The sequence below is a fragment of the Camelus dromedarius genome, chromosome 1 (genome assembly GCF_036321535.1).
Source record: "Camelus dromedarius isolate mCamDro1 chromosome 1, mCamDro1.pat, whole genome shotgun sequence".
Taxonomy (NCBI): Eukaryota; Metazoa; Chordata; class Mammalia; order Artiodactyla; family Camelidae; genus Camelus; species Camelus dromedarius.
In genome coordinates this window covers 29,572,555-29,644,643 of record NC_087436.1, presented here as the reverse complement: position 1 = coordinate 29,644,643, position 72,089 = coordinate 29,572,555, and the positions used below count along the sequence as shown (strand labels likewise).

At 32.8% G+C, this 72,089-nt stretch overlaps 1 pseudogene; it reads right to left on the bottom strand.

Annotated features, from left to right (window-relative positions):
* Nucleotides 1-55,169: 55,169 nt before the first annotated feature.
* Nucleotides 55,170-55,752, bottom strand: LOC105087097 (retinol-binding protein 2-like; annotated as a pseudogene).
* Between the last annotated feature and the right edge of the window lie 16,337 nt (nt 55,753-72,089).

Here is a 72,089-nt window from a genome sequence, read left to right as displayed (position 1 = left end):
GCACAACCCCTCAGTTATCCAGGAGGGGGAGCAGCTTGTGGAAACTGATGTGCTTGTGCTGTAGTGGATAAGGTTTGTGGTGAGAAGAATTCTAAAGAGGGCTTCCCAAGAGACCGTTCCCTTGTTCTCAACTACTCCTAAGATGGAATTTTGCAGATGAAATGCAAGTCCCAAGTCACTTGACTGTCAGGAAGACTGTTCCAGTGAGTCTGAACCAATCAGGTAAAATCAGAGCGTTTTCTCTAGCTGTTGGCAGAAGGAAAAGTCAGGTACATTCAATCATGGGAAACATTCAAAATGAGACATAGATTCCATCAGTGGCTGAGAAATGGAAGGGCTGCTTGAGAAGGACACAGGCAGCTTTTAGGAGCAGGGACCAAGCCCCACCTGGCAGCCAGCAAGGACTCGGAGACATCCAACCACAAAGAGCTAGTTTCTGGTCAACATGTAGAATGAGCTGAGAAGCTGATTCTCCCCAAGAGCATCCAGAAAAAAGCCTAGCTCAACCAACACTTTGACTTCAGTCTTGTGTGGCTGTAAGCAAAGAACTCATTTTGCATAGATTTCTGACCTACAAAATTGTGAGATAATAAATGAATATTGTTTCAATGAGCTATAATTTTTCTGTAATGTATTACTCCACAATAGAAAACTAATACAAATTCAAATAATCATACATGTAAAGAGGTTAATTTTATCAAAATCTATTAACCAACTTTAAGACTTAGAATAAAGCAAGCTGCAGTAATCGAGACTGCATGGTGTTGGCAAAATAATAGACAAAAAGATCAGTGTAACAGCATAGAGAGCCCAGAAATAGATCCAAATAAAAATAGTCAACTAGACTTTAACGAAGGAGAAAAGGCAATACAATGGAGCAAAGATAGTTTTTTTCAACAAATGTTGCTTATAAAATGAGATACTCACATGGAAAAAGAATGAATCTAGATAAAGATCTTATACTCTTCTAAAAATTACCTCAAAATGGATCACAGACTAATATAAAACATTAAACATAAAACTACTAGAAGATAACATAAGTAAAGAAAACCCTCAACAACCTAGGATATGGTGAGGCTTTTTAGCTACAACACCAAAGGTACAATCCATTAAAAAATAATTGATAAGCTGGACTTTATTAAAATTGAAAGCTCCTCTGCAAAAGGCAATATCAAGAGATTGAGAAGACAAGCCATAGACTAGGAGAAAATACCTGCAAAAGACACATCTGATAAAGGACTTATTCAAAATATACAAAGAACTCTTAAAACTCAACAATAAGTATACAAACAGCCAGATTGAAAAACTGGGAAAAACTTTAACAAATACCTCTTCCAAGAACATATACAGAGGGTAAATAAGCGTATGAAAAGATGCTCCACACATGTGTCATCAGGGAAATGAAAATTATAACAACAAGATACCACTGGACACCTATAGGAATGGCCAAAAATCTGGAACACTGACAACACGAAAAGCCTGTGAGAAGACAGAGCAACAAGAATTCTCTTACATTGCTGGTGGGAATGCAAAACAGTACCACCATTTTGGAAAAGTTTGGTCTTACAGAACTCAAAATACTCATACCACACTATCGAGCAAATGTGCTCCTTGGTACTTACCCAAAGGTGTTGAAAACATGTCCACGCAAAATCCTGCACACAATGTTTACAGTAGCCTCATTCATAATTGCCCAGATTTGAAAACAACTAAGAAGTCCTTCAGAAGATAAATGGAAAAATAAACTGTGGTAGGTCCAGACAATGGAACATTATTTAGTGCTAAAAAATGAACTATTAAATCATGAAAAGACATGGAGAACATTAACATATATCACTAAGTCAAATAAGCCAATCTGAGAAAGATTTACACTGCATGATTCAACAATATGACTTTCTGGAAAAGGCAAAACTATGGAGACAGTAAAAAAATAAGTGGTTGCCAGGAGGTGGGAGGAAGGATGGATAAATAGGCAGAGCATAGAGGATTTTTAAGGCAGTGAAACTTCCATATGATACAACAGTGGTTGATATATGTCATTATACGTTTATCCAAAGACTTACAATGAACAACCCTAGGAATAAGTTTAATGTAAATGATGGACTTTGGGTGATACTGATGTGTCAAAGCAGGTTCACAGATTATAACAGATATATCACTGCAACGGATGCATTGATAGTGGGGTTGTAATGCATGTGTAAGGGCAGAAAGATATGGGATCTCTGTAATTTCCACTAGTTTTGCTGTGAACCTAAAAGTTCTCTAAATATAAACCTTGCTATTTTGCAAAAAAACCCATGGCATCAAATTCGACGGAGAAAAATGCCAAAACTCATTTAACCTACTAACCAACTCATGCTCCTGCTGATTTTCTTCGTGACAATTACTGAAACAAAGAAACGAAAAATCCAAAATGTACCTCTAGGAATGCAAGACAATGTAAGAGTCAATATTGAAGAAGCAATCTATATTTTTGTGTAATAACTCCAAAAATAGAATGATGTCACTGAATAACATATATCATAAGAACTGGAAAAAAAAAACAAATTCCCCTTCAAATTACCTAGGCTTTCTGAATAAGTAATAAATATGAAAAAGAAGAAAATTGTTCAGTTGAAACTTAAATAATAACAACAGAGAACAACAGATAAAAGAAACAAGGAGGGAGAAAGAAAAGACACAGACCTGAAATGATGAGGGTTGGTAGTTATTCTTAAATAACTATTAAACTAGTATCCATTATTCATATGTTCTTTTGGAAGCTTGATATCTAGCTAGTAGCTTACACATACTATTGTTTCTTCTTAGATACACTGCTAAGTCCTTTATAGTTGTTTCACAAATTTTTCTCATAAAAAAGCAGTGTCAGCCTCAAGGACTAGGGTAGTTGTCATTAACCAGGAACGTACACAATTTCAGTCCTCACTCCAGACCTACTGAACCAGAATCAGCAGTTAAACAAAGTGCTAGATAGTGTGTGTGCATATTAAAGTTTGAGAAGACTGGCTTATAGCTCAGAGACTTTTCTCAGTAACACACAGAACAGAACATTAATTTCACTGTCACCTTCTTAATCAAATATTATTGTATGCATCACATAGATGTTAAATAAAACCACAGAGGAATCACAAACTGTGTGGGAAAAACCAAGATTGAATATTTGTGATACATGTTCCTGCAGAGGATGGACCATACCAGAAAAGTATAAATCTCTGCAGAGATTATTCTGCCATTGTAATTTAGAAGGAATCTTACGATTGAAGAAAAAATTGCCTCGTAAGATGAATGAAAATCCATCTAATCTTGATGACTTGTTTTGTTCGGTCTCTGCTGGTCAAAATTATCAATTCAAATTATCTAAAATGATTGAAGTAATATCTGGAGAACCCTCTCAGATATAGGGGAAATGTGTTCAAAGTGGTACAATGTAAACACACTATGATTATTTTATTTTTTCTTCAGTATTGACTAAAAGGATATAAAAATTAGGCTCCTGTACTCACAGAAACAAAATGCCTTCTTTGGTTTTTGGATGGATAACAGATCTATTGATTTTTTTTTTCATTCTCTTAGGAGCTATACTAATGAATACCTGCAAATAATTACTATTTTGAAGAAAAAAAAATTGAATAAGTGATAATTGAACTGTGTATCTGTGGTGTGTTGGCTGAAGCAATTAAAGATAGATAAATGTAATTTTAGAAATAATTATCTGAAGCCTAGGTGTTTTTACATGTCTCTAGTTAGATAGTATTTAGATCTTCTCTAGTCACAAGGGTTTTGTTAGGTGAATATTATCAAAGTTATATTGAGTCTATATGCAGATCATATGCTTTAAAAGAAACCATCTGCTCTTTTACATTGTGTTATCATAACATTTACACATGGCTCTGAAAATAACCATCTAAAACTGAAATCTTAAAATACTCATAAAAATAATTGATTTTTTACTGCCCTTCTGAGTTCATTACATTACTGGTATGGATATATATTATACTGTATCATCTTTTTTCCATCTCATTACTCGTTTTTTGGCACCATAAGAATAGAACATTTTAAGAATAAGAACATAGATTTAAAACCCTGTGATAGCCCACTTTATTTAAAAAATGACTGTTTTTTAAAAAGAAGGTTTTTTTCTGGATCTCCATTAATATGGTAACTATAAAGCATTGGAAGTTATCTAAATCATACAAACATGCATTCTTTGATATATTCATAAATCAGTACAGCTAGTTAGCTGCATAGTTTTCAAATTTAGTTGACATAATTGTAATTTTAAAGGTAAACATCTCTGCATTGCTAAATCTACCTTATTCAACTATACACTTTAGTATAACGTATTTTAATATTTATAATTTTGGTTTACTTAAAATACATGAAAAACTAAAGAATGACAATTGAAAATTTTAATGAAGCACAATGGAATTCATCTTATTTCAGATGATCCCTAGTTCAATACTTTGGTTCCTCTCATTTTTCTGATGCATCAATATAAATCTGCTGAGCTCACACTCAGGCTTGCATTTATAAGGGAATTAAATGTTCGTTTCATGGATGCTGGAAAGCTTAATGCTGTCCCAAGACTTCTTGCCGTTTCTGGAGTTTTATAGTCTCACAGTCACTTCTACCTATAGATTTAGGTGTCTGTTGTCCTCCTGATGTTTGGTTCACTGTCAAACCAGACGTCATCTACTCATTATATTTGTAATAGGTTTTACCTGAGCTGCCGTTTAACCAAGAGGCTGCTTGTTACATAAAACTTAAAATCAAGTACTGGACGTACCATTTCTGAAAACGTTAAGTGCCATCTTGACACACCTGCCTACTGTATTTTTTCTCCTGCCTTTTTTTTTTTCTTTCTCTACAACATATTTTCTCAACTTAGTGTGTTGAAATTTTGGGCCCAGTATGTTTTGTTGTTGCTGTCTCTTGAACATTGCAAGATGTTTGGCAGCATCCTTGGCCTCTATATTCTAGATGCCAGTGGCACCCTCCAGCAAGGTATGACAACCAAAAATGTCTGCTGACATTGTCAAATATCCCCCAAAGGAGCCCACCTTCTCCTGTTGAGAACAATTGCACTAGGGAAAAAAAAAAAAGTCTTTAATTTTCAAATACACATAGTAAGCCTCGTTACCTCCTCTTCTCAGCCATTTCTGAAAACTGAAATTAACAATTATTTTGTCAACATTGATCAACTGTAGTTTCTGTCAGGGACAGTTAAGTTCATACGTTCATAAAACATTGAGATAAGTGACTGATTTTTAATACATATGTGTATTATGTATATGAGTGTATTAGTGTGCATGTGTTTATCATATTCAGTCAAAAGTTTCTGAATTTATAAGATAGTAAGACAATATCCCCAATAAATATCAGTCTTTAATAAATACAATAAATATTGAATATCCGATGGTGTATAAAATGAAGCTAGCATATCTTTTACTTTGTCTTTGAAATTTTACTATTAAAATATTTCAATCATATAATTTAAAGGTACCCAACTGTAATACTATTTTATACCACATATTACATATTTTTGTATGACATATTTGAGTTCTTAATTAATACATAAATATATTTTTAGAGTAGAAAAATGTTATTTCAAGTATAAAAACATAATTGCTAATCTTTAATAATAATTTCATTTAATGTTTAACTACATAATGACTTTAAGTACATACATATATTTATTTATCTACAGGGAGATACCAAGCCTACACCACTGCAAATTTGTATTAAAAGCACATCATATAAAATTTATCATCTTTTACCCCAAAATGTTACTCTCCAGATGAAACTTATCATGTTGTATGCTAAACTAGTATTGCATAAAGAAATATATTGTATTTAACTGGAAAAAAAGATCATGATTTCTTGGTGGCTGGTCTGAGGGAGATTTTTAGAGAAAGTGTTAGGTCTACCTCCTAATACCTGACTTTACAATACTCTGCTGGTAGAGAAGGGATAAAACATTTTCATAGAAAAAAGTCAGATAATGAAGTTGAGTCAATATTACTGACTTGGTGTCTGCAGTGCAATTATATTTTGAGGGTTTTGACGGATAACAACTGAGAAAAATTTTCCTGAAGGACAGCACATTATTTGCAAGGAAATAAAATAAGAAAATCAAGTTACTATTACTATTAAATTAACATAACAGCATAGGACTTTAAAAATACATCTTATCAACTTAGATATACAGATTTTCATGGGTGATAAACTTTATAATATCAAATAATTTAGGAAATCAACTTTGACAGGAAACAGGAGGAATCTGAACAGGTAAATCCCATTCCTTCTCTTCTTACCTTTCTAATAGTCTGAGGAGCAAGTAACTTTATTAAGTAGTAGCCACTTAGTGAGGTACAGAATACAACTGAGTTATATCTTCCCTCCCTTATTTTTATTATTGTTATTACTGTTGTCATCATTTTAATTCCCACTGCCCTGAACTTACATTTTCCAAACAGTGTTAGATCCTAATTTTCACTTCAGGCTCTGCTTCAAGTGAAAACAATTAGGATTTAGAATTAAAACAGAGTTTTTAATATAATTTTTATTGGTATTTTAAGCAGAACTTATCATGCAATTCTGTTTGATATTCAGAGAATAGTTTTAGAGGGAAAATGTCTACAAGAAAATTATTTGGCAGGCATTTATATAAAAGCTTTTTAATCATAACTTACGTGCATTAGTCACTTATGCATGAAAAAATAAACTACTACATACACACATCAAAGACTCAATATTAAAATGTAAACAAGCATGAAGTTAACTAATAATACTCAATATAAATATATGCAAAACGTATCAACTCTAAATACTTTTTTGTGCTTATAATACATTTTTCTTCTTCTCTTAAACGTTCTATTCAATTTCAGATTCAAAAATACAAGAAAACCTGGCAATATCCTATTTAGGATAATGAGTTCAGTAGCTTTGTGGCTTAAAGCATGTATACAACAAATTGTCTGTCTGTCTATCTGTCTGTCTATCTATCTATCTAATTGTTGTTATCTCTGGCACTGGAAATCTTCAGTGAGCTCTTATTATTATCTCTCAAAATCTGTGTTTTACTCTCAATTGTTACAAAACAATGAAATTGATAGAGGCACTGACTGTGGGAGGTTAGGCTGGTTTTCATTTTTATTGTTTTTGAGTGTGTACGATTTCTTTTTTCCTAAACAAATTGTTCAACCTCTCCAAATCACAGCTTAGTGACCTGAACAACAGAGATGATAGTAATTTCCTCATTGTCCTGTTGGGTCAGTTCTATGAATATTGTTTCAAAAGTGTTTTGTTCCCGATGTTCCCATGAAATCAAGCTATTGTGGAATGTATTTCTACTGAAAATATTTTCTATTTTTCTAGATTAGCAAATATATTCATGGCACAAGGTGCACCCTTGGTTAGAATACATTTACTCCATGTAATTATCAAGGAGCATTTAGGTCAATGCAAAAATATTTAAATCACCAGGACGCTCTGAAAAGAATACTTATCTTTATTATGCAAATATTTAATTATGTTTTATTCTTGGACAGACTAAATCAATACACTCTTTAAAACTAAAGTGAGAACATTTTCTGACCTTGAGAACTTCTGCTTTAATCATTTAAACAAACAAAATAAAAACCCGTGTAACCCAGACTTAGGAAGTGTTAGCATTTGTGTAGTGATATTTTATTTTGTTTTGTTTGTGTCACAGCAGTGAATCTAATGGTGAAATGGCCATCAGAGCCTTTGAAGACAAGTACTTTTCTGTGCAAAGTTTTCATTTAGGAGTCCTTATTCATAACACTATTTACCTGGTAATATATATACTATACTGGACTATACTATGCTATACAATTCTACTCTATTCTGTTCTGTTCTATCCTCTTCTAGTCTATGTTTTTCCTTTTGGTTCAGATGAGTATGTTCTGCTAAATGATGACCAGACCAAGTGATTGATGGCCATATTATCTTCCTTTTGCTTTAATGGTTATTCTAATATTTGCTATATTGTTATTTATTTATTATAATTATGATTTTTTACATTGATATCATTGTGATAATTTTTTGATGTACTAGTCATCATATTAAGGAGGGTATGTTTTATCTACAGCTTGCTAAATACTTTTGCCAGAATTTTCCATGGTTTGTATACTTATTGAGCATTTTTTTAAGCAGCATTTTCATGAATAACAACTGATGAACATGATTCAATATTTACCTCAGGCAAAAAGAAATATTCTTTTTCTAACGGAAGGAGATTCAGTAAGAATCTTTAAATACAACCTGTACTCCCAATAGTAATTCTAAAACTTACATTAACTTGTTTATTTAAAAATTTTACTATTGCTTTGGTAGTTCTTTACAACATGTCTTTTTTAAATATAAAATCTCATGGTTTACTTTTAAAAAGCATTAAAATTATAATCAAAATGCACAACTTACAGTATTGGAGAAAATATTTACAAGTCATATCTGATAAGGATTTAATAACTGGAATGTATAAAGAACAGCTCAATGACGAAAAAGACAAGCAATTAAGTTAAAAATGGGCAAAGGGCTTGAATAGATATTTCTCCAAAAGATGTATACAAATTATCAATAAACACATAAAAATATACTCAACATAATTAGTCATTAGGGGAATTAAAATTGATGAGATACCACTTTGTATCCACTAGGATATTTCTAATATTAATAGTTGAAGAAGATGGAAAATAAGACATATTGATAAGGACATGAAGAAATTAGAACACTAGTGCATTGTTAGTGGGAATATAAGATGGTGTAGCTGCTGTGGAAGACAGTTTGAAACAGTTCAGTAGTTTCTCAAAAAGTGAAGCCTCGAATTACCATATAATCTAGCAATTTGACTACTAATTATATGCCCCTCAAAACTGAAAATAGGAATTTAAACAGATACTTATAAAAATTATTGCAGGATTAGTCACAATAGCAAAAAGGTAGAAACAACATGTGTCCATCAACTGAGGAATGGATAAATAAAATATAGTGTGTGTATATATATTCAGTCACAAAAGGAATGCAGTTTTGATGCATGCTACACTATGGATAAACCACAGAATGTTATAAGTTAAATAATTCAGACACAAAAATGTAAGTATGGTATTATTACCCTTACATGAAATATCTAGAATAGGCAAATTCATAGAGACAAAATGTAGAATAAAGTTTACCAGAAACAAGGGAGAGGAGAGTTGTAAGTTATTGCTTGATGGACAGAGTTTCTGTTTAGTGTGATGAAGGTTTTTGGAAATACATAATAGTGATGGTTGCATAACATTGTAAATGTAATTATACCACTGAATTGCTCATTTAAAATGGTTAACATATTAAACTTTATGCTATGCATATTTTACCATAATAGGAAAATCTACATGAAAAACACAAATGTCCACTTGTAGTGATTTATATTTACTAATTATAAATGCTTACACATTAGAGGTATAGGAGGAAGCTAGTTTGAATTTAGCAGAAGCTAAGTAACAAATCAAGATAATCTTGGAAAAACAATGGTAAAAAATAATCAGTTAATCTTGGAATTGATACAGAATTTTCATATTTGCTACATTTTATTACATTATTAACTAATCCTAAAAAAATCTGTTTTTGCAATTTTTAACATAGATCTTGAAATAATAATAAATAGTTGAATGATTGAAAGTCATAGTCTCTGGCACTAGTCTTAACATGGCATTAATTCTAAGACCTTCTTTAAGTTTCTAAACCACCTTCAGCCCCCTTTTTCTCACTTCTGTAAATGAGGGTATTCTAAAAGGATTCACAAACTCAAATATACTGCGGTTATACAGAATTTTTCTGTTTGCCTTAACAAATTGTTATAAAGATCATTAAAAACATGAACTATCATCAAGATAAAACAGCTACTATAGAAACTACTCCCATGACTGTATTGATTCCACCAGTTACATGCATTATTAGACTAAGTAAAAGCATTGAGACTCTAACAGATAATACAGAGGAAAACTAGCATTATTGGTGTATCAACTTGGAAGTGTACAGTTTTAGTCATATTGTGAATAAAGAACTTTTTGTCACGTGAAATAAATGTGGGAAGCTCTATCTCCTTTCAGTGAATAAATAAAACCAGATCTTTCTGATTTCTTGGATGACTGGATTGCTGATCACTTATAAATTGGTTCAGTGGCCTTCAGGGAAAGGTTGACTTCGCTTCTCAGTCTCAGATACTCAGAAAAATCCTATAATTATGACAGTAAGTTTTATTCTTTATGAGAATAATCAAATAAAATATATTAATGATTTAATACATTTATCAATACTGAGGAAATTCTATATGTTGAAGGGATTCATACTAATTCTAACAAATGGAAAATGTATAAACAGCACTTACGATATCAGAGAATAAGCAAGGAATTAAATATACCATGAAATTTTGGACTTCAGTGATCATAGGACTTATTTCCTATACAAGTTAAGAAATGACAAGGTTTATAGGACTATACATTAGCATGTAAAATTGTATAGACCATGCTCAAGTGTTTTCTTAATAATGCAGTTTCACTATGGATCAATTCCTATTAAAGAATCATGTTTACTTTCATGAATTTATGTTCATAATATCTAAAATTGCTTTTAATGACATTATTTTGTAGAAGAATAATTATTCTGCATATTCAGGAATCAACTAAATTTGAAAAGTGCATTTAACAGAGTGTGGCTTGACTTCAGTTATTATTTAAATATACTCAAGTATTTGATATTTAGGTTTCAGGCTTCCTGATCCAGATTTTGTCCTCCTTTTATCTACTGTATCTATTTATAATCCTTTTCCTCTCTCATGGATGTTGGTCACAGCCTGCTGTGAGAAGCTTTCTTTACTCATAGGTTTGCTATATAGAGTTAAGGGTTAATGGCAGCAGGCAAGACTCCCTGCAGTAATCTGGGTCACTTATATTTTATAGATCAGTGATTTCTTTACCCAGAAGAATCTTAAATTACAGCCATGAATGCACACACACACACACCCCCAACCTTTCACTTTGTTCAAGAGTTAATGTAAAGAGAATGCAGTGTCTAATGGAAGGTGAAAAATGAAAACAAAAAGAGTAAGAGGATGGAGAGAAGACATAGAACATTATGATTACTATTGCTATGCTGTATTTTCTAGGATTTTCTCCTACTTTCAGTAGTCTTGTTTATGGAAAGATATATTCTCCAAAGGAAAATGTAATTTCATGGCAATTTCTCAGCTTTGAAAAAGAGTTTTAAGCCACAGTCCACGGGCTCTGTTAACAGAACCATCATGGCCAAAGTAACTATTTCAAGCATGGAGATATGTCTAGTAATAGTATTGAGCTACATTCCAACTCAGCCAACATCCACAACTCCAATGGCACGTGAAACTGTTTATATAATGAAATTGCATTATTAAGAATTTTAATAATGCCTAAGAATTAAAATAAGCAGTTTGTTCTGTTTATGCTTTTCTGTGATTATGAGAAAATACTCAGTCTAAGTAAACCTTCCACATGACTGACTATCAAAGATGATTCAAATATAAATAGATATTTTGATGTCATAAAGAAAATGAAACAAAGCGATTATATTTAATGTTTATTCCTTATGTCTATCTATTATTCATAATTTGCACAAGCAAAATAATATATTTTCTCTCTTGAACTAAAGCAGATCTATACACATAGACATTATAAAGAAAAATCTACATTATTTTGTAAGCTAGGAGCTCACATATTAAATGTGTAGTGAGTATCTTTACAATTATTAAACAATCTTAAAATTCTATTATTTTTAAGTTATTGGACATTATTTTATGACTGACCATCATATAGATTTAATTCAATATTTTTAACCAGTCTTCTGTTTTTAGGAAATGTTCGTACTTTTATTTTAATAACCAATGTGATGACAAATAGGCATCAAGTTAAATATATATCTAACTAATTATAATTTGATGGAACAAATTTCTGTAAGCGAAAACACAACTTTACAGTTTCTGATAGGTGTTGTGAAATGGTCTTCTAGAATACTGTTCTGATATACATTCCCACAATACATGCAATTTCTGTTTTCCCGTGATTCCTTGTAGCATTTTACACTGCCATATTATTAGTATTATTAATAACTTAGAATTTGACACTACTTGAAAAATTTAGATTTCCTTTATTTCTATTCATATCTTTTTCATTATACACTTGTTTGCATTTGAAAAGTTTTTTTTTTTTTGTGGCTCTCCTTATTACTGATGTCACTTAAGAAAGATCTGATGTTTGAAAAAAGTAGTTTTCCAAGATTGGTGTTAATCATATTATACTATGTTTATACATCAAATATATGTTTTATTAATAAAATTATAGTAACAGTTTAAGGTCTTGCACTTATTAAGTCACTAAAGTAACTAGTCTTTTTGTACAGATTAGAATGTGATGGATTCAGTAATTAATAACCCCTCTCAAGAGGGAAATAAAAACAACTGTGAAATTTTGCCAGATAATTTCTTTGAATTATCATTATAAAATCTAATTAGAATACAGTCTTCACAAATTAAAAGATTTAGCAGCAGCGTAAGTTTTAGTATGAAAGAGGATATCACTAATTGAATGTGAATTGGACCATATATTCCAATTACTATCTTTCATACTATACAGAAAATATTGGTGTGTTATGAAGTATAACATTAAAATCTCATTAAATCAAACTTAAAATCTATTAAAAAAATAACTATACATGCCTTTGTCTCAGTCTTACCAACAATAACACAATTTTTATACCATTACTCCAGGTTGGATTTCTATAGCAGGGAATTTTAGTAAACTTAGATGTTTCTTAGATATTAGTCCTTAATTTTATTTTTATCTAAAATGGAAATATATTTACTCTTTTAATTACAAGTACAAAATTGAGAATATATGGTTATTTTGCAAAATAATTTTGTGCAATTTCAAAATGCATAAAAAGCACAAAATCACTCAAAATGCTAACACCTAAACACAATAAAACAATTCCATTGGTGTGCATCTTTACAATATTGATATAAATATGCGTGAAGAGTTATGTGTGGATGTCTATAATTATTTATAAATTAAGACCTCTGTGATCAATATTGCATGCTGACCACATCACTAGATCGAAGATTATGACACTTTGTAATACTAGTCCTGCAGATGAAAAGGTATGCTTCTGAAATACATAGGTCATCACAGATTCTAAATGAGTGCACTGAACCTCATCCTGAAATATTATGACTATTAGTATGCTTCATAGTCATAGAAAATGATGTTATAACTTTACTTTGGATTGTGTTTCTATGAATAGTAGTAAAATGAAATAATTTTTTTGCCAATTTTTGTTTATTTTTGACAATTTTTGTGAATTTTCTGAATTCACACTACCTTTTCTCCCTTTGATTTATTCATTTTATGTATAAATAGGAGTTTTTTCTATATTGCTAATATTAAGTTAATATCACTTATGGTACATTTTTTATATTTTGAAATGTTTCATTAATTTCTGTGTTTTTACTTTAACTTCCTTGTAGTTTTGATCTGTATTTTTCTTATATAGGAAAAAGATTTTCTTTCTGTATTTTCTATATTTCATGTTTGGTGCATAAATACTCAAATTCACAAAAGCTAATTAAATATTTAGCTTTTTTGTACTTTTGTTTTAAATGTATACCTTTAATTCATTTATATTTTATATGAGAAATAAAAACACATAAAATGTTTCCTAATATTTTATGATATTTCTGCTCATCTTAAAATTTATTATACAATAGAAACAATATTACATAACATATGTCTACTATATTATGGACAATATCTTTTCATTTATTAAGTCCATTTAGTAACATCAAATTTATTTTTTGTTGTGTTCTTAATAGTATATGTGATCCCATAGATCAGCATTTTTCAATATTGATGGAAATCCATTGCAAGTGAAAAAGTGATCAATAAATTAAATTAATAGCCTTGCATCTTAATATTAATAATACTGTATATTATTTAAATATCTTCTCTGTATTAGACTCTAAATGGGAGACTTGCATATACAATCTCATTTGATCATCACCTGTCCTTATGAAGAGTATTTTCTTAACCCCATTTTCTGGATGAGTAAATGTTTGCTCAGACCATTACAATATCCTGATTAATGTTATAGGGTCAGAATAACCTGAAAGTCTATTCCACTGAAAAAAAATCTTAAAGACCACTCTATGTTGCTTATATAGTAGGAGTTAAGAGCTTGTTCTCAACAGTAAGAAAGATTTGTTCTATAATCTTAAAACAAATAAGTTCTATAATCTAACATATTAGCCTAGATAGTGCAGCTACTTTAGTTAAACTGGGTAATTATGAAAACCCATGAAACCCATGAAAAATCAACAGAGGAAGCTTGTTTAGCAGTATAAAGTACACCAACCATAGATTAAAATTGAATAGGTAGTGCATAATAAGTTAATATCTCTTTATTAGTAGCACATTTATATTTTAACCCAATGTGCTAATTTTAAAAGTTCAACACTATGATTTCTTTTAAGGATATTTTATTTTACCAAATCTTGCATCATGTGCCTACTCAGTTTCCACAATATGTGTCAAAAAAAGTAATAACTGAAAATATTATACTTGGAGATTCCAATAATAACAGTAGCTAGCCAATACATATCTTGGGAAAATAAAATTTGTCACAGTTACTCACAGTACATTGTGTCCCTCCAGCTAAATTATATTAATATTTTGAGATACCTCTTTTATTGAAATAGAAAATGAAAAAAGTATTTTAGAAGTTATTGCCATGACAGAAATGCGATTTTTAAATTGAATATCTTTATTATTTGCAAGTGATATTATATTTTCAAATGAAGTTGTAAACACATTCACAGCAGTTTAATCATATTGTTTTTGAATCTATGGTTAAGATATCTATGTTTTCCAAACAGTCATATTTTATATACACCTACAGATACACTCATTCATATGTGCATACCTGCATATGCTACTTTATTTCTTCTAGTGCAAAACATTTGTCAACATTTGATTCCTTGTAATAGAGAAGCTAGACATAAAAAGGAGAAAACAACATTAAATATTCTAAGGCCTCATTTATATATAGGTTCTAACAGAATAATAAAGAAATTTAAGGTTAGTTAAAAGCAGTTGACATTCTTTTTCCCCTTTGCTGGAGGTAGATAAAGAGAGTAATTATGGGAAAAATGTTGAGGATACAGGAGAAAAGGGGAGTCAGGAAGCAAAATCAGTTTTAAAATACCTTTAGATAACTCTACTAATAATATCAATCTGTTTGTAATACTGATCCTGGCAACTATGTCAAATTTTCTACATAAGTCTAAAACTAATTTGTAGTTACATCCGACACCACAGAAATACAGAGATCGTAAGAGGCTACTGCTAGCAACTATACAATAAAATGGACAACCTAGAAGAAATGGACAAATTCTTAGAAAGGCACAATCTCCCAAGACTGAACCAAGAAGAAGTAGATAATATGAACACACCAATTACCAGTACTGAAATTGAATCAGTAATTCAAAACCTACCAACAAACAAAAGTCTAGTACCAGATGGCTTCCCACGTGAATTCTACCAAACATTTAGAAAAGAATTACTGCCTATCCTTCTAAAACTATTCCAAAAACTTGCAGAGGAAGGAACACTTCCAAACTGATTCTGTGAGGCCGCTATAAGCCTAATACCAAAAACAGACAAAGATATCTCACACACACACACACACAAAAGAAAGAAAAAGAACAGAAAATTAAAGACCAATATCCCTGATGAGCATAGATGCAAAAAATCTTCCACAAAATACTAGCAAACAAACTCCATCAATACATCAAAAGGCTCACACATCATGATCAAGTAGGTTTTATCTCAGGGATGCAAGGATTTTTCAATATCCACAAATCAGTGTGATACACCACATTAACAAATTGAACAATAAAAAACCACATGATCATCTCAATAGATAAAGAAAAAGCTTTTGATAAAATTCAGTATCTATTTATGATAAAGACTCTTCAGAAATTCATATATGACAAACCCACAGCTGACATCATACTCAATGATGAAAAGCTGAAAGCATTTCTTCTAAGGATCAAAAACAAGACAAGAATGCCCACTCTCTCCATTTTTATTCAGCGGAGTTTTGTAAGTCTTAGCCACAGCAGTCAGAGAAGAAAAAGAAATAAAAGGAGTGCAAGGTGGAAAAGAAGAAGTGAAACTGCAACTGTTTGCAGATGACATGATACTATACATAGAAAATCCTAATGACACCACCAGAAAACTATTAGAGCTCATCAATGAATGTGGTAAAGTTGAAGAATACAAAATTAATATACAGAAATCTGTTGTATTTCTATACACTAACAACAAAATATCAGAAAAAGTTTTATTAAGGAAACAATCCCCTTCACCATCACATCGAAAAGAATAAAATACCTAGGAATAAACCTACCTAAGAAGGCAAAAGACCCGTACTCCAAAAACTGAGACATTGATGAAAGAAAGTGAAGATTTCCATCTATCTTTCTGAATAGATGGAAAGATATACTGTGTTCTTGGATTAAAAGAATCAATATTGTTAAAATAGCCATACTACCCAAGACAATGTACAGATTCAATGCAATCCCTATCAAATTACCAATGGGATTTTTTATATAAAAACACAAAAAATCCTGAATAGCTAGAACAATCTTGAGAAAGAAGAAGGGAGCTGGTGGAATCATTCTCCCTGACTTCAGACTGTACTACAAAGTACAGTAATCAGAACAGTATGGTACTGGCACAAAAATAGACGTATAAATCAATGGAACAGGATAGAAAGTCCAGAAATAAACCCATGCACTATGGTCAATTAATGACAAAGGAGTAAGAATATGCAATGGAGAAATGACTCTCTCTTCAATAAGTGATGCTGTGAAAACTGGATAGTTACAGATAAAAGAAAAAAATTAGAACATTTCTCTAACACCATATGCAAAAATAAACTCAAAATGGATTAAATACCCAAACGTAAGACCAGATACTATAAAACGCCTAGAGGAAAATATAGGCAGAACATCTTTGACATAAATAAAAGAAGAAATAAGCAAATGGGATCTAATTAAACAAAAAGCTTTTGCACAGGAAAGGAAACCATAAACAAAATGAAGAGACAATCTGTGGAATGGAAGAAAATATTTGCAAATGACACGATTGACAAGGAATTAATTTCCAAAATATGCAAACAACTCATACAGCTTAATATATATTTTTTATAAACTAATCAAAAAATGGTCAGAAGACCTAAATAAACATTTCTCCAAAGACATCCATATGGCCAAAAGGCACATGAAAAAGATGCTCAATATCACTAATTATTGGAGGAATGCAAATCAAAACTACGATGAGGTATCACCTCACACCACTCAGAATAGCCATCATTAAAAAGTTTACAAATAATAAAAGCTGCTGGTAGGGATGTGAGTTATTGAAGCCACTATGGAGAACAATATGGAGGTTTCTTCAAAAAACTAAAAGTAGAGTTACCATATGATTCACCAGTCCCACTCCTGGGCATATATTAAGAGTAAGTTCTAATTTGAAAAGTTACATGCACCTCAGTGTCCATAGCAACACTATTTACAATCACCAAGACATGGAAGCAACCTAAATGTCTATGAACAGATGAGTAAATAAAGAAGAAGTGGTATATTTATACAATGAAATACTACTCAGCCATAAAAGAGAATGAAATAAAGCCATTTGCAGCAACATGGATGGACCTAGAGATTAAATATCTGTGTGTGTGTGTGTTCAGTTTTCATAGGTATGAATGGTTTGGCAAAGGAGTAAAAGTACTTCTGATTTGTAACATAATGGCATTGTCATTGGGAAATGTCTTCTAAGTTTATGGATTATTTAATACTTGTTAAAAGTATTAATGGCCCACTGGTCAATGTTTGTAATTATTCCATATGTGCTAGAAAATGTTATTCATATTTTCTATATTCTAATTTACAATGTCTCTTCTTAAACTGTGAATCTCTCCAAGATTTTTTTTTTAATTTCCCATATAATTTAGGATTTTCCCTTTTTTTTATTATTCCATATTTTTCTTTACATTAGAAAAACAGCTTATGTTATTAGGGACATAAAATTTTGTAATTTTATAATTTTCTGAAGATTTGTTTATTCTATTATTATATAGCCCTCACTTACGTGTAGTAATGTAGTAATTTGCATCATATTCGCTTTACATTCTGTTTGAAATTAGTCTAGCCACACCAGACTTCTTTGGTTACCTGTATGGCATGTCTTTATCAGTTCTTTTACTTTTATTCTTGTGTAATGATATTTCATTGTGCCTCTTGTAAGCCCTGAGTTGTGTCTGTGAATTTTTAATCTAGATTGTTTTTGGTGATGTGTTAGCATATTCAGCTCAGATAAATGGTAGTTCATTTATCTCTATTGAGATTATGTTATATTTGGATTTAGTCATGTTATTTCATGCTTTATACTTATCAGGCATTTTTCTTTGCTTGTGGCATAGTTTTTGACTGATAGAGTTCTCTTTCTATTAATTTCTTATACTAGTTTGGAAGTTATACATTATATTTATTTTCTTTCACAGGTTTTTAGCCCAAATATTTAAACCTGTATGAAACATACTTAATGTTTATCAATAGCTATTTCCATCAGACAAACCATTTAAGGCTTTATATTCTTTAAATCTGATTGTAGCTTCTCTTCCTTACATTTTTGTAAACTTCCCAAATTATCATAAACAATGCTTCTTTCCATCTGTGTGTGTATTTTCACCAATATCTATGCTCACCATTGTGTCTGTCATTCCAGTACTTTATTCTGGGTTGAGTTTTCTACTGACTGAAATATATATATGTACACTTTATATGTCTGTAGATACATAATACATATATGCATTTGTATATATAATATATATAAATTTATATATTATATATATATAGTATGGTCTGAGACTTTGTCTCTCTCCTCCCCTCAAAATTCATATGTTGACATCCTAACTCCCAAAGATGATGGTACAGAGAAGTAAGACCTTTGGGAGGTGCCTGAGTTGTAGGAGGAAACGCTCTTGAATAGGACCAGTGTTTTATAAAAGAGTCTCCAGAGAGATCCTTAGCCTCTTCCACCATTCAAGAAAAGAATGAGAAGTTTACATAGTTTTACTGTTACTATATATATAGTTTTACTGTTACTATATATATGTGTATATATATATGTAGTTTTACTGTTACTATTAATACTGTTAATTTTTCAGTGAAGGTCAGTGGTTTTATAAAATTGGTTACAGACTTAACTCTCTGTCTACAATACACACAGAGGCAAGGTTTCACTACCTGTTCCAAAATTGCTATAGAAATCTAGATATGTATTACTTGATAACAAATTGGTATTGTTATATGTATTACTTAATACCAAATCTGGTATTAAAACCCTCTTCTCCAGAGCTAGTGCATTATATCTGTGGATTTTCTTTTTTGTTTTAAAAGCTTTGGTTATGTATTTTGATTTATTTTATTTTATCCAGGAGTTTTCACTATTAATAGTAAAATGAGTGTTATCTCATGGTACTTCTTTGTCAAAACTATAAAGCCTCTATTTTTCTCTTTTGTAAAATGATTTAATATTTATCTTATTTGTCTAATGATGTAAGGCAAGGACCAGCATATTTTTTCTGAAAGAATGAGATAGTAAATATTGTGGACTCTGTAGGTTATGTGATCTCTGTTGCGTTATTCAGCTCCACCATTGTACTGTGAAAGCAGCCATAGACAATGTATACATAAATTGGTGGGACTGTTTTCCAGTGAAATTGGTTTACAAAAATAAATGCTGTGGTGGATTTGGCTTGGAGATAGTAGTTTTCTGACTTCTGACGTAATACATTTCATAACACTTTACAGATTCTAAAATGCACAGTGTATTATGGTGTGCTTTAAATTCACATATATTGTACTTCTGGATTAAAAAAATACTACATTAGTGTTTTATTATGTCTCAATACTCGTGTGGTATTTTGCATAGAATTAGGATTCACGTTGTTGGTGAATACTAAGTACTGAACCAGAAAATATCAGCTAGGTATATACATTGTGCTATAATCTTACATCAGTCTCACTAGAAGCTTTACACGTTTGTGGAAGCCCCAGGACTTGCTTTTATATATCTGTACACATTTTCTGTTAACACACACACACACACACACACACATCTCAGTAACTACATTTAGGGCAGAATGCTTGGTCCACCAAGAGGACAACTAAATCTAATTCCTGAAATCTAAGACCCAGCAACAGTGTTTAAAGTGTCTTCTTTATTGCCCTCGTACGAGTTGTTCTCTTAATCATCACCGACATAAAGGCAGTGTAGCCCCTAGTGCATCTCTTGAGGCAGAATGCTTCACTTGCAGTTTAAAATACTGTAGTCGTGATGCTGGAAACTTCTGTAGAATAGACGTAAAACCATATATTTGCATCTTTCAATTTTTGATGAGGGTGAGATGGAGAGAATGATGTCATCTTTTCCTTAAGAATCAGATGTTATAAGATTATTTGTTTCTATCAATTTTCTGTCATTTCTGATAAAGGATAATATTTGTGAATAAAATCTTCAGGCCTCTGAAAGCATTTGGCTGCATCTGTCTCTGGATGTTATTGCATAACATATTTCTGAATTGGTAAATGGCTAACATTTTCAGTTAAATATGGTTTTATGCACTGAGTAGTCAATACTCCCAATCAATGGAGATGCTTCTAATTCTTCTCATTCAAATAACAGTGCATTAGCTAGATGTTAAATGTTTCTAAGGAAGAATGGGGCCCACCTCTAGGTAATAATCATTTTATGGTGAAGACATTCAAGTAAAGATTTGCTATGTTCACTTGTCGCAGAAATTTTCATCTGATTAGCATGAATACTTGAAATGTTATATTGTGTTGTGTTTGTGTAAACTTAAGTGTTTTTCTAAAGGCCTTTTAAGCTCCATATTTAGTCCTATTAATGTTGATAATCCTGATTATAATTTAAAGAACAATGAAACTAACAAACTATCTGGAAAATAACAGCAACAAAAAAAAATACTTGAACTATGGGTTAAATAGTTTTAGTAGGTATAAAATGGCATTCTCACTTAACAAATAATAACCTTTTGGGTTTTTTTTTGTCTTTACTCAAAATTATGAAACATAGAAAAAAATGTTTATTATATAATTATACCAAACACCCTTTGGGGACAAGACTCTCTGGAAATGTGAGATCAGCTGCCTACCTTCAGGAAAATATCAAAGAAAAAAGAGGCAGCAAGACAAACTCAGTTTTTTTTTTTCCCAGTTCACTGTGTCATGTTGTTGTTCTTTTGTAATAATTGATTAAAAGTAAAACTATAATTAAAATTTTAAATTATTCATTTTCTATATATTATACAATCTAAAATTTATGGTCATCTAAATGGGTATTATTCTAATTCTTGAACAGAGTTTCTTTCGTGCCAAACAAAAATAGTACAAAACAGAATCTCAAATATATTTGCTGGAGTCCAAAATTAGTGGTAAGGGGGTGGGAAACAATAAAGAAGGAAGCTACTGAAAAAAAGCTATTTTTTCAAATATTTATAGTGTTAAATGGAATAAGTCAAGTCAAGGTTAATATTTATTAACCTCAGAAAATCAGCCAGGGCAAATAAGGTAAATAGCAGATTTTAATCAGTAAAATCACTGCAAATAATAAATAACAACAAATGAAAAAGTCATAGAGACAAGATAGTTTTTAGGTGAGGGAATTCTATTTAATATACAACTATTGTACGTATCCATCAGTTTAATAAGTCTAAGAGAAATAAAATGTGACAGAAGTTCACATTTGGACAGAAAAAGTTGGTCATTTCACTTAAAAACCTCCTAAAGAGAATAGTTTAACTTTTGATATGTCAGGTCATGAAAATGAAAGGCTTCTGAGCAAAACACATAAGAATAGGGAACGATAAATTGTGATATATAGCAAATAGTGGCCAAAGCATAAATGTCAATTCCATGTCAGTCAAAGAGTAAATGAAGTATAACCAGGGGATCTTCTTTCTGTCTCATTTCTGTGGCAACATATTTTAAATTCCTGTATATCATAAAAATAGCAATGAATAATGGAGTATTGCTTAATGTTACCATTAGACCCACAGTCCCTTTAAGATACAAATGGCCACATTTTCATTAACTGGATGAGTGATTACAGTCCAAGCATAAATTCTAGCTGTGAGAGTAACTCAGCTCTGCCGTTTTTTACAGCCAAGTTCAACTTGGAATTAAGTTTTCCAAAGGCCAATTATCCTGATTTTACTGTTCAGCCTAGATGTTATATTCTTTTATAATGATCTGCATGAGGTTTATGGTACTTTAAGAGGTAGGAAAGCATGCAGGAGGTTTGCAATGAGGCAAATGAGGCTAATCTCTGCTTCTTCCAGAGGAATAAAAAAAAGCAAGCTGTACTGCTTTTAGTGCACCTGAAATACCCAGACTAACATCGTTTTGAATTGGCTTCTGACCACTTGTCTTTTTTTTCTGTCTTGTTTTTTTTTTTTTAATGTGTAGCCATTTCTCACATTTTAGTCCCTGGACTACTTCTCTCTCCTTCTTTTTCCCCTTCTCTTCCTCCTCCCCTCCTCCTACTCCTCATTTTAATGTATCTTCTTCTCTCTATCTAAAGACAAAAAAATAGAAGACTTGATATGTGTTTTAAAACACTTATTTTAATACAAAGGGATGTAGTAGAGAAGCAGCAATCAATGGCATGGAATGAGGCAAGGTGGGGATTAGATATTAAAAGGATGGAACATTTGGCCAGGCACAGACATAATAAAGAAGTGGATATAAAATTCATCTTCCCACAATTGCACAGAATGACCAATTGGCACTTCACAAAGTGCTTCGAAGAGTGGCTTAATTTAAGTGAATGAAGTTTGCTCCCAGAATAGGAAACCTCTAGATTATCCCTAGAATAATCTCCTTAAGTATTTAATTTCTTTGTAGTAGCATAATCACATAAACATGTTTGTAAGTAACATGCATTATTCCAGCAAAAGAAATGGAATTTATCTTATTTTTTTAAATAGCAATTAACTGTTGCCAATTCTTTCTTCGCAATAATTCCCCTTTTTAAAATTTAAATAACTATGAGCCTAATTCTGAGTAGTATTAACTTCCAGTTTTACTTAATGGCCTTATAAATATATTTTTCTTATTCTAGTATTTCTGTTTAAAAATATGTATATATACTCTGTATAAAGATTAGAATAAAACTGGTATTGACTATGCCAATTTCTAGCTTGCAAAATTTAACTGGCTTTCTATCAAACTGCAAGAAAATTATCTTAACATGCATTTCAGACATTCAGCAGTCTAACAAATTATATCGTTAGCTTTATTCTTCCTTTTCCTCTAGGTGTGTTCTCTGTTTCAAGCATATTTAAAAGTTGTTAAGATATTTGTTGGTTAATTAAGTTGACAGTTGCAAACTAATAAAATTGTAAAAATTCTATCAAAGTATCAATATTTGCCCCTTGTTACAAAAACGTTACCTACTTAATAAAACACATCAATTAAAAGCCAATTAGGACACTTACGTGAGAATGATAAAGCATAAATGAAATGCACTAAATTAACAACTGAGTTCTTAATTATCATCCCTGTGTCTTTGATTTGAGGACTTTCACATAGGATTAGTGGAACTCAGAAAAGAACAGGAGCAACCTTATTCTTTCCCCTTTCTCCTTGTTCTAAGATGCTCTGGGGGATCAATGTCTAGTTCCCCAGAATTTGGATGAGATCCAAGATAGGTCCCAATGACTTATCTTTTGACTCAGACAATGACAACCCTCTAGTCACTTTAAGTCATAAAATGATTATAATTATCATTAAATATCCAGCCCCATTAAATAGTCAAAATTCTGTACTTTATTTAAAAATAATATATCTCTCTTTCTGTAGTTTGGAACTAACTTTGGAAGCCTTTAACAAAAATGAGAAATACAGTTGGCTTCTTATCCATTTTTGTGCTTTGTGCTTCTGTCCCTGCCCGACACGAAACATCTTTTCTAACCCTGCAGATCAAAGCAGGAAAAGGAAGGAAGATCTAAAAAAGCAAGGTATGCCTTATCTTACTGCTTCTTAGTTTAAGTTTGATAAGGGTTGAAAATTGATTGTCTTCTGAGACGTCTTTCAGAGCCTGTTGAGAACGTCCATCATTTGGCCTCTCTGGACAGCTCTTTCCTCTCTTAGGATGTGAATAAGCCCAATTTATTTCTGCTGAATTCTCCTTACCTCTCCAGGCTGCTGCCATCTAAAAGAATGCCAGGGTGATTCCCTCATCTGGTATGGTAGAATTCCAGAGCTTTGTCCAGCTACAAATGGATTTGCAGGTTTTTTTCCCAGCCTACAACCCACAGACCACTTCACCCAGACTCTTGACTTCGAGATTTCTTAGACATAACTTATGTAATAGTCTCCGTGTGTTTCCCAAACTCTAGAAAACTTGTGTTAAATTTTCTAAGGAGTGTATTTGAGGTAAAGGAGAAACTATCCCAATCTTCTATGTGCCAGTAAAGATGGACTCATGGCATGTATCAGTAACTAGTGCCAAGAAAATCCTAATCCAGTGCTTCTCTTTCAGACAGTCCAACTCCTTTTTAATAGACTGGATATTGTTCATTAACTAATTTTCTCCGATTTGACTCTTGGGTATCTCCTTTGCAAGTCTTGAAGAAGTAATTTAGAACCTCAGTTTAGAATGTGAAAGTAGTTGACACTTTCCTTTATTGGGCCTCGGCAAAAGCTGATAAAAATCCTCAATTTAACATCCTATAGCATATATTTACTCATTCTCTTAGTTACAAATTGATTTTGTTTTATTCTTGTACATTCTATAGAATCACAGGAGTTGACTACATAATATGAATTTGACTTAAATGCAGTCAAGTAAGAGGTGGTTATGAATTTTTACAAAAGAAAAAATAAACTGTAGTGAAAATAATTGAAAGTATGAGAGGACGTAAAGACTGCTGAGAAAAACAGTTGATTCTTATGGAATAATTCTGACCTCTAAAGTGGTATTTATTTAACCTGTAATATTTTTATGCAATGTGAAAATTGTAGAAATTCTAAAATGAATAATAACTAGATACATGTTCAATTATAATAGGAAATTTGTTATAACTGAATGTCCTTATTTAAATATATATATATATGTATATCATTGGAACATATACCTGACTCTTACATCTAGACCAATGAAATTAAGCCTTTTTAGATTCACGTATACCAAAATGGAACCTAAAACCACATGTTAAAAAAATATTAGCTGAGTCTACCTTTATTTACAAACAGAAGTATTTTTCCTGTGATTAACTACAGGTTTCAAAAAGTATTTCTGGTATTTCTTTTTTCTTCCCTACTTGATCTCTGAAAACTGCTCTTTAGCTTTAAATATTACAACATCCTCCAGATATATCATTTTGTCCTCATTTTCTTAATCACTAAATCGTGGCAAATGCACATAAGAGGAAAATGCATTTATGTTACTCAGAGTAATTATACTTTTAATATTCATAAATTTGTAGTTTTCAGTCAACGCTAATATATATGTGGAGTGATGATGAATACAGAAAATAAATGGAATATTAATTTTAATATGAAAGAACCAACAAAGAGCTTGAATTCCTTGTAATTATTTGGGTATAATTTCTATATTTAGTTGGACTGAACACCAGAAGTCAGTATCAATGTGCAGGAAAGAGCACAGCATAGTATTTAAGGTAATAGCTTACTGTTACATGATAGAAATGGAATTCCATTCCTGTAATAGAAAAGCAAATATTATCTGGGTATAGAGAAATTTTAAAGCATCTTTTCTATGAAAGTATCATATTTGGACATAGTGTGGGAATTGCTTTTATAGTCAAGAAAAATGGCACAGATAATTACACAAGCATGGTTATTTCATCATACTGTCCTTTCAGACTGATTAGCACCTTTTTATAATTCATGTAATGTTTCACTGTATGTATTTACATCAACTGAAGATAGTATATACACTAAGCTTTACTTTTTAAAAGTTAAATTCCTAAAAACCACCCCTCCTTTCAGGTTATGCTTTAAACTTGTCAGAACACATAGTACTTCATTTATTCTACTAGTAATTATGTCAAGTGCATTTTTTCTTTTATCCTTTGTGATATTACTATTGCAGGCAATATTCAGTACAGGCAAATTTTTTAAATTTGAAATGAGTAAAACAGGAAAACAATTTAATTGACTTCCCTGAGTCACTGTCATGTTGGAGAGAGTTTTATGCTGAAATTATAGCTAATAACCGAAGAATAATTCTGACTGGAACTTTGGTTAAATTTGCCACCCATTTTTGTATCGCATTCCTTCTACTGTTTTTGTAGAGTGAATGTCAGTCAAGAGCTACCATGGTAAAGACAATGTGGAACATTGGAGAGCGGGCGAGATAGGAAAAAATTAACTGTGTGCATGTACCATATATTGTGCATGAAAGCTTATATTATCTAGAGGACTGTATAGGTACCATTAAACTACACCTCATCCTACCATATAAGAACATATGAGAACACAAAGAAAATTTCCTGCCCTGAGTACAAAATCCATTTATTTGAGGAGAGAGCTAGGAGTTGCTGGTAAAAGGAATCCGGTAGGATTTATTACACTTTAAGCAAATAAATATTCATTAGATTATATGATTAAAAATAAAGAATAGAGGGAAACGAGAAACTCAAGTATTGCCTTTTCCTAAGGCCATGGCCACCACAAACTAAAAAAGCCTTTCTGTAATGAAAGGTGGACACAAAAAGAAAGTATTGACTACATAGTTTTTTACTAAATCTCCTACAATTTAGCACATTCTTGAGTGGTAATAGTTTGATAGAACACAAGAAGATTCTGAAATGACAGCATTGTATAGGGGGGAAATTGAAGGTTAGAAGAGCTACATGATCTCTTTCTATTCCAAGATAGATTAAGGCATATAGCATATTAACAAATACATTATGTACACATATTTGTGCAAAAAATGGCTCTTTAATATATATATATATATAGTAGAAAGGAATAATATTAAATTATATTTTAGGATTTTTTGTTTTCTTTTTTTGTTTACAGACTTGAGTGAACACTCTATAAACAGTAGAGAGCTCAATAATTAAAGTTAAAAATGTATCATGATCACAGCTCAAAGGAAAAAATCTGATTTTTAAAAAAGCAGGAGGGCAAATGAGATAGGGTTCAGAACATGAAGTAAATTTTTCTCATTAAATTTAGGGAGAAGCTAAAGATTTTATTGACTGTTTTCCTGAAAGCATGATAACTTATCTATGTCTCTAAGAATCCTCTCCCTGAGCATTTCTTACATGTGAGCACTCCAAAACTTTTAAAATGAACTGTGATCTAGGTTTCTGGCATGTGGTCAGTCCAGATATATGAGTGACTATATTTTGATGCAATGCTATCTTAAAACCTAAAAAATAACACAAAGTGAAATATCAGCATTGTATAACTAATCCATATATTAGACTTAATATGATAGTTCCTATATGGGAGTTTCTGGTTCAATAGAACATTTCCATATTTAATTATAATTTGAACCTTTAAAATGCTTGTATTTTCTTCTTTCAGGCAATAGAAAACCTACATTAGTGTGACATATCTTCTGATCAAGTAGATAATTTAGAACATAGTGATCAGCACTTTAATTGTATGTTATTATTTGTCAGATAGATTAAAGAAATACAATACATATATATCCATATCCTTAATTTGCATGACGATTTATGTATTCACATATTTACATAAATGTGCACATGTGAATATCTGTACATATATATATATATAAATGTAATTGTACATTTATTTTGGAAATTTAAAATATCGCTCAATAAATGTATTATCTTTAAAAACTCAGCTCTTCAAAATTCAATAATATTTTTGACATTAATAGAAAAGATTTTACCTAATTTAACAATATAGAAACTTTTCCTTAATACATTGTTGGAGGAGACCATTGAGAAGACATGATGCTGGTTGACCCATAAGCTGGATCCAGGCAATCAGAGGCCTTTTATCTCCTCCCCTGTCCTTGGAATGTGTGCTCTGCCTGCCTTCCCTACCCTAAAAGGTGCCTTGGGACATCACCTTGATAGTGTTGTGGTGTTGAGACCATCTGGACTGTGCATGTGACTGAACCCAGGAAAGGCCTCTAAGTTTGTAAGGGCGGTGGCTGCAGAGTATTGCTTGTCTTGCAGCCACACAAGACAGGCCTCGTATGTTAAGTTCCTTTGCTCTTATTAAACCTCCCACCTATCAATCTGGAATAGCCTGCCTCTTTCTTTCTTCCTTCTCTCCTTGCTCTCTGTGTATGGGGCCAGTTTCAGTTTTCACCAGGGAAACTCCCATGACTGCAAACCAACATACAAGTAATGATTACATATAATTATTAAGATAGCAGAGAGCAAACTTTGAAAGGTGAATGGAAGTCAAAATATTGAAGTTAATATTTTTAATGATTAATATAAAATAAATGCTAAAAAATGCAGCCTGAGAATAAAAATATGCAAGAATAAGAAAATGTCATTTTTTAAATTTTTACAATTCCTTTATTATTGTTTTTTAAATTTTTAAACATTTTTTATTGATTTATAATCATTTTACAATGTTGTGTCAAATTTCAGTGTAGAGCACAATTTTTCAGTTATACCCGAACATATGTATAATTCATTGTCACATTTCTTTCTCTGTGAGCTACCACAAGATCTTGTATATATTTCCTTGTGCTATACAGTATAATATTGTTTATCCATTCTACATTTTGAAATCCCAGTCTATGCCTTCCCACCCCCCCACCTAAGAAAATGTCATATTAGCCCTAGTCCTATCTATAGTTTATTATGAGCTGTAAATAGGGTAAAAATCTTACAAAGCATATTTATAGGGCAGTATGTATATAGATGTGCAAATATCTATGACACAGTTGTATATTTTTAAAGGTATGTCAGTGTATTGTGGGAGACATCTGTTTAAGTGAATTATGTCTTGGAAATATTAGTAATTTTTTTTTGTTGTTGTGGGTATGTTGGTGACTACAGAGAAAGATCCATGGAGAACTGAGAACACAGAAAGACAACGTTGATTTACTGGTATTGGAAAGCTTCATACTTCTCCTAATATATTAAAGGTTACTAAGGTAATTAAAACTAATGGTCAGTCAAATATGATGGTTTCTGGAAGTTTGGAGTTGATCTTTTTCCTGATTGCTACTTAGGATGATTTATAAGACATACAAAATCTGAAATGGGGTTATGTAAGTAATTTCCCATCTATAAGGTAAAGACCAAGATTATATAGGTCCTTCATGGAAAATATAGACAAGCTTAGTTTCAAATCTAACAAATTAACTATACCCAAGTTATAAAAAATAATAAGTAAGGAAGCATTCTAAGAAATAAGGGAATGAAGGACTTCACTGAAGGGCATGATCTTAAAGAACTGTGGGATATTATAGAGTTCTATTTTACAGTAAAAAGGCAATCTCCAGGATGAAGAGAATGAAAGTGGAGTGATCTTTTCATAATGTATAAAAATACAGAATCAGTATGCTGTATACCTGAAACTAACATAATACTGTATGTTAATTATAACTCAATAACTCAGTAATAAAATGAGTGGGTAAAAAGCACTTTGCTTTTTAATTCATTGTCAGTAGATCTCACCCAATAAATATGTGTATCTTCTCCATCTACATAGTTACCTCCCCCCAAAAAAGATAAAATGGTACAAAAGTAATTTTCTAAGGAGTAAAGAAAAATCCATAAGATACTTAGATAAACTATAAAAAAATTACAGTAGTAGGCTGGAATTACTTTTTGATCTATGAAATCTTGAAAAGTGAAAAAAAAAAAAAAAGAAAGAAACTGCTGACCAAGGGAAGTGGGATCAGCAAAGATCACTAGAAGACTGAGCAGAATAGTCAGAAGAAATAGAAGCTCAGAGAATCCTTTTGGACAGTTCATTTGGGGAACAAATGAAGTATACATTTACTTAAGAGCAAACTAAATGTGCCTGTTAGATGAAAAAAAATTTTCCATAACATGTGCAGTCAGTGCTGCTAGAAAAGAAGACAAACTCCAGCATTTGAGCACTCATTAATGAAAAGCAGACATTTTCAAAGATTTAGTGTGAGCTTAATGGGTTGCTAAGTACTATGGTCCCCCTGTAATTCTCATGTATTTCTCTGCCATATTACTTTACGTATTAATCACTTCATTATCCCCTTGTTTCCATTTTTCTCTCTCTCTCATTTTAATCCAGCCTTTACCAATGTAGAAACAATCACTCCAGGGCAAAGGAATAAAATACAAATGCATTTTGAGAAACTGTTTCCTTCTCCCAAAGAATTGATAAGATGTAAGCTTGGAAAGGTGAATGAAAGGAGCGCACGTGAATGAACAGATCTTGAGAGACAAAAAAAGCAGAGCTTTGCAAGTGGGGAGCAACAGAAGGTTTCTCTAGCCCAAAGATGAGGAACCAGCATTGACAGAAATTATCAAGTCATTTGAGGTGTTGTACTGTATATTTCTTGCCATAAAACAGTGTCTCTCTTTTAGGGACACTTGCAGGCTTCATGAAAAACAATGGGATAATGAGTTAATTAGTATGGTTCAGGCAGGCATGCAGGGAAACCCTTATCAGTAACAAGGGCAGAAATGAATGGAATGTGAACATTCCGGAAACCTAGGAAATCCACACTTCTCTACACTCGTAATGAATTTACCTGGTCTGTGGATTTTTAAATAGGTAATAACTTTTATTAAATAAAAATCTTAATATGTTAACATTTTCTGAATATTATCTTTGAGGAAAATGTCTTCCAGTAAGTTAGGCATACCAGGGTGCTGGGAAAGGAGAAAGTGCCCAATAAAATAAGTTAATGGTGAGCAGAAATATATTTTGACATGTAAGAGGTATGACTAAAAAAATTGAGACAGGAGATAAGTCAAAAATAAGTAAGCAGTTAGTATGAAATCTTAATTAACTTACAATATCAAGAACAACTTAGAGTATGTGGTTAATTAGGTTGGAGAGCAATGTGTTGTAGGGATTTAGAGGTATATTTTAATTATCAAGTGTTTATAATTTGATCTAACAATACATTGCCACAAATGAGAATAAAAATGGATGCATAATTACTGTGGGTAATTTTGACTTTGAGTCATGAAATTTATACTTATATTAGTGTTATGATTTTGTTGCTGAAAACTCAGCCTCTGCACCCTATACAGTGAATTCAGACTTGGAAGCAGAGTTTAGGGAGCAAAGAAGAGAGCTGCTTTATTGTTTTGCCTGGCAAAGGGGAGTCATAGCAGACTAATGCCTTGGAAACTGAATCTATCTTGGGGTTGGGGCTTGGTGATTATATAGGCAAGCAGGACGGGAGCATATCAGTGATAACGAACAATAGAGTCTTTTACAAAAGTTTATCGTGCATCATGGGAACTTCTCGTGGTCCATTAAGTAGGTCCTGCCCAAGGCCTTGGCGTTATCTGGTCTGATCCTTCTGATGTCACAGGGGCTTCTGGGCTTCTGGGCTTCTGGGCGATCTGGCCGTTCCTTCAGGGTTATCATTCCATGGCCTTCTTTCTGGAAAATAACTTCAGGGTTTTGGATACAGGTTATGTAGAGTAGGGCGTAAATCATAGTTGGAGTTGCTAAGCACATAATCATCTAAGCAATTAAACAACAGCAGTGGCAAGGAAAAAAACATGATAGTCAGTTAGAAAGAACTCCAAGAAAATAAGTTAATCAGCCACAGTAAACTCTGTAAACTGTTTTAGCATCAGGGAAGCCATTTTGTAACTCCTTCAATTTCACAATATAGAAAAGGTAATTGAAATTTTATTTTGTGTTAATTTTGCTCTTCTGGAGACTTTTAGCAAAGATCAAGAGAGCACATATTTTTGTGTGCAATGCATCTGTCTTTCAGTTACTACGCACATGTCTTTCAAATGCTATGCTATGACAAAGTCCTCTAAACTGGGTGGCTTATTAACAGCAGAAATGTATTTCTCACAGTTCTGGAGGCTAGAAGTCTGACTTCAGGGTACCAGCATGGTCAGGATCTGGTGAGAACCACCCTCTGGGTTCATAGATGCCATTTCTTGTTCTATCCTCACATGATATAAAGCAGAGAGAGAGGAAGCAAGATCTCTTGTGACTCATAAGGGCCCTAATCCCTTTCATAAGGGTTCCACCCTCATGATCTCATCAATCCTGATTACTTACCAAATGCCCTACCTCCCAATACTGTCACAATGGGGAGTAGGTTTTTAAAATATGAATTTTGGGGAGACACACTCACACGCTGTCCATAACAGCATCCCTCTATGTCCTCACAAGTGACTCAGAAAACCAGGCATTTTTAAAGGTGGCCTGATTGCCACAGACAGAATAATAATTGGCTGTTACCAGTTTCAGGGATCACCTTAAATAGTGTTTACTGAGAAGTACACTTTTCTGGATACTTATTATCAGCTTTACATATATTCTTACTAAGTAGAGTGTTTACATACAAACTGCGCACAAATATGATACAGTCTATAGTTTATCACATAGAATGAATAAATGCTAAGAGAATATTCATTGTCAAGGCACCTAGTCTCCATATGAATTACATTTAATTAGCAATGAGAACCTCTTCAAGAATAGCATATCTAAATCCACAAAATTTCTTACACCAAAGACAAGGAGACAATCACTAATTCTTTTTACCCCCAACAAATATGTATTTAAGGCATTCTTGGTGTGGCTACTGTGCAGGTTCATGGCTATGCAGAAATGAAGAAGATACAGAATCTATCCTCAAACAACGTAGAGCCCCTGAATGGGGATAGGATAAAGGTACTTAATAAATTAAAAATTTAACATGTTAAGCCAAATCGACAAACAGTTCTAATCCTAATAGCTTTCTCTCCCTTTTCACTGTCCTGGTCCTTTGGCATTACGTTTCCATTTTAAAAATAATTGAATATATCAAAGCCTCGTAAGTCCCTAGATCCAAGGGACTTCATCTCTCTTCCTACATAAATCACAACCACAGCCCTCTCTTCTTTAAAAATGTATGCATTATCATAGTCAAAATGACTGTACTTATTTTTTCCCTCAATTTCCAGATCAGACCATGTAACAAAGGATGAGGAGGGAAGATCTTATCTATTTTGTTGCCTTGTTCAAGATCCTGTCTATTTTATGTATTGTTTTCTTCATTGTTTAACCCTTAATAGGTCTTCAGTAAGTAATTCTTGAATGAACTTCTAATGCATTCTCCAAGTCTTCTGAAATCCCTTTAATGATGTTTTTACCCTTATTTTCTCTTCTAGGGCTCCCCTAATGGCATATATACACTTTGCCTACTGACATAATAAAGTATAAATTTAGTAGGGTAAATTGTTCTTTATGCTGATTATGTATTTTTTACACTACCTTGAAAGGAGTAGAGTTTCAAAAAATAGAGTCAATTATCCGATTTCCAAAATATTATTAAAATTTCTCTACTCTCTGAATAAAGTTAAAACTATGAGTTTTATACTCATATAAAATCAATTAGTAATCATGTATATCGCTACTAAACTTTTTATTCATTGAAACATGCCACCCATCAGAACATTGCCAGTTCAGGAATTTAAATTAACATTATTAATTTTTCAATAATCACTTAGAGATGAATATTTATAATTCAATAATCTAACGTTTGGGGTATCTATAATAAAGTACTTGATTTAATAAGTATGGTGCCATACAGTATTTAGCATGAAAATTATGTTTGATTTTCTAAGTTGAAGAGATACAAGTATTTGTGTCATGAATAATAAGTGGTGCTTACTCAACTGAATTACTCAAATTACAAAGGCCAGAGGGATCTACTCTTTCTTATATATGTACATAACTTTCATTATACCCTACTAGAAGCTATGTGCATTTAAAATGAGTTAATTAAACTCTAAAGTTTAATTTAATACAGAATGGAATCTGATATATGTTTCCTGGAAAGGAGGAATTAATCAAAATGCCTAATTTTAAATTATTGAAAATAATTTAACATGCATTGGAGATAATAAGAAAATGTTATAATCTTTGCATGTCACTACTGAGAGATTCTTAAATATACTCTATTTTTATATAAATTGAAAATTGTGTAAATGAGGTGTTTCTTTTTACATATCCTAATAAATGAAGAAAGGTATAAAACACACCAATCAACCTTTATATTATTATCATTAAAAAGTGAGCTGTAGTGATGGTATGCATAATTACCTCTTTTATAATAATCTTATTTTTTCTTTAAAGTGTGGAAGTTGTGTGCCTAACCAGACAAATCAAGAACATTTACACTCAGACAAGTAATATATATTTATAGTGGAAGTACAATTCTTTCCATTAAAATATTTAGATTTATAGTAATGGATTAATTATAAACTTGATTTGACTATTAAAATCTTTTTGAAACTGAAGATAAAATATCCACTACACTTTTATTCTCTTCAGTATATAGCATCCACCACTACAAGATAAAGAGAGAAAAAATATATAGAACTTTATTCTAAGATTTTTATAGAAGTGAATCACAGCCATTTCTCAAAAATGATTTTAAAATGTTAACACTCTAAAGTAACAGACCTTCTATTACAATTTGTCTCAAATACGTACAGTGATTTTATGGAATTTGAATATGGTTTGTTTTATAAATATTTTCATAATCATTAAAATAGTCATGTATAAGAAAGTGTTTCATATCTGTGGTCTTGTTTAAAAAATATGTTAAGTGTAGCATAGTACTTAATTTATCTTTCAAATTAATTATAAAAATAATTAGATATTAGCAATTAATTTAAATATTACATGTATCTTTTTTGAATTAATGGAATATACTAATTGCAGAAAAGATAGAATATATACATAATCAAGGTAAAAATTACTTGTAATTACAGGACTATGATAGAAATATTGGCAACAATTTGGTGGAAAATCTTTCCATATATAATTTGATTTGCAAGTAAATACATATTTTTTCTGTGTAACAATTTGATTTTGATGCTCAGATATTTTTGCACTCTGCTTTGATTAATGTAATTCATTCAGTTATTTAACCACTCTTTCTTCTCTTTACTAGGGTTTAGTTAGGTGGTAGGGATTAGGTTCAGTGTTTAATGATTGCTAAATATATGCCAGTCATCTTCTAGGAGCTTCTAGGAGCTGGAGCTATAGCAGGGAACAGAGGAAATGAAGGTTCCGTCCTTGCAAAGTTTATGTGGTACTGAGGTAGGCTGACATTAACACACAAAGGAATAGTGGGACAAAAATCAAATAGTAGAAAAAGCTATGCGGTGCAAAATATGGAACAGAGTATAATATTCAATAGGATGGTGAAGGGAAACATTATGAATAAGGTGATGTTAAAGTAGAAATATAAATAAAATGCAGAAGACATGAAACTATTTGAGATAAAATTTTCAAATGAAGATAAGAACAAATTTAAAAGTTCTTACATGGGAACATGCTTACCTTATTCTAGGTAAAGTAAGAGGGCTAGTATTGTAGGAACGATCGTAGTGAATTCATTTGGAGAGGTGTCCCAGGAACAACACTTGTCAGTCTTTGTAATCCTAAGTAAGGTCCTTGAATTTCTCAATAAATTTGATGAGAATCTATTGATAAGGTTTTGATGCATCTTGAGTCAAATAAACTACACATTGCTATCCCATCATATCCTCGTGCCTACCTCGAGTAAACTGCCCTGAATTGGTGATGACCATCCCCTTGCACTTTATTATAATACTGATGTCCAATAAACAATAGTGATAGCCAAATATATACATTTTCTGATAGCCAGAAAAGGATGAAATTATTTTAAAATACATTTTATTTATTTTGATATATAGTATCAGTTTAACATTTTACAATATTAATGAAATATTCTACATTTATTTTATAAATCAGTGATCCATCTGTAATTATAAAGCATTTGGTACGTCTTTCCTTAACAAAAATTTTAAAACTATACAAACAAAACTCCACATATTAATTCAACATCTAAAAGGTTAGTACTATTTTGTATTTTACCCATATGATCTTTGTAATAAAATAGTTCTGTCATTTAAAATATATTATTTAAATCTAATTTTTTGATTTCAAAAATATATTCTGTAGTAAGCAAGCATATTGCCCATGAAATTGTTTCTGACAATGCTATTTTTCATAATGTGAATATATATATATAGCTATGATTGTGCGAGTTTAAAGTTGATTTTCTGATGTATTATGTACACCATTGTAAAAATATTGTATAATTCTGTGATAATGTATTTGCCAAAATATATATTAAAAATAAATACAAATGTTTAAGGATTTTAAGATATTTTTTGCACTTGCCATTCCAACTGTTTTCACTCTATATACTTTTCACTAGTCCTTCGATATCAGAAACTAAACCTTTGATATGGGTGTTTATTTTATACTTAAAGCGCATCACAGTTCAAACTTCACATATGCCAAGTGCTCAAGAGCTGTATGTGGCTGATAGATATATTAGGTAGCTTCCCTTTATATTTTATGAAATATATATGCATGTCTAAAAAAATGTACATACATATGTATTTATTTTTCCTGTATGTTTTTGAGCTTTGTAAATGTGGCAATAAATTTGATGGATTTAAAAAATTTTATGGGTCATAATTTATTTACAGTGTTGATACAATGCCAGATTGAAAATATCCTATATTATTCAAATGATAAAAATCAACAAATGATAGAACATCAGTTGAATTGGTGTTTTATTGAAGTTAGACATAAGGTGCATGGATGTTCACTGGGTTCTTTGCCCCTTACCTTTCATACCCGTTACATATTCTTTCCTATAGGTGTCAGATATTTTATAATAAAAATATAAAAATTAAGAAAAGAAGGGACAGAAAATTCCTTGTAGAAGAGCTAGTGGCACCGACAGCCGCATCTGTATTCTTGTCTCAAGAACAGCAGTGTCATAAGCAGCTTCTTTGTACTCTGCAGGTGGTGGTGGTGGCACCGTGTGTGGTATCCCAGGCTCTGCAGTGGTACTGTCAGCACCGTCAGAGGACCAGTTCTGAGGTCAGTGTGCCCATAATCACCAACCTGGTTACACAGCTATCCCAGTGGTTCTTTAAGTGATTAAATATTAATAGATTTATTTTCTTCCTATGTTTTTTTTAAAAGACTTCTAAAACTTATATGTTTACTAATGAAAACATGCAAACAATAACAGGGGTTCATAAGAGAAATATGTGGACCATGATCGAAATATTACATGTAAAATTTATGGAACAGAGATGAAAAACTTCAAGAGAAGATAAAATATGAAACTTAACTGGCTCAATAAACATTCAATACATTAAAATTCTAAACAGCACTTACCAATAAAGAGATATCTTATTTACCTTGTATTAAGGTGAGTTCTGATAAATATCTAAAAGGATTTAACCCTTATATTATGGACATTTTTCAAGAAACAAGATAAAAAGAGGAAAAATAATCAATTCTATATGGTTAGTGAAATCTTGCTATCAATAGTGGATAAAGAAAATACAAAGGAGATTATTGTTAAATTATACCTATATTTGAATGCAAATGCAACATTCCTCAGCTAATTATGTAATTACTTTCAACAGTATGTTCTAAAACAATATGTCAGAATCAAGCAGTGGGCCAACATGGTTCAAAATCATTAATATAATTAATTCAGTGAGCTACAGAGTGCCCAGGCATTTGCCCACATGTTATTCTAGGTAAGTCTATGAAGGTGTTTCTCGATGAGACTAACATTTGAATCAGTAGACTGAGTAAAGTGGATTGCCCCTCCCTAATTCAATCAGCTGAAAGCTTGAATAGAACAAAAAGGCAAACTTTCTCAGGAATGGGAGGGAATTTCCTGCTGCTGATGGCCTTCAAGCTGAGCTACGGTTTCTTTCTTTCTCTTGGACTCAAACTGAAAGACTGGTTCTTCCCGAGTCTCAAGGTTACCAGCCTTTATGTTGAAGCCTGGGTCTCTAGCTTGCTGATTGTGGATCTTGGGATTTTTCAGCCACCATAATTGCATGAACCACTTCCTTGTAATAAATATTTTTCTCCCTCTCTCTATATTTCCATTCTGTTGGTTCTGTTTCTCTGGACAACGCTGACTAATACAGCCATGACTAATATGACCAATATGACTAATTAGCCATATTAACTTAATATTATATTACATATTTGCCATTTCTTATTCTTTATAGATAACAAGTCATTGTTTTCTTTTTCTCCTTCCCTGAATCTCTCTCCTGACTTTCTAACCTTTATCTCTGTGACCGCCTCTCAAACAATCTGTAACTAGCACTTTATTGTAAGTTCTGCTTTCGAGGAAATTCAAACTTAAGAGAATTGTTATCAGGAATGGTTGCAGGAAGCAGATTTCTGGGATGAAAGTCTGGAAGAGAATCTATCCATGGCTGGATAGCAAGAAAGGGTGCCATGTCAATTGAATGATATTGTAGCATCTCAGCAACTAAGGACTTCACCTGTGGTGAGTTAGAACTAAGTACAAGCAAAAGGGAAAACCCTGGGCTATGTAGAAGTTGTATCACTGTATTTCTTGAGGTGTGGACCAAGCCTGAACTTGGAAATTTGTTCAAAATGATATTCCTTAGATCCATTCCAGACCTACTGAATAAGAAATTTGGAGTTTTAGGGACTAGCAACTTGTATTTTGATAAGTTCTCCAGAGGACACTGATGCTCAACTAATGTTTGAGAATCATTGCTCTAACATTTGGGAGAAATAATGATCATAAGGATTATAGAGTCAGTGGCATTTTTTAAAATGCTTTTTAAGCCTGGAAAAAGAAAATAACAGCTTTAGGTTAGCTAACTCTTGACTCTGGGCATTTCATGAAAGCAGAAGTGATATATGGCTGCTTTTTGTGTCAAAGTCAGTGCCCTGATTGGTAATGAGTGAGTCTCTGAGACCCAAGATGAGGACATTTGAATAGATGCATATGAGAACCTTAAACACCAGATTGTCCTAAAACCTCTCTCTGGGCCAGCATATGCAGCCTGTCTCCATAGGGGAGAGATGTCTTTGGATATTAAGGAAGGAAAGAAAGAAAGAAAAGAAAGGAAGGAAGGAAGGAAGGAAAGAAGGAAGGAAGGAAGGAAGGAAGGAAGGAAGGAAAGAAAGAAAGAAAGAAAGAAAGAAAGAAAGAAAGAAAGAAAGAAAGAAAGAAAGAAAGAAAGAAAGAAAGAAAGAAAGAAAGAAAGGAAGAAAGAAAGAAAGAAAGAAAGAAAGGAAGGAAGGAAGGAAGGAAGGAAGGAAGGAGGGAAGGAAGAAAGGAAGAAAGAAAGAGAAAGAAAGGAAGAAAATGAGGAAGGAAGGAAGAGAGAGAGAGAAAGGAAGGAAGGAAGAAAAGAAAAGGAAAGGAAAGAAGGAAGGAAGGAAAGAGGAAAGAAGGAAGAGAGGAAAGGAGGAAGGGAGGAAACAAGGGAGGGAGGAAAGGAAAAACCAAACAAACAAATTAAAAACCTCATCTATGTGGGCACTACTTTACAATGTGTTGATGATTATCCTCGTCTTCCCCTAATTGCCTCCCTATCACTAACAAAGGTGAGGTCACAGAATATTCTGAGTTGGGTAATACAGTTATTGCTCTAGGAAGAAAGAACTTACCAATTACATTAATTGTAGTACCTGAGTAATAACACATATGGGAGTGAATCTTGAGGGTATTGGGCCAGGAAGTAGAATACAAGGCAGGATAAAGAAAAGCTTGTTGAAATAGCAGCGTAGCATGGGATTTAAGATCTTGGCAAGAATAGCATTAGATGGTCATAATACGCTGGTGGGACGATTCTTTGAAGTTTTGTATGTCAATGGCCAAAAATTATGAAGTAGAGATGCCCAAACCCAGACTGTCCTGTAGAGTGTGAGAGAGATATCAGGATGCACAGGGATGTGGTGTGGTCAAAAAAAACTTTATTACATAAAACCAGGGCATATACAAATGGATAATATTCCCCTCAAAGGGCTAAGGAGACTTTCACTTTATTATTGCAAAAAAGAATACACTAGTGTGGGTGTACCAACATCTTTGAGTAGCTAAGTTGAATAGCTAAGTCAACATTCACGTTGACAGCCATGAAACTGGGTTTTTTTGTTAATGGGAATGAGAAGATTCTTGAATAACAAAGGCCAGATAATGACAATTAAACATCACATACAAGGCAGAAATAATTATTTTATTGAACCACAAGAGCTAAGTGGCAGCCAGGGTCCTTATGTCTAGGGGATATGTGGTGATGGGCCACAGTGTCCCAAGAGTAAGAAAAGTAACAGGTGACCTGATTGTTCCTTAAATTTTAGAACAGGAGGATCAAGTCAAAACCTGGTGAAAATCATGTCAACTGTCAAAATGGAAAATCATGCTTCCTCACCCAGTTTCTAGCTCTGAGCAGTTCTTAAGCCCAGAGTCCATAGACTGGAATGGAGGCAAGGTTTCTTTGAAAATGACCCTGAAACATCACTACACATAAGGACAATAAATATCTCCCCAATTTTTCCAAAATGGTTTATTCTCATTTATCAGAGTAATTTACATGGTTGGAGGCAGGGAGGAGAAACACTTACACCTACAGGCAAAAGTTTGTAGGGCAAAAGCCCCGAGGTGACACTGATGCCTGCGGATAAGTAATGGACTTTGCTGGCAGGAAGTAGGTGGAAACTAAAAGATAAATGTAGTCTTAGCATGTGAATCTCAGCGTTTCAGTAAATAAGATGACGACAAGCTCTCACTCTCTTTCATTCCCCTTATTCTAAAGTCACAACTTATGGGAGATACGTTTAATAATTGACAGAGCTCTCACTTGGGTCCACTGGCCTTTAATTTAAGGGTCATTAGTGAAAGAAAGGGTGTAGTTGGAAACTAAACCCCCCAAACTCTCCACCTTTGAAAAATTAAGAATATATGAATAGTGATTCTCGTCCCATCCACATTAATTTCCAATTTCCACCCCAGCCCAAAGTGGCAAACGATGCCAGAAAACTTAACCAAATAGTGGTCCCAATTATAACTCAACCAAGCAGTAGTCCCCCATCACAGCTTTTACAGTATCTGTACTGGGGGAAAATACAGCTTTTGGAAATTTTTATAGGTTATTGATCTAGATAGTGCATTAGTTTCAATCTCCATTAGTAAAGAAGATAAAAATCCGTTCTTATGCACATAAGAACAGCAATTTACATATATTTTGCACCAGAATTATGTTAACTGTCTTGCTCTGTCACAAGAGAGTTCAAAAGGACCTTGATCATTTTGACATTCCACATAACTCACACTGGTCCACTGTATTCATGCCTGACATCATGCTAATTGTACCTAAAGAACAGGAAGTAAAAAGTACACTCGATGCCCTAATGAGAAACATGCATGCTAGGAAGAGAAAGAAACCTTTCAAAGATTCGGCTTTCTCACATGGGGATTTTCAAGAGTTCAGTGATTTGGACCATGACAAGAAGTCGTATTAAGGTAAAGGAGAAGGTGCGGAACATGGCATCTTCTACCTCTATGAATAAAGCAGAGGTTACGGTGCATCTCTTTGGACTTTGAAGACAGCTTGTACTCTCTTAGAAGGCTACTGTAATTGATAAGTACATGTGTCAACATGCTTGGGTCATGGGGTGCTCAGACATTTAGTCAAACATTATTTCTTGGGTGTGTGTGAGGGTGTTTCCGAGTGAGATTATTTGAATTGGTAGACTGAATAAAGCAGATGCCCTTCCCAAAATAGGTGGGCATCTTCCAATCCATTGAGAGTCTGATTATAATAAAAAGGCACATGGAGGGAGACTCCACTCTTTGACTGCTTGAGCTATAAAATTACTCTTGTGTTGCCCTTGAACTGGGAATTGCAGCATTAGTGTTCCTGGTTCTTAGGCCTTCAGACTTGGGCTGGAACAACACCGCTGGCTTTCCTGGGTCTCTGCCTTGCAGATGGCAGATTGTGGGATTTCCCAGCCTTCAAAATCATGTGAGCCAATTCTTTATAATTTCTATATAAGATAACATGTTACCTGATCTTTTCTAACCAGAAGTTGTTGTTACTTGCCTTGAATTGGAAGAGGGTTGGCATTTACACCTGTAAATTTATTTATTTTTAAATTTATGTAATTTGTACACAATTCCAAGTTCTTTAAGAGATGACAACAAATTTTAGTTTTCTACTGTCATGTGAGAATCATGTCATTATGTGAGGAAAATGAAGTGCTGCAGTAAAAAAAAAATCTTATAAATCTCTCTTTCACTCTTTCTCTCTCTTTCTCAGAAAGTGTTGGTTCTGTTTCATAACAAATTTAGGTTGTGGTGCAAACTGTCACATCCCTGGCTCTACAATGCATCAGATGCAATGGGGCTTGAGTCAGGTGTCTTAGAGAGGCAATGTTTATCTTAAATATCTACCTCAGTTCTCCAAATCCGTATTATTTTATTTTAGTGGAGATTAACTTATACTGTGATATGGCCCCATATGCCTTAATATGAATGATAATAATTAATAATGTGAAACTTGAACTTGTAACATTTGCCTCACAAATGCTCTTTGTTACCCATGTAGCACAATCCATCAGTAACTTTGTTGACTCATTATCAGAAAAGAGAGTGCTTCTTCAACAATGGATTATGTGCCTTTCACAGAGAAAACCGAAGTATCTCAAAGGTGGCATTTCTTTGATTTTATATAATTTCCTGACAATTTTTATGTGAATGTTATTTGATTTGGGGGGTTTGCAAGATGACGCAGTCATATTATTTACTTTTAGGTACATTTATATATTTTGACACAAAAAGTTGTCCATGATACTACCAAAGTAAGCACAAAGGATAATAGATTAGCAAAAACTTATATAATGTATATATAAATTAACAAATATATATTTCAAAGCTATAAGGTAGTTATTATTACATTATTTAATATGTGAAGAAAGCGGGACTATAATTTAAAACTAAGTATTCTGCCTCCAGAATTATACCTGCAATCATTATGCTGTGTTACTTCTGTTTACATATTAATTAGTATTATCGGATTTTGATATACAAGAAATACGCATTTCACATATATGCATATGTGCATGAGAACAATTCTATAAGAATATACACTAAATTGTGAGCAAATAACGTCTCTGAAAAATGGGATCCAAATTGTTGTGATATTATTTAAATAATAATTCCTAGGACTACATTTCATTATATCAAATATAATATTCATTATAGTACATTTCATTATAATAAAATCACACAAAAATTACATTAAAAAGTGAAAGAAGGATTTTTAAATCAGCAAATGTAAAAAAACAGTGCACCAGTAATTCAAGAGAAAACAAAAGTTATATAAGAAAGGCTTTGTAACAAACATAGAACATTAAGTAAATTAGTTGTAAATATGTACATCCTTATAATGATGCACATAGTGCTTAGTGATGTTTTAAAAATTAAATCTATAGCTCGATTGGATCTGGGGGTGGGAGAAGTGAATCTAGGGGTGTGTGGATATGTGTGCACTTTGTGTGTTTGGGGCAGGAGGGCTGGGCAGAGACTTGGAAGAGAGTTAGATGTTTATGTTCCATAATTATTAGTAAAGAGAAAAGTCTCATGTGAAAATGTCAAGAAGTAGAAAAATAACCTTAGTAAACCTCCCCCAAAACCCCTAGAGTTTTAAAGTCTAAAGTTTCTTGGGAGCTACAGTCTGCATACTGAGAATGCAGTCTAGTAATAGCAATAGTGCTTTTCGCCTGTAAAGTGTGTATCAGACACAGACTTATCACTGTATGCAGCAGGCCAGAATACCATGGCGGGCCCCTGTTAGCGAGGGGGCATATGAGGCAAATGGATATTTGAGCGTATCAGCCCTGTGGGTTGGGCTCACAGTGGGGCTGCTGGGCCTGCAAAGCCGTCAGGTAGCTATTTCTCCACTCCCCAAATAGATACTAATGGAAATAGACACTCTAGGTAATTGGAAGAATCTTCTGTTTGTGCCTTGCCTTGCAAGGTAAGAGCTATCATAGTGAAACCCAAGTGCAAGCTTCTAAAACTATCACCTTCTGTGGGGAAAGATATTTTCATATTTCTGCATTGTCAGGAGTTTTGGAGCAAAGAAAATTGACATGCTATAAAGACAGAGAATGTGCCATTTCCTCCAGAACTATTTGCTCTTCACATTCTCAGGGTGTTATATCTATAGTTGTGTTATTGCATTTTAAAGGTAATAAACCCCTAAAGCATTCGCTGATATTCCAAAACGCTGTAAAAACAGCATGCTTTTCTAAGAGAGGATTTGCTTACATTTTGAGGAAGGTTTGCCTCCCTCTTTCAGGGGTGGAGGCTTGGGGAGTGCAGTGGGGGTGGTGTCAAAAGTTCCTATATAAACTCCCAGACACATAATTTCAGGGCTCTTCTCCTGTAAATGTGCAGGTGACATCTGCCCAAGGAGGATTAGGGTCCAGGATATCAGTGCTGTTATTGCCGTAGTAAGTACTGATTGCTAATATAGAAACCTCATGTTTGCTTTCAGGACAAAATTAATAAATATGGATATTAAAAAACATACTTGCCCCCAGCCAATAAAATAAATTTAAACAATACTGAACCCCATGGGAAATGGCAGAAATTAGTACAACTCTTAAAGATCTAAAGGATCCAAGGATTCATCATATCTCCATTTGAACCATCTGGCTCAATAAAAAAGCAGATGGAACCTAAGGACAGACAGTGGATAACTGCAGACTCAACCAGGTAATAACTCAATTGTAGCTTCTCTGCCAGATGTGATATCTTTGCTGGAGAAAATTAACATGGCCTCTGGTACATGGTATGCAGCCACTGATCTGGCAAATTGGTTATTTTCCATTTCTATCAGAACAGAGGAGCTGAAACAGTTTGTATTTACTTGGAACAGACCTCAGTATTCATTTACTATCTTGCCCAGGGCTATGTTGTTTCTTCTACCTTCTGTCTTGACATCATCCAAAAAGACCAGGACCAGCTGGACATGCTACCAATATTATATTTTTTGACTGATAAATGAGAGTCTGAATCCTACCACCAGTGAAGCCACTTATGCCAGCAGAATTGCTACTTGATTTTGTCAAGATTGGATGACAGGGAGGGAGATAATGAGAGATAAAGCGTAGCAGTTACGGTCCAGAGTCCAGTTGCAGTAGCAGGGGATACAATTGTCCCACTAGTCTTCCTATTTTATGTTGCCTTCCAGAGATAAGCACACCAAAACCCTGGAATTCATATAAGGTCTACTCCTAGTGTAGTGGAAAGTATAAACTGTGGTGGATTTTGTACTCCCCTTCAGAAATAAAATACTTAACATTCATCCCCCCATCAATTCCTTGGAGCACTCCCAACAGATGTTCCTAGCTGTAAGATCTTTTCTGCATTTGCCTCACCTAAAGAAAAAACTTTTGCTTTTAGTTATAATGTTGCCTTTCTGAGCCAGCCCACAAACAATATCACTTTAGATGAGAGTATATGAAGGGCTAGCCCTCTCGCTCCAGTTTAGGACTACCCTTGAGTGCCTTTCCAACAAGGCAGATGAAGGAATCTTTCCAGACCAATTATGTTCACAAAATGGAACATGTGTCAAAGATTTGGTGCATCTAGCCCCAAACTGAATAGGCTTTCTAACAACATTCTTTTCACCTTTCTTACTATGCTTCCTAGAGACATTTTCAAGTTAGGTGAAGTTGGTGTTCTAAGGGTGAGTCCTTTTAGGATATGCAGATAGGCCTGTTTCCCAAACACAAAAATATGTGTTTCCAACAAGGCAGACGAAGGAAGTTTTGCAAACACATTAGTATCCCAGAATGGAACATATGTAGATTTGATGCATCAACCTGAAGTTGAAAAGACTTTCTAACAAACCTCTTTTCAAATTTCTTATTATGCTTCCTACAGACAGTTTCAAGTGATGTGAAGTTGGTGTTCTAAAGGCAAGTTAGAGGGAAGTGCCTTCAAAATATGAAGATAGGCTTGTTTCAAGAGCCACCTTGAAACAGGCTGAGGTTTCTGTTAAGACTACATCAGAACCTAACTTCCCCCATGACCCAATCCTGCTTCTTTCTCTTCCCCTTCGGAAATTCTTGCTAAGAATTATTCTCTGTAGATTTCTGTATGTTCTTCTCCATCTCAGAGTTTGCTACCTGGGGAACCCAATCTGCAACAATACGTAAGGGATTGCTTAGTATCTTGAAATCCTTAGCAAAATGAGATTATATTATGTGTGTTTTCATAATTAATAGCATTACCACATATTGGAAATGGCAGTGCAGCTCTTAATAGATTCCTTTCCATACAAAATTTAGTTCAGCATGAATTTTTAACATTCTCTTGCGTGAAACACTCTGATGATATGTAATACCAGCCAAGTGAGCATGTATTGTAATTCCATGTAACCTGTCATCATAACCAACAATGTGTCAAGCCCAAGATATTTAACAAGACAGTTCAGTAAAATTATTCATTGTTTTGGTAGCAATACAATTCTTTTGTTTTACTTCATATTATATGAGTTTTATGGCTTTTGAAAACAAAAGTAACAGTAAACATTCTATTAAAATTGTCTATTTGATAGGGCTTGATATAAAACATGTTTTTTTTAAAAAAATTTAACAGCTGTTGTCATTAAATTTTTTGTCAGTTGAAGAGAGAAAGCTTGGCATTTCCCCCTGAGACATTTTCTCGGTTCTAAAAAAAAAAAGTAAAAAAAAAAAAATATCCCCAGTGGATACTTAACACAATGTACAGTGTCAGATATATAGCAATAAATACAAATAATTTCCTTAAATTTAACCTTACAACTCATAGAAGTATACTGTATACTTCTGAAAAAATGCTTTTCTTTTATAGTGCTATGAACTAGGCCATAATAATTTTAAGCAAAAATAGCATTTCTCATCCTAAATAATTTTGTATTAATATAATATTTACAAAGCATATTTTTATATAAAACAATTATAATGATCATTTAAAAACTTTTATATATATTTGGTTGGACTTTATTTTGAATTTACATTTACTTTTATAAAAAAAGGCACTATATTTCCAGACAGATAAGTTCACTGGTGTCATCACTTCTAAATTATTTTCTGTGTATTTGGATTCTGAAAGGTAATATACGTTCAGGTTATGTGTGTGAGCAAATTGAAGGAATTACTTGATATTTTAGACAATAGAACCTAGATTGTAAATACTAGTGTTTGATAATTATTGCATTTGAATATAATGTTGTTTCATAACCTTGCAGATATATGCTGTAGGGATCTTTCTCAAAACAGGCTATAAGGTAAACTTCTTTGATATCTCTAGTTAAGCAGCAGTTTCTCCTTCACTTCAAAACACCCAGTAAGATAAAATTAAAGGAATCAAAAAGGCATTAACCCAGAAAGGCAGAGAATGGGATAGCAGATAACAGAAGACTATTAAGGTGTTAAAAAAAAAAAAGAAACAAAAAAACCTTAGAATATTAAAAGCAGGTTGCAGCAGATGCTGTTGGTGGCCCATGAGATAGCCTTTCAGCCCACATCTAATTTCAGTGTCGACTATGGTGGTCAGTGCTTTGAGAGATCAGATTCAATTCATGGTACTGACTTTCCATATCAGGTTTGCACCATAAATTCTACTTTTGGATTTAGAGCCAACTCTAGTGCAGTATAAGTCTAACCCATTGACAAAGATCTGGTCATTATTTTCACCATAAGCAACCATAAAAATGGACCAAATATATGACACAATTATTTTCAGATGTTAATAAGTAGTGCAGAACACTGATGTTTGACAGAAGGAGAGTAATGGGCAGAGCCCTGATAAGCCCCTGATTTTCTGCCTAGGTATACTCTTTTTAGACTAATGCGAGGAGGTGAAGTTCAAGCAGATCATTACACTCAGGCTTAACTGAAAGACACACCTTGGAATTTCAAGTTTCTTAACACAGCAAAAAAATTTGAGGGAAGGAACCAGAGAGATTGAAACTGATAAGACAGGGACATCAAAAGTCTGCATATGGGTTCCTCACAGATCCTTGGCTCAGTGCTGGGCTGGGCACACAAAGGGAAACCCCATGGGACCACATCAAAAGTGGTTATTGTGTGGCTAGAAGCTGAACAGAGCTCTCAAAATTCACACAGGTCTGGGAAGTGTTGGAGTTCTGGGTCAGCTAGAATGCAGAGACCTCCCTGAGTTCAAATATTCAAGTGAGATCCCATAAAAGCCACACTTTAGGTGAAAGGAGCATGATTAGGAAAAAGTCTAAATGCTAAGACTAAGGTACAATACCAAAATAGATCTTATAAATAATAAAACCAAGCCCAAAGTATTAAAACGATCTGCCAGTAATTTAGCTGCTTGCCAAAATAATGGTCAAGATCATTTAAAAATATAACATAATCCAGACTCCCTATGATCTATCATCTACAATGTCTAGCATATTTTTTTGAAAAAGCATTTGACTTCAAAGAAGCAAGAAACGTGGCCTACAATAAAGAGAAAAATCTGTCATAGATAAGAGACCACAAAACTACCCTGATCCTGAGCTAGAAGGAAAAGACTAAAACTAGCTATTAAAACTATAATCAAGGACTTAATTGAAATGATAAACATAATCAGTGAACAAAAGGGAGAGAGTTATAATGGATACTATAAAGAGCTAAATGGAAATTTTGTGATTGAAAGTAAAATATGTGGAATAATAAAATTCACTTGATAAACTTATCAGCATATTTGGCACTGCAGAAAAATCTCAGTATAAAGACAAAATATAGATATTAACTAATGTGAAGGACAGAAAGAATGAAAAGTATAAATATAGCCTCAGCAATCTCTAAAACAATATCATTTCTTAAACAGACATAATGATTAGTCTTAGAAAGAGAGTGGGGGAGGATGAGACAGAATTAAAATATTTGAAGAAACAATGGCTGGACATTTTCCCAGTTCATTGAAAAAAATCTAAATCTACAAATCAGGCATCTAAATAAACCCCAGGCAGGATAGATGAATGAAAACTACAGCTCCAACATGTGGTCAGGCTAATGAAACCAAAGTCAGTCTAAGAAAAAAATGTGCATCTTATACAATGTAGCAGTAATGTGAATGGTGACTTGGTTCTCATCAGAAACAACAGGGGATAAAAATAAACTTGAGAAAGTTGGAGTGGCTCTATTAATCTCAGATAATGTAGTCTTCAATTCAGTAAATAGTGTCATAGATGAAAAGGGACATAGCATAAAAATAAGGGGGCAAATTCATTAGAGATATTAAATTCCTAAATGTACATGTGCACATGTATTAGATGACTCCATATACTTAATGTCAGTTCTTCCCAAAATGAATCTTTAAATTCACTGCAAGTTGAATCAAATTTTCAGAAGGTTTTCTTCTTGTATTTTTTTTCAACCGTATTCTAAAATTTATATGGAAATGAATTTCAATGGTCAAAATAATCACAATAAAGAATACAGTTGGAGGATTACTACTAGGTAATTACAAGATGTGCTACAAAGTTATAGTAATCAAACTTATTTGCTTGAAAAAAGTCATTCCTTTTTCTGATGAAGCTCCATTTTACATGGAGCTTGGTGGGAAAGACTTTTCTCTGTTCAAGGCAGCATCAACTGGAGTGGCTTGACTGAGGGCTGGAGAATCTGATTTCAGGCTGGCTCAATCATTGGGCTAGCAAGTTGGGGATGATTCTCAGCTTGGGATTCAGCCAAATGTGAGGGGCAATAGCCCTGGTTCTTCTGCAAGAACTGTATGATCTGAGCTTGTTAAAATCACAGCATCTGGATTGTAAGGGCAAGTATTTCTAGAGAGAGAAAGAAGCTTAAGATGTACAGTTGACCTTGAACAAAGCAGCGGTTAGGGACAACTCCTTGTGGTCCATATTCTTGTATAACTTAGAGTCTGACCTCATTATATTTATGTTCTGTTCCTCTGTATTTACGATCCCGCATCTGTGGATTCAACCGACAGTGGATCGTGTAGTCCTGTAATACTATTGGAAAAAATCTTCACATAAGTGGACCTGTAGAGTTCAAACCAGTGTTGTTCAAGGGTCAACTATATTGTTTTTGGTCTAGATTTCAAAGTCACACTGTGCAACTTCTGTCATACTCTATTAGTTGAGTCTATCACAAAAGTTTCAAAGGAGCAAGGCATGAACTCCACCTTTTGATGACAGAAGGCACATGTCCTGGAAGACTGTGTATGATAGGAAATGCAGTTTTAGGAAACTTAGAATCTTCTGAAGTCAACTATGACAATTCACACACCTGCCACATGCACACTACACACAGCCCTCCATACCCTCCATGATACCCTCCTCTCCAGAAGCATCATCCTATTATGGGATCATGCTCAGGCTTGAAGTTCAGGATCTCATTATCTCAATCAGGTCTAAGTGTGAATGAAGATGGTCAACTGAAAATCCTCTCCTTCAAGTGGTTCCTAAGCAAAAACAAACCACCAAAATCCCCAAAAACCCAGTTCCAGATAATGAGCAAGTAGCTATGACTTTTTATTGGGTTACATGCCTGATTCTCTATTTCCTTGTGTTTTATAGATTGAGCAAAACCCTTTTGTTGGTTGCCCATTTTTTCTTGGCCCCAGGGATACTTTATTCAAAGTTAGACATCTCAAGCTACTGATCCATCCTTGCCATTTATTAAAATATATTTATTCATCTTTAATCTGATGGTTAAGGGCTAATATCTGACTTGTATTATTTTGGAATATTATCATCTGCATTGGTAGCAGGGAACACAGTTCTGTAATAGCATCTCCTATTATCAGCCTGGCCTAAAACCTTTCTCAATAGCACTTTCCTTAACACTATGGTAGAAGAAGTGAGCTCTGGATCTGCCATGGAACATAGTCACCTGGTGGTGTTTTTTTTTTTTTTTTTTTTTTTTTGGCTTCACATAACATACCCATTCTCTCATTCTCATTTTTCTGAATCTTTTGATTTATAACTACATGGTTAGCTGTGGCATTTCTGCAAGCTCTCCTTCAATTTGTGTGGGCTATCACATTTTTCATGTTTCCAAAATCCAACCTAGTATTAATATTAATACTGCATCATGAGGACCTTGCCAGTATATTAAATCTTCTCTTACATGAGCATCCTCCCAGACGACAAACTTTCTCTTTTTTCAGGTTGATGTCTCATCGTCTTTCAGTTCTGCATCTTCAGGATCCTATCTCATACATACTGTCTTGCTTCCTGCTAATACTAATTGATAGATCCAAAGCTCCCTTGTGGTATAGTACCTGACATTCAAAGGAGACTCAGTACTTCCCCAAATGAGATAGTTTGTGATTTTATTCCAGTTATTGTTCTGGTATTCAGAAAGAAAAGTATGTGTAGATTCTGAAGAAGGCTGGTGTTGTTTTATAAGCCAGAGCCTTCTGCATACTCTTCAAGGAAAGAGGAAATTTCTCGCCTTGATGAAAGAACAATGATACACTTCTGCAGGTCCAAAGGGATGGATCTGGAGTTTCAAGGTTCTTTGATGTGTTGAGTCAGATATCCCTGTCTCAGGTCAAAGAGTATCACTCTTTTTCAACAAGGTCCCTGAGTTGGCATAAACAATTGCCAGAATTGAGAATTCAACATTCTCTGGATCTCTGCTTTCGTTATAATTAAGTTTTGGGCCTGATCCCTAGCTTTTTCTGCTTTTGGCTCTAATAGATAAGAGTCTCTTTATGCTACAAAAGAAGCTCCTTAATCTTATGACTTTGCCTTAAACTGGTGATTAATCACCTCCCTCTTTTTTAAATTCATCTTTCTCACCAAGGTAAAGGCATTTAATTGCATTGTCTTATAACTACTACTACTTGAGCCACTCTAATATTAGAGATATTGTATCAGTGCATTTTCTCCTACTGGCATTCAATTCCAGTTCACCACCAGTGGTAAGTGTTACAATATCAGCACTACATTATCCCAGGGTTATTGTTATTCTCCTTGATAACAATAATGGAGCTCTCATTGCCATCCAGGTGTTGCGTGATCCAGCTACAAAATTTCACGTGGGGTTTGCTTCCTCGAACCTCTTCTGGCCCCATTTCTCTTAAGATCACTGTCCCAGGAACCTGACTGTGAAATGGAGAGTTGCATGAAGGAAGTTTACTAGGGGGTGCTCTAGGGAACCGCATCTGTAAGCAATGGCATGCTGGTATAATGGTATCCTCAGCTCTCTTGGGAAAAATAAAACCCTGTTATACATTTGCTGATTTCTATGATTTAAATAATTCTACTATGGCTTTTTTTCCCCTTATCTAGCAATGGTTTGACAACTAGTTTGCAAAATTATTGAATATTAAAAATTTGCTCTCAGTGGCAGAGTGCATGCATAGCATGCAGAAGGTCCTGGGTTCATCCCCAGTACCTCTGTTAAAAATAAACAAGAAAATAAACCCAATTACCCCCCTTCCAGAAATTTTTTTTAAGAAATCTTGAAAAAAAATTAGTTCTCATTAGCTCTAAGACACACCACTGTATAAGGGACTGAAGAAAGCAAAGATTGAGCATGGTGGAACTTGAAATATTGGTCAGTTACACTTGCTACCTTTAAGAATCTACAGAGAGCTCTCTAACTGGGATAGTCCTTCAAAGTTGTTCTGAATTAAGCAAGAGGGCAGGACAAAGTATTCCTCCTTCAGTTGAGAACAATTCTTAGAGAAGGACTCAGCATGAGCTATCAGCAGGGTATTCCTCCATCATCTGGGATAAAGAATGCTTCAGTTACATAGTGCTATTTTTGGATACACATATGCAAATAAATGAACAGAATCAAGTTTCATCCTTTGGCCTCTCCTCAGACTCATTCTCAGAGTAACTTCCAATACTTTCAGGAAAAAATGAACACAACTACTTCAAAAGAAAAAGAGCAAGTTGAATTACATATACAAGAATCAGCAAACATTTTCTGTAAATGGCGAGAGAGTATTTTTATTTCTTGAGCTGTGTGACCTCAAGTACTTAATTCTCCCCTTGTTAAACTAAAACAGCCATAGCTAATAGAGAAATAAATGGGCATGGATGTGTTACAATGACATTTTGTTTATAAAAATATGAAGTCTTTAATTTGTGACCCCTGACATAGACTTTTAGAATTTAAATGGATGTTGCAAAACTGTAAATCAAGTTTAATAAGCATAATAAAAGACATAAAGGAAAATACTAGTCTAACATAACATCAAGATATACCGATAAAACAAGCGGTAACATTTGTTATATAAAATATAATGACCATAAGACACAGTAAATTGAATACATAGTAGAATGGATATAGCTAAAAAACAGATTAACAACTCAGAATATCAATTTAAGGATCTCTAAAAGAGTGAAACTGAGAAAGATATTGAAATAAAATAATATAAAAGAAAGTGAAAATATAAAGAATGAAAATGGATGTGCTGAAATTCAGGTGAAAGCAATATCATAAAGAGAAAACATAAGTATAAGTAGTGAAGATAAAGTGTTTGAAGACATAATGGAGATAAATTTTCTAGATTTAAATAGGGATGAATGACTTCACATTAAAAGACCATTGATTGATTACTAAATAGAAGAAATAGAAAAAAAAAAAAAAAAACTGCCCCAAAAGCAATGTTATAAAATGCTAAGACATAAAATCTATATAAATTGTTCTAAAAAATGTCAAAAAGAAGTAGTAAGTCACATGAAATGAAGTAGAATCTAAATTTCTCATTAGTAACGTTGGGATGCCAGTTGACAATGGATTAATATTTTTAATGTATTTAATAAAAATTAATTTGAACCTAGAATTTTACATATAGCCAGACATTTTATTCAAATTTAAACATTCCAACCATTCAAGGTCTCAGAAAGATCTCATACAAACATTACATTATAAATAATTTGGGGGGAAATTCTCAAGTAAGAAAGGAAACAGATCTAGAACACTCACTAATGGATATAACTTAAGAATGATTCAATGGCTTAATCAGTCTTACTGCAGGCAAGCAAACCAGCAAATACATACACAGGAGAAAAAAAAAAAAGAGGGGAAAAAGAAGAAAGTATACCTAGAATTAAGCCTAGGTGTTGTCAATATGAATGGGCCCGAGGAACAAAAGACCAGAATCTTGAGAGAATGCTCTATTAGGTGATGCTAATGTTGTATATTAAACCTTTATCTCAGCTTCTGTTCCATTGAATATTTGTGGTTATATTTGAAAGAGTACTCTTAGAATTGTGAATAATAGCATATTATATTCAATACCATAATTTTTATTTATGAATATATTTTCAGATTCAGGATTGATACCACCTAAGATGCTCAGTATTTGTTAAAAGAGTGCAAAATATGTCTTTAATTTTTTTCTCTGAATTACACAATCATAAAACACCCAACGATATGAAAGTAATATAGGAGACATGTAGAGCAGCCAGGGCCAGCTTCATGGGCATGTGACCACTGCAGTTACACAGGGCCCTGCCCTCAGAAGGGACCCATGCTTGGTTTCATGCTCTGCCATCCTGAAATTCTTAATAACTTTTGAACAAGAAGCTCTGCAGTTTCACTTTTTTCTGAGCCTGCAAATTATGTAGCTGGTCTCGTGAATAGTAAAGTCCTCCAACTCAGAGCACTGGTCAGAGTTTTTACTGTTAACAGGGTTATGTTGCAAAAGGGGCAGCCTCACGCAAACAACCACGTTCAAAAATCCTGTCTCTTTTCAACAAAAATTTGATTATAATTGAATGTGACATACCTAATTTTTACTTAAGAAAATATAATGACATATTCAATGTCACCTGATATTCTTGTTATACTACATAATTTTAGATAAGTAGTTGCTATTTTATTATATATATATGTACTAGTATCTATTTTAATAATCACCGTTCCGTCGTGGAACATAAACTTTCAAATGTTTTATAATTAGAAACAAATTTTTGTTTGTCTTTTCGTTTAATGCCAGCTTTCAAGGAAGTAACGAATGTGTCTGTCACTGTTACTCACTCGTTTGTTTTAAAACCCATCCGGATGCTCTAAGGGGCTCTGCCAGGAGAGGGAGGGTCCCGGCGGCGGCGTCCCAAAGCCAGTACAGAACTTTTCGCAGGGAGTGTGGAGTGCATGCTCAGTAGGCGCCCTCACCGCCATTACTCCTTGACCGCTTGACGGACACCCGGTCTCTGCACGTCAGCTCCAGGTACTGCTTGTTCCCCTCGACTCGCTGCTTGGAGCCACGGTTCTTCTTTTCCCCTTTCTGCACGGACACAAGGGCATCACTTTGCCAGATGACCAGCGTCTTAACATTCCGGTTGTCCAGGCCCTTTGTGTCCTCGTCAAACTCCTCCACCCCGCGAAATTGATGTTGTAGTTGCGAAATATGCGGTTGGTTTTCGCCTTGAACTTATCACCATCTTTCTGGATGATCGTCATCTAAGTCAGACAGACGACATATTGCAGGAGGCAAAATCAATATCCAGGGCCTTCCTGTAGCCTTCGAAGTTGTCGTTACTCTGCGACCCCCAGGGTCCTTTCTGGTCCCTCATCACGGGTGGCCTCTGGTTACCGAGGGTGTGTGCTGGAAGTTAAGGACCAGGCTGGATGTTCCGTTTTCTCAGGTGCCTATTTTTCCTATAAATTGGATTTTTAAGTTAACTAGTAAAGAAAATTCACATGGTATCAATATAACCTTTTCCTGTAAGTTTAATATTGTTTAATTTCTTCTAGTGACAGATGTTCATAATATACGTGAGAGGGTTATGTTTGTTGAAGAGGCATTTAACTGGTAATTATTTCTTAAAACAAATATTCAACTCATAGAAAAGTAAAATTTGCAAAAAAATATAATTTTATGCATTCTGTTTCAGAACATGAAAAAATTCTAATTTGGACTTTAGCATCTTGAATTCACTGCTTCAAAAATTATGTTTTCTGTTATACTTGTTTTTTTTTTTCCTATGTTTCATCCATAGGTAAACGTTAATCTTTCATTTGTAAACACTACTAGAAAAATTATGCTTTTTTATTTTGAAAATTTCATTTTATCTGTAGTTTATCTCGTTTCACATTTATAAGACTGATAAGTGACTATCTTGAACACTTCCTAGGAATATATTATTGAGTGAAAAGAAGAGCTCACTACATTCAAAGATCTGAATTTTTATGACTCTTCAAATCTGTTGCTCCACAAAATTTTAAGTAAATTGAAAGAATATTTGGTGTACCAGTGGTGTCCAAGGCTATCAGTATCACTACAATATATTTTTATTTTATTCTTTTCTAAATAAACATATGCAAAGCAACTACTCAAAGGTACTTTAATTTGCGTAACGGTAATCTGAACTCTTTGCCAAATATGCTGTGACGTTCATTCACTTCTGTGAAATGTTCACTGTTTTTCTTTTTTCCTGTGTGCTTTGATAATTTTTAATGATTTTATTTAATAGGAAACAAAGAGATCTTGATCTAAGGCATTAAAATTAACTTGGAGAGGAGAAATGTATATTAAAGAGGACTTTGGAGGGTTAAATCAATGTAATTTATTGATAGATTGAATGTAAGGTGGAGAAGAAGGAAAAGTCTTGTGTGTTGTATGTGTATATGGCTGGACAAATGACCTCACAACTCAGCAAGACAGATTATATTTAAGAGAGCTATGACTATAAATACTTGTTTTGAGCATAATAAATAAAGAAGTCTGGGGGTTATTCATGTTACAAGTACAGTAGAATATAAAGGACTACTTTGGATGAAAATGTCAAAAAAGAAAAAATTTATATAATTTGTAAGCCACCAGAATAACTGTGGAATATTTATTTCACCTTTTTTTCACCTAAAAAAAAGGTGAAATAAATTATCCTAAAATGCACATAGATCAAACAGGAGTCTTTTAACTTTGAAATTTAACTGTAGTCAGAAATACTCTTTTTTCAAAACTTTTTAAAAGGTTAGAGAATATTAAGCATAAGTTTAAAAACTCACCATTCTGGTCTTCCTAAAACTATATTTATCTACGATTTGAATTTCTAAAACACATTGTCAGCTACAACACTGAATGTCTTCAAACTGAAATTTTTCTTCCTTGAGAAATACCCTGTTGGCAGTTTGTACCTTCAAATTTTTCACTTCATATTATGCCATATAAATTTACCAAAGTTTAAAACATCAGGCATGGGATCTGTTCTTCAGAGCCATGCCAGGATGAATAGGCAAAGAGGGCAAGATTTGTCAATAGTTCTGTTATGAGGCTCCTTTGGCTCACCTGGCTGGCTAAGCTTCTCTTCCTTTCCTCCTTGCTGAGGTTTCTCCCTAATTTTCTGTGTTGAAAAATAGACTTCATCTAGATCAAGAGCACACAAAGTTGTTACCCTTCTGTATTCTCAAGGTCACTCTTTCAAGTAGCTATTTCCATCCAGAGAGTCTGTCTTCTTGTACTTACAATTTATAAAGTGAATATTCTGGGTAATAGTAGTGATTCTAATACTGTCAAAGAGCCAGTTAAATGACTTGTGTAGACTAGGTTGTAAACCTGACTAGTGTCAGGATAAATTGTCTTACCAATCAGCAAGAGAATACTTACTACCTCCAAATTCAGGTTTCTCTTCTTTCACTTATCTTGTCTCACAATATTTTGGAATTAATACTTGGTTTAAAAATATTTTAATAACAAAATAATTGCAAGATATCTAGGGCCATTATAGTTACCAGAGACGTCATGATTTCTAAACCATTCACTTGTTCCATTTTAGTACGGTAGACGGACAAGCTCATGATAAAAGTAAATATTTTTTTGACAGGAGAAGAAATATGACCTGAGGGTGTCCATGGTGGAATAAATATCATAAAAGACTTCCATCACAGCTGTAAATGTGAAATGGCATTTTCAGCTACAGTGCTCAATAAAGGTTTTGTAAACCCTGTAGTTTAAAAGTAAATCAAGTATTAACTAGTTCCATTTTTTCATATATTTGAAGCTGAGTTTTTATAACTAAAACAGAAACTTGATAATATTTTTTAAGTTATAATCCCTAATATTAGGGAGACCTTTTTATTAAAACTATATTACTATTGCACATTTTCTCAAGAGAAATTTTATTACCTTAGGTCAAATTCAATTTTATGGTATATGATCAAGGTTCTAGTGAGTGAAAACTATATTTTTATCTCTCATTTTGTGTTTAATTTCATTACTTCCGGTTAAATTTTAAACATGCTTGTATTTCTTTAAATGTTAATTAATTTGAGAAATATTTTGAGCCCTTAGTATATATAGATTATACCCACCAGTTATTTGTGTTTATCATATCAACACAATACTTGTGTTATAGCATATGTACTTACTTGTAATGGAAAATAAGAAGTTCATACGTTTCTCTGAACCTTGTGGTAGCAGGGGAGAAGATATATATTACTTTGAACGGAATTAGAAGCTTGAATATTACAAAAACTAGATATGCTAAGTACAGGTTAGTAATCATGTTTGCAATTTAAGAAACCATAAGATAAGGCATTGTTAGTTAACAGAGAATCATGGGATTGCTATAGTGTTCATTCATGCAGAGGAAGAACAGTGGGAGACAAAATAGGTTACTTTTACTGCTATTATCTGCAAGTCCTGATTTTCAACTGTGAGATTACAAGAGTTATAGAAAACTGTCTACTAACAATAGCCAAGTTTTTATCCAATTAATTAGGCAAAAGAGAAACTAAAAGTTAATGTATTTTTCTTAATAAGACTTGTTTGTTTCATTTTTAGATTAGAATAATATTTTAGCTATAAGCCTAAAATTTAACTTATCCCTCTTTTCACTGTTGCTAATTGATTATAATTTCATTTCTTAAAATATCAAACTATGCTATAGAAACTAAGCTATTTTTAATCTCTAAAGACCTTAAATTTAGAATTCTTTCGAAAGTTTATATTTCACTAAATAATAATGGGATTTCTTTTAAAAGGAAACAAAATCCAAAACTCTCATTGTATAATTTTGTTTTCTGTATTGCATTTTAATCAAGCGGATATGGCATAAGGCATACTATATCTGGCCCAAAACAAAGTCAAAGATAACATAGATTTGTTTACTTTGTTTTACAAGATTTTTAAGTAGCTGGTAATACTAAGGAAAAATAACAAACAAAAGGAAATTTTGGTATTTTCAATAAAAATCACAAGTTTAGGTGTTGTTTTCTTTTATATAGCAGGCATTTTAACCTAGTTTTCAATCTCATTTGAGGTCCTCCAAATACTAAAGTTGAGAAAACCATAATGTATTATAATAAGCAGTACAGTGGTTCAGAGACCAGACAGTCTAGCCTAGATATTATCCATGATCCATCATTTACCTGTGACCCTGAACATATTATTTAACCTCTCTGTGCCTCAATTACTCATTATTAATATGGGAACAAGAGGAGAATATATCTCAACATTTTTATAATGATTAACAGAACAATCATCCATAAAGTGTTTAAAACAGAATGTCTGGGGCATGGTGAACATTCAAATATTAGTCACTGTTGCTAAGTTTTATATGTATTTCCTCATTTAATAGTTATTCAAACAGTATGAAATTGGAATAATTTTATCTCCCTTTTACTGGTGAGAAAATGGAGCTGCAAAAATTCTGAATATCCGAACAAGAACACTATCTAATTCCAGTATTCAAACATTCAGTGCCCTTTTAGACTGTAGAACATAATATTCTACAGATTAACCAGTATAGGAATTTAAAAAAAAGTTGAAGTGTTAAATTTCTCCTTTTTTCTTGAATTAGACACATTTCTTTCAATAACTTACTAATTGGCCATCTTCCATTGAACCTAATATGTGTATGCTTAGTATACTTTAATTTCCACAGATTTTATTCTCCTAGTTCTCCATTTACATTTTCTTCAAGTATTGGTATCATATACTGTTTCTGTTTGTAAAGCACTGTTGTCATCAGGGCAAGGCTTGGCTTGCAGCAAAAATCCATTGAGGGCAAATCATTTTGTTCTTAAATGAGAGCTATGCTGCCACATTTTTGAATTGTTGCATCTTTTTGCTCTAACTAGATTATGTTTAGATAATTCTCTCCAATTTGATGTGACACTTTTCTAAATTGTTTTCCACTCAGACTTTAAACTCTGCCAAGAAATTATGAAGTGCCAAGAATAACTGACAACACATAGAGCCAAATACTACTGCTTTCAATGAAACAGCATTTGCAAATACATCGTAAGCAATTATCAAATATATTTATACTGCCATTCTGTGATCCTGATCCATAATTTCTCTTAAACAGTGCATACATTCAGTTTACACAAAATCATTTCCTCCAAGATGTCCTTGTGCAAATGCGTTCCAAATGGCATTTAGCCACAGATGCCAAGATTGAATCCATACTGGGCTCTATGTGCAGATAGTAAATCATCTGCTAATGAGCTATCACATTTTTTACTACCTACATATTTTGGCAAATAGTAGCTTAACTAGCAAAAAATGTGAGAGAAAAAGCTAGTTTAATGCAAGATCAAAGGTCAGACGTGTATTATCACAGAGATTAAAGAAGAATTTAGTATTTTCACTTTGTAATCCACTCTTTATATTTTTATGTTATTTCTAGCCAAGAAGAAATAGAATTTTTTTCTTCCATTTATTGTTTTAAATATATATATATATATATATAATATTTGACTAAATTTACTTATAAATATAGAAAGATATTTACATATATACATACAGGCATACCTGTGAGTGTATGTGTCTCTGTGTGTGTCTCTGTCTGTATTGCCTTAGTAATTGGATATTTTGAAATTTTTAGGTATTTTTTTAGATAATTGTTTAGGAGATATGCCCCTAATCCACATTCCATTAAGAGAATAAACGAAAAAAACTTACGTTCTGTTTTAAATGTCATTGCACAGGGAGGAAGAGGTTATTTCTATTACTTCAAATACAAGAAAGATACTGTCTTTCAAGCTGCCAGATTCAACAAATGAACTGCAAAAATCTTAGATATTTCAATCTGTAAGTATCTTGTTGATTTTTTTTCGTTCTCTATTAATACTGTTAAGATTAAATTAAATATAGATTGGAACATTAATTAAGGTAGAAGATTTAACATCTTTTTCTTTGATGCTGCTCATCTTTAGTCTTTACAATGTAACAGAACGATAACTGCCTTTAGAGAGGGTCTGAATTGTAGAAAATGATGTAGTTTAAAGCATTTGTGGAACAGTTTTCAAAAAGTTTGTAAATATTGGAACCATGGTTTGTTAGTATATGAAATTAATTATCAGTGTTTTCTCTCTCCTTGTAAGACAGAGTAAATTTAAATACTATAATTTTAAAGAGAAAGCAAAAACGCAGTTAAGAAATTATGAAACAGTATTTGCAAATGACATGAAATTTAGCTGCTTATGAGACTGCTAGTTGATAGGATTGTTTTCCTTTTCTGAGAAGCACGTAAAAATATTAATCCAAATACTTTGAATTAGAGGGAGTTCCATTTCCAAAGTTTGTGGTGTTTTACTGATGTAACTTAGAGCTTTGTATCTGCTTAGTTCAGAATTTCACAGTATTTCCGACTTATTTGAGTATGTAGATTTTAATTATGAGAGAATAAATTACAAATTACTTTTAAGATAATTTATGAGTTATCAAAAAACTTCTTGAAATTATAAAACTTGTTTAACTGTAAGGTATTAATAAAACTTTGTAATAAAGAGAATAGTTAGTATTCAGTAATTAATGACTGAATTAATTACTGTTACTCCCAGGGAAAACCGGAAGTTGTAAATATCGGCTATTAAATATTAGCTAGCATTCCTAAATATTTAGCTCCTCCATATAGAATCATTAAGCATTTTAATTGCAAATATACAACTGAAGCTACCATATTTAATCTATTGTAGTAAATTATTTAAAATAAAAAGGATTTTTCTTAAATAGAAATTAAGTCATGTTTAGGTGAATGTATTTTGTTTCCTTTTTGCTTGGTTAGTTGGTTGGTTGTCTCTGAGACGGTAAGAGTGTTACTGAACGTCTTTATATATATGTGTGTGTGTATATATATATATATATATACACACACACATATAGCATATTTAGTGTTAATTAAATGTTCTCAGGAAGTATACGTCTTAATAAGTTCCTCAATTAATTAGAAAGTAAACTGCGAATTTACTGTATACTATAATACTTAAAATATGTTTTAATATTAGTAAAGCCTTCTAAATGTCGGTTACTTCATGAAGAAGATACAACTTTCTTCATGTTAAAGTAGATAAAATGAAGCTTTGTCTAATGACTTACTAAAAGTTTTTTAAAATATGACAAGGAAAATAATCAGGGAATTTCACAGTAACATTTTCTATGAAGAAAAACGCAGTGGAGTGTTAAAATAATTTAGTGTGAGATGCAGTGGCTGAGATAATAAGATCAGAAATGTAAAATCATAAACTTTTTCAACAGACTGAAATAAAGTACTGTGGCAAAAATATGGCAACCTTATCCAAGGACCTTTATATTCTTTTGATCAATTTAATCTTTTTTATTTTTTGCAATCTACCCAAGGCCATGCCATAATATGTAGAGAATATAACGAAAAACAACAAACTTCCTCTGATCTCCAGAGTTTTAGCCAAATGGAGTAATTAGAAAAGGGTGAAATAGAAAGATAATTGTTCATTATTACCATTTTTAAACCAGTCTGCCTTTAGAAAGTCTTCACCTAATGACAAAAATTAGGTTGAAGTAGGTGGAATTAACTGATAGTGAAGCTGTAAAAGTGCTGTAATTAATTTTGAAATAATTAATTTTGAGAATTTGAAATATCCAATTTTGGAATTTTGTGAAATGCTAAAATTATTTTAAAATTTCATCTTATAACAAAGTAAACATATATTTCTGGTAGAAAATTATAAAATAAAGAATAAAAAATACTATCCAAAATCCAACCTCCATGCATACTGATTTTTAAGACTTCGTGTGATATACTCTCAAAATTATTTCTATACATCATCATGTACATTTCTAAATATTTCTATGTATTTGTTACACAAATAAAATAATAATTATAATTTATTTAATAACACTATTCAGTGGATATATGATAATGTATTTTTAAGAGTTACATGTTGCCATTATAAACATCTGTTTATATACCATACAAATACAAATTTAAATTGCTTTTGATAATGAGGATAGATTAATTTTTTTCAAAGTTTCTCTAGTTTCGTATATCTCAGATTTAATTTTAGAACCCTCTAGTGATATTTTATGATAATGCAATACACTATTATTTGATTATACTTGATGTATGATTGTTTACATTTTTTACTGATGGTTCCAAAAGTTAGATAACTGCTTGAAGTTTTAAACACTAGTAATATCTGCGTGTCAACCCAGAGATTCTGATTAATTTGTCTGGGGTATAGTCTGAGTATCTGGATTTTTAAAATTTTTCCTGGTATTTTTAATGTAAAGCCAGAGTTAAGAGCCACTGATTTTCATCTGTAGGAGCATGAAGGAATTGAATTTTGGGGTCTAATATCAGTATAAAGATATATCCCTCATGTGTCCAAGCATTAGAGTAAAAGTACAGTCTCCCTCTAAATTTTTTCCTGTTTTCACTAGTACTTTTCAATTGGTAGCATTTAAAATCTGATGTATATTCTTCAGGTGAAATGTTTATTAGAGCTTCTTTTCAGAACTCTCATATGTGGTGGTGTGCAAGTTTTAAAATTCCAGTTTAACTTAAAACAATTTTGGATTTAATAGCCATTAGGATTTTCAATCCTAAATTTGATTTCTCTTCAAAGATGCAAAAGACCAATAGGGAAATTGAAGATGCTTTCAGGTTAGAAGAAGGATCTGGGAACAGAAGTTTCTCCGTTGTTAATGTACATAAGTTGATTTATATTGAATCTCTTTGGCCAGAGATGATTTCAGATTTTGGATATTAAATTTGGAGTGCTGTATCACCTGCTAGCATGTAGAAAATCTGTTATACGTGCACAGACACACATACACACACACACACACATACATATATAAATATATGCTTACTCACATATAGGTGTATGTGTGTAAGAGACATAAACAGAATGTGCATGTTCACGCTAAGTAGGCAAATATATGTCTAGAAGTATTTTATTTATATCAGCAAGGTAGTTTTTATTCAAATAATACATTAATATAAGCCTGATGCTTTTCTGTGAGGATTTTTTTTCAATTACAGAAGGAATAATTTTCTCATAAAGGTGAAATGAAATAATCGTATTCAGAGGACTGAATTTAAAATAATGGCACCATAGCCAATATACAAACAAGTTAATCTATAGCTAATTCTAAAAACAAATAATTGTAGATATCCAGTGTTCAGATAAGCTAAAAATGATATCTCAATTGTTTGCTACCAAATTGCTCTGTTTTAGTATTTGCAAGAAAAATAAAATATGTATTTCTGTGAATAAAAGTATAGTAAAGCCCAAAGGGTTTTATTCTCACTCTGAAATATATACTACAAGAGGACCTTAAATATGATAAGTATTGTTAATAATATGTTCTGTTGTTTACTGGCATATGTTTGGCAAAGAACAGTAGTAAAAGACTTTGAAGTGAGAATGTACATTTTCAGAGAGGATCTTTCACAGGTGTTGAAGCTGTATGGGCCTCAGATGTTCTTAAAGATCTGAGACAACAGAATTTCTCTCCAAACCATTAAAGTTTGAAGAGCAACTGAACAGATGTTCATTCTGTCATTTAATATTTCAGACAGCTGCATAACGGCACTGTGTTGTCTTTTCACTTCTTTTTTTAAATAATATTTAAAAACTAAACTTGGTTTAAGGTCACTTCTGATGACAGTTTGAACTGGTCTGACAGCTGTTTAAATGTTTTTGACATCTGCTTAGAAAGATAAAATTCCTGTCTTTCTTCTGCCTGAATTGATGCTACATTAAAAAATATTGTTCTTGAACAAAGTCAGTAAAAATGAAATAATTCATTGAAATGTGGTATATTTGGGATGTGCATACCTGTGTATATTCCTTGCCTCTATAATTTGTCACCTTTAAACAAGAGATACATAACTCTCCTTGAAGTAGTATAAATGTCTCATATGTGATTAAAATTAAAAGGGTTTATTTCATTCATACTTTATGAGCTATAAAACATCATTGCATATAAAAAAGAATTCCCAAATGTCCAGTGTCACTTCCCCAAGGAGTAGAGCAGATGGTGAGCACAGGTATATTAAATGTAATTTGTGCAATAACCTTAAATATCCATGCAATTATTAGAGATTAGTCTGAATATTTGCATGAAAGACCTAAGGGATGCCCAGATCTGGTCTGGCTGGACTCTCTTTTCCTCATGGCTTACGGGTTTTATTCAGGAAACTGAAAGACCTCTGGGGATGTTTTCAAGTCTTTTGCATACCTGAGTTGGGAAGTTGCCTGTGGAACATAGTTTACATCATTTGACAAGAAAGAAAAGGTCTGAATGTTTGTGATTTTAACCTCATCTCAGGGAGTATCAGCACTGTGTTTTGCCTGAGAGTAAGCAAAAATAAACTACGGAAAAGCTATGACAGAATGAGGCGTAGCTAAGATATTCTAGATGTTTCTCTGGAGAACTTGGAGCTATTTTCTGAAAGGTCTGTTCATGGTTTAGATACAGAGCTTTAAAGGAGCTCTGCCATAAACAGCCTAGTATTCATGGTGGTAAGGGTAAAAGTAATTCACCTGGCTCCTTGGAGGCCAAGGACTTTATTGATAAATCTTAAGAGAAACTGGGCATCATTAGAAACTATCAGTGGGAAACTACCAAAGCTGGAAAGCACGGGTTTATGTCACATTAAAACAGTTACTGGGATCTTTGTCATGCGCAACAAAATACATTGCAGGCAAGGATAATATAAGAAAACTAACATTTTTTTTAATAACTATGGGCATCATAGTTTATGTCTCATAGTCTCCATTTTCTATCTGGAGTACATAAATTTTCAAAATTTTAATAAACTTATCTAAGATTTCATGGCTATTAAAGAAGCAGACAGGAGATTCAAGTTCAAACTTAGTTAATTTTTATGATTATTTTCTTTCCAATGTATCATATTAATTTCCTCAATAACAGTATGTCCTTGTTCAGTAGTCATTGCATTAATTATTTTTTTTTATATTTGGAGATTATACTATTTTGTTCGTTGAATGGAATTGTTAGAGCAGGCAGATAGCTAGATATGAGCAGAGAAAGGGGGACACAGACCAAATGGCAGGAATTGGGCAGAAAGGAGGGGCACAGGCCAAATGGCAGGAAACCACACATCATGTGAGCACCAGGGGTCCCTGGGCAGGGAAAGAAAAGTAGGAACCTTTGGGTTGATAAGGGATCATATCTTTTGGGGTGATGAGTGACCTAGAGAAGAACAAAGAAAGGTGATAAAAGGCAGGAATTTCCAGTGTCCGAATGTAACCTTTTGCTCACTATGCCCTCATTTCAATAAAATTAGCCTTGCAGATCAGAAGTACCCATCATGCACCAACACCATGATGCTTCCGATCCAGACCAAATAAGGACGAAAATCCTTCCTCCCTTTGGGAAGGTGGAGTTGGGATGATAATCAGGGAATACGACCCTAAACCCTTCCCTCTCCAATGAATATTCCGCCCATTCATTTTTACACTCTATGTAACTAACTTGCCAAAGAAACACAGCGCAGCCACTCACCTGAGCCTGCCTGTTTTCCCCTTGAGAGTATACTATCCATCCTTTAATAAATCCTCACTTTACTTTTTTAACCACTGTGTCTTGTCTCTGAATTCTTCCTGGGATGGGACAAAAACCTGGAACACCGGTTGCTTCCACCGGCAACAGAGTCTACCTGCCAAATACTGTAAATAAAAAGCGTCAAACCTTTTACATGCTTAGAATTGTAAATAACCATAAAAATAGTCCAAATCACCTATTTTATGGATGAACAAACTGAGGCTTAAGTTACCTGTATAACTAGTTATAATTTAAGGGCAAAATATTATTTTTAAGGGCTAAAGACCTTTTCTTCAAATTGACAGATTGGTGGAATGTTTGAGAGGGTAATCACACTCCAAGACAAGTCACTCAGAGAATTTAAGAGGCTTTGTTGAAGCTCTCAATGTTCAGCATGTTAGTATTATTCCAGCAGCCTCCTATTCACAGGTCAGGTCACAGTTGTGACTCTCTTAAATTCTCTAGTTTCTATTTTAAACAGTATTTATTTTAAATAACAGTGTCTTTGAGGGGCTTATTTTTAAGAAAAAAATGTTCCATAATAGGATGATTAAAATTTAAAAAAGGTTCACTTTATTTATATTCAACAATCACTTATTTAAGCACCTAAAATATGCTAGTCCCTATGCTTAGAGTCAGGGGTTAAAAAAAGAAATGAAGGAAAAAAAAATACAATAAAATTCCTGTTCTTAAAGTCAAGAATGTTGCAAGGGATAAAAATTTAAGTAAACAAAATTAAGTGAGCTTGTTAATATTGGAGCAAATCAAAATTTATCTTTTTAAAACTGTGATATATTTTAGATTATTTTAACAGACAAATTTTCAGTAAAAGGATAGATAAGCTAGACATTATCCCAATGTGTTAAATATTGAGTCCAAATATATTTTATATTTTTTTCTGCGACAATTTTTTATTTTACTTTATATATGCATTATGAATCTCCAAGAAAGGGATAGTCCCTAGAGCCCCTATATGCAAATTAGAAAGTGCCCTGGCCGGTTGGTCTCTCAGGAGGAGCAGTTCATAACCTTGGTTGCAGAGGCCCTGACTGTTCAAATACTTGCACCGGTGCTCTAACCTCCTCCCACACATGTCAGAAATGTGGCCTGTCATTTATGCCATTAATAGTATAAACAATCCAAATTTTCCCCATCCAAAATTGAAGGAAAATATTGGATTTGATGTTAGCCAAGAATAAGAATCAAGAACTATGAAGTGTTAGATTGGAAAAGAAAATGACCTCAGGACCTAGTACACCTGATAACATGGTCAGGACAGACTTATTGTTCTGCTCCATTGAAAAAAGTGCTGTCAAGTGCACTGAGTGAATTTGTGGCCTTGTGCGAGGGTGAGGGTTTATGTAAAGGGGGATCTCTCCTCTGCTGCTCTAAGATTTCTCCAAAAGGCCTGGAATCTCTACCTGCCTCTGCCCTTTAATCTGTCATTATGTATCTGTGATGTGTATTGTTTCTTTCAAGTGGGACCTGTTTGCATTGGACAACCTGTATATCTGTACTGCACAGTTCTTAATGTAAGATGGTATTTCATAAATTCACATGACTATAAAAATTATCCCATACATAGAACAGATTGATCATTTTAGAGGCACAGACTAGGGGGTGGGTGAAATGGATGAAGATGATCAAAAGGTACAAAATTCCGGTTATAAAATAAGTCATAGGGATGTAATATATAGCATGCTGACTATAGTTAATAATACTGCATTGTGTATTTGGAAATTATTACTAAGAGAGTAGGTTTTAAAAATTCTCATCAAAAGAAAAAATATTGTAACTATGTATGGTGATGGATATGAACTAGACTTATTGCTGTGATCATTTTGCAATACATATAAATATCAAATCATTACGTTGTACACTTGAAACTAATGTAACATTATATGTTAATTATACCTCAATTTAAGAAACAATTTTTCTACTTCCAGGAACATTTTGGAAAACTTTTCTGTAGAGTTCAGTAAATATTGATAATGTATATTAAACAAGTATAATTTTAAATTTAATGAATTTAAAAGAATTTGAATTAATCATAAAATAGTAATTAAATCAGTACAAATTATACCTTATAAAGCCCACTAAATGATACAAACAAAAGAAATAAACAAAATTGTTAAATAATACTCAGTAAACAACTAGAGTTACAATTAATCTAATCCATAACTAACTACTGAAAAATTTAGATATTTAGCTTAAAGAGAGAAGTGACAGTAGAATGATTTATTTTCAGTTAGAGCACAGTAAACTTTTTTATTATTTTGAGTACAGTAGAATTCTATGTAAATAAATTTGACAACTTTATACTTTAGCAGTGTCTCCCTACATATTTCATGTTTCAATATTGACACACTATTTTATTGTTGACTATTTTAAAACATTAATGTCATGAGATACTTTTAGGAAAGAAAACTATCAAATATCATGATTTAAATGGATCTATTTTATTTATTTTTAATGAAAATATGTTTCAAAAAATAACAGAAGGCACAAATTAGCAATATCAGGAATAAAGAGGAGGTATCCAAACTGCCTCCACAGATATTAAAGGGTGAGGAAATACTCCAAACAGTTGTGTTCACATAATATAAAAGCAGATGAAATGTACTCATTCGGTAAAGACAGAAATTACCGAAACACATTCAGGAAAAATAGTTAACCTGAATAGTTACACATATATTTAAAAATACTACATTTACAGTTAAAGCAGTTCCAAAAAGAGAACTCTGCTTCTGCTTGGCTGCACCGCTAAAATCTACCAAACTTTTAAGGGGGAAATAGTACTGACTTCAGAACTTCTTGCAGAAAATAGAAGAGCAAAACTTCTTTTGAGAAGCAAACTTATGTATTGGGATAAAGATGTCAGGATAAAACACACATATGGACCAGTGTTTATCCTGAACAGAGACAGAAAATTCTTCAATAAAATATTAGCAGATTGAATCCAGTAACCTGTATCTATATCTACACCTATATAATGCTGTATCTGTATCTGTATTTGTATCTATCTATATCACTAACAAGCAATCCCAATTTCTTATTTTACTTTATATATATATATATACTTTTTTATTGAAGTATAGTCAATTTGCAATGTTGTGTCAATTTCTAGTGTACAGCATAATGCTTCAGTCATGTATGAACATACATATATTTGTTTTTATATTCTTTTTCAACTTAAGTTACTATAAAATATTGAATTTAGTTCCTTTTGCTATACAGTTTGAACTTGTTGTGTATCTATTTTGTATATATATTAGTATCTGCAAATCTCGAACTCCCACTTTATCCCATCTTATCCCCTCCCTTCCTAGGTAACCATAAGTTTGTTTCTATGTCTGTGAGTCTATTTTTGTTTTGTAAATAAGTTTGTTTGTCTTTTTAAATCAACATCCATTAATGATGAAATAATCTAAGAAAACAAAAGAGCTTCCGTCATTTGATAAAGAGCATGTCCAAAAAGGCATAGAGCTAACATCATACTTAAGGATAATGACTTAATAGTTTCTCCCAAAAATGGGAAATTAGGCAATAAATCTGTATCTATTGATATTATTATGTGTTTTTTCTTGTTATAGCTGTTAATATGGTGAGTTACTGTATTTGATTTTTTTTTTTCCAACTTTGCGTTCCTGGAAAAACCCACTTGGTTAGATCTGATTTGCTAATACTTTATTTATACCTGTGTTTGGGAGGGGAAGGTCTTGGTTTTGTTTGTAGTTTCATTCTCTCACCACTCCTATTGAGTATTTTCTTGGAAGTCCTAGCAGTTTCACTAGGGCAAGAAACATAAATGTATTCAGGTTACAGAGGTAGAAACAAAACTATACTTATTCACAGGTGACATGAGTGTATATGTAGAAAGTCCCCAAAAATCTACCAAAAAAGCTCATAGAAATAATAAATGATTTTAGCAACTTTAGAATATATAAGAACATGAATATGCAAAACATTTTTAATATAATAGGAATAAACAACAACTAAAATTTTAAAAAGAATATCAGCTGCAGTGGTTCCCACAAATGTGAAATGCTTAGGTACAAATCTTATATAGGATGAGTACATCTGTGTGCTAAAAACCAAGAAATGTTGATGAAAGAGATCAAAGAAGGCATAAGTAAATAGAATGGCATGCTGTGTTCACATTTAGAAGACTCAATATAGTTAAGATGTTACTTTTCTTCAAATAAATTTATCAGTTTAATGCAAACCTCATGAAAATCCCAACAGGATTCTTTGCAGATACAAACAAGTTGATTGTAAAATTTATATGGAATGTTAAAGGAACTTGAATAGCCAAACCATTTTGAAATAAAAAAAAGTTGGAGAACTCAAATTTATCAGACTTTAAGAAATAATATAATTCTACAGCAGTCCAGGCAGTATGAAGTCAGTGAAAAGTAAGACTTACGAACTAACAGAAGAGAATAGAAGGTCCATAAATACAGACACATATATATTTTAATTAATCTTTTGACAAATGTACAATGGTAATAAAATGGATAATGAATACTCTTTTTAACAAATGGACCTGTAAGGATCAGGCCACTTTGGTCAAGGGGAAAGAAAAAAAACTACAGCTTACATAAAAATTAACTCAAAATGCATTATCAGCCTTAAAATAAAACATACAATTACAGATCTCTTAGAAGAAATCATTGAAAAAATGACTGTTGATTAGGCAGAGTTAATAGATATGACACTCAAAGCACAATCTGTAAGAGAAAAGTCAGTAAATAAGACATCATAAAAATTAAAAACTCTCTCTGTGAAGGACATTGTTAAGAGACTAAAATGGCAAGCTACAGACTGAAGGGAAATATTTGCAAACTAAATATCAGACAAATAACTTGTGTCCAGAATGTATAAAGAACTCTCAAAACAGAATAAGGAAAGCAGCAACCCAAAATAAAAACGGGCAAAAGATTTGAACAGGTGTTCCACAAAAGAAGATATATGAGATGTAAATAAGCAAATGAAAAAATATTCTCATCTTTTTTAGTCATTTAGGAAATGGAAATTAATAAATACATGATGATACCATTATACACCTGTTATAATGGCTTAAAAAAGAGCAAGGATGTAAACAAGAAAACCACTCAGATGTTGATTATG